Consider the following 57,830-nt stretch of genomic DNA (forward strand, 5'->3'; position numbering starts at 1 on the left):
CACGCAATTGGGATCGATGACATCCATGAACCAAGTCAGCGAGCCTGACCACCCAATCCTGTTAGTCGCCCCTTACAAGCATAGTCGCCTTTGATGGCAAGCATGGGTTACTGAAGACCTATTCCACCCCGGATCTTCACGGGTCTGGTGAATGGCATCATGCCCATTACAAGTAGGTCAGTGCCCCCTTTGCCCGTGACACGGCACTCAAATGCTCTAGGCATTGTCAAAATTAACAAGACACTATAACAGTACGAAGTTCATGAAATGTTTAATGGTTATTTACAGAAAACGACCTGTAACAATGATTTACAAAGGTATGAAATATTTACAGTGTTCAGTCCAGTGACATCACGCTTGAGTGAGGTTGTGTTGTATGTTGTATATACAGCAGCAGTTAGGAATGAAGGATAACATGTTTTTAATTTTTTCTTCACAAATTCATGAAAATAAAACAGCACATGTCCAAATAATGGTTTTTGAAATAATCTGTTAACATCTAGCAAATCCTACTTGCTGTCTGAAAAGCAGACTCAGTCAATCATTCTTGATACAGATGAGAGTGAGTGAACTGGCTTAACACAACCACTAGATCCTGGCATATTTAAGGGACACAACCCATGCACCCACAAGCAGAGATGAAATATTTTGTAGCTGTTATTATTATTGGTAGGATTTGAATAGCACTTTCATTGAAGAGTGATTATGGTTTTACGCCGCTTTTAGCAATATTCCAGCAATATCACGGCGGAGGACACCAGAAATGGGCTTCACACATTGTACCCATGTCGGGAGTCGAACCCAGGTCTTCGGCGTGACAAGCGAACGCTTTAACCACTAGGCTACCCGACCGCCCCCTTTCATTGAAGACATTTGTCTGTCTGAATTCAGTGTTGTAATTGAGACATGTGCTATTATACAAGCCTTTGAAAGGCATGCATTGTTTCAGTCACTCACATAAGAAGCACCACTGCAGGAATATCACCGAGGTTGGTCTCATGCCATTCTAGCAGCCCATAAGCTTTAGGTTGGAGAAATGCCTGAAGGGATGCAGGTCTTGGATGTTGACCATATTGGTGAAACCCACGGTCACAGGTATGGTGCTGACATACCTACAAACTTAATCAAGGCAAACCTTGTATTGGAACTGAGATTGTTTCTGGCACACCTAATGTGAAACATGAGCGGTGCTGACATACCTACAAACTTAATCATGGCGAACCTCGGATTGGAACTGAGAATGTTTCTGGCACACCTAATGTGAAACATGAGCGCGGGTATGGTGCTGACGAACCTAAAACCGAAGCAAGCCAAATCTGGGATTCAAACTGAGATCCTTTCTGGCACATCTAAGGGCCATAACTCTGCACAGACTGCCTTTGCAGGCGTATGGTGGCAAAGACACACATGTAGACTGTACAAATGGTCCCTCACGTTTTAAACATGTCATGAAAATCAGGAGAGGGTAGGCTCTCAGTATGAACTTGTACCCTCGAATACTTATGGTTGGTTTGGAGCGATGACTTGAGGTTCACTGAAGGCACATTGTTGATGTTCAGTCTCCTACAGCCTGTGCTGCAATGACTAAAGAGGCTGAATGAAGTGGGACACTTGTTCTCAATATTTCCTGAACAGCCTCTTTCATAAAGTTGCAACTGACTTTATATCAAGGCGTTCACCAATGGCATCAACCGATTCAAATGCAGGTTCAAACCCAGGACTCAAGTTTCAAAGGCAATACTCTACCTACTGGGCCACCCAAAAGATAAAGACACTTAAACCATGCCTATAACCTCGTTCAATGTGTGTGTTCGGGCATGTCAGAAATGCCTAAGAGGGTCTTGGTGCTTGTTGTTAACTACAGGGTGGTTCCAGGTACCGTTGAGGGGAATCGTGGTGCCCATTGTTGAGCCTGTGTTTCTGGGTACGTGATGTTGTCATCGCTGTCACAGAGACCCTAGTGTCCAAACTTAAGGAGGAATCCTGGTCCCTGTGCTGAGGCCCCCTTGACTGGGTTGGCCATGTGGAAGCCGAGGGATTCGTCATCATCACCCTGAAACAATCAATACAGATTACTGAGTGAGTGAATGTGCTGGTTATATCACGGCGTGTTATTTTAATGTGGGAGAAAGTGTTGAGTAATATGTCTCCATCTTCCTGATTCAAGGGAATTAACTGACCATAAAAGTCCAGTTTCCACCCTTGCGGAACTAGGCCAAAGTTTCTGGGATCAATTGTAGGGCTATTACAAGTTATATCCCTTCTATATCCCTCCTATTGCCCAATCCGATTTTGCCTCTCACATCACTTGCATTTGTTTTAATCAAAATGGCGGCGCCCGGTCAGGACGATCTGATCCATAATAAAAATCTATATTTTGATAAATCAGGTCTTAGTTTGCGAAGTGCATCAAATCACGAGATCACCTTGATTAAAAACATGAAAAGATTTGGAAAATGTCTGGCGGTACACATGCTGTGCAAATCCTGCAATCGATTGAAATCTGAACGCTAGTTTACAACCCGGATGTCGATTTCGTCATACGATTTTGATAAACCCGTTAGTCCAGCCAAAATGTAACTCCATTATTCCAGCCTTGTTCGGCAAGGCGGAAATTGGACATTTACAGTCAATTCACTGCCTTGTCTCTGGCAGATGTATGTCTCAGATGTCTACCAATGTGCGACAACCGACGTACGAGTATGGTGCTGAGAAACCACGATAGATCTACATTATTACCTCGATCAGTGTGTGCTTTTTTTTCATTCTCCCAGCTCCTGGGGAGTACACAACTCAAGCTCTAGAAAGCTAACAGTCTCATATTCAGTTCATCCTTCTGGGTACCCATTCACTGCTGGGTGAACAGAGGCCTGGTGAGGTGAGGTGAAATTGGGTTTTAACATCGCGTCCAAGATTATTGCACTTATATAGCGACGTGCATGCACGTGTGTGTGTGTGTGTGTGTGTGTGTGGCTGCTGGTACTAGTCCGGACTGATACACAGTATACTGACTCCGAGCCGACCAGTCCTTGTTTTATAGCCCCTTAATGCCGAGTGCCAGACAGGGTAACAACAAGTACCATCTTTTAACGTCTTTTGGTATGATGCGGTCGGGGATCGAATCCCGGACCTTCCGCTCTCCAGGCGGACGCTCTACCACTAGACCACGGAGGCGGTCAGAGGCCTAAGGAGACACCACATGTGCCACAGTGTAGGGCCCTAGAATCTCTCGGGTGTCAGGCTGCCGAACACGGTCACCCATCCAACTACTAACCACGACCAACATTTCCTAGACTTTGCCTGAGTTCTGACCTTTGTGCTTCATATTTGCCACCACACGAGTGATACGCAACTTTTCTAACCCTTACACCACAGGGTCCTCGCTCTTGTCAACTCTAAGGACAAACTTATATTTTTTACATTTGGATACTTATTCTGCATTACTACCCTTATGCTTTTATTGCTGTTTTTTGACTAGAGTGAGTGGGTGAGTGAGTGAGTATGGTTTTACGCCGCTTTAAGCAACATTTCAGCAATATCACGGTTGGGGACACCAGAAATGGGCTTCACACATTGTACCCATTTCGGCAATCGAACCCCGGTCTCACGGCGTGACGAGCGAACGCTTTAACCACTAGGCTACCCGACCGCCCCTTTTTCGACTAGAAAGATGGAGCAGTTGTGTGGCAAAAGCCCTCCCACCCCTACCACATGACCGTCACGTGTAATCACACCACTGCTTGTACGAACAGCTGAAAGTTCGTGGGGAGGTAGCAAAGCGATGGGCAGGCACTTTAACCGTAGTAATGCAGGATAAGTATCCAAATGTGAAAAATATTAAGATTTTGATTGGAACAACTTCTGCAGCCTGGACCTCACACAGCTCGCCTTTCTAGTAAAAAAACAGCAGTAAAAGCATTCAGGTAGTAATGTTTTTTTTGGTTTTGGTTTGTTGTTTAATGCCGCACTCAGCAATATTCCAGCTATATGACGGCGGTCTGTAAATAATCGAGTCTGGACCAGACAATCCAGTGATTAATATCATGAGCATCGATCCACGCAATTGGGATACGATGACATGCATCAACCAAGTCAGCAAGCCTGACCACCCGATCCCGTTAGTCGCCTTTTACGACAAGCATAGTCACCTTTTACGGCAAGCATGGGTTGCTGAAGACCTATTCTACCCCGGAATCTTCACGGGTCTTAGGTTATAATGCAGGATAAGTAAACAGTATGAGAAACTGCTGTTGTCACACGAGGGACCTGCTCCTGACTCCTGACAAATGGGCCGTGAGTGGACCTACCAGCAGCTTGGAGTACGCCTTGCCTCCTGACGGGGGTTTGGGGGAGCTCTGGTGTTTGCGAGGCTGCTCGCTCTTGGCTGGCCAGGTGGGGAACATGGAGGGATCAACTGGCTGCGGAGACTCCTTGAAGTAGTCATGTGACAGTGCCTCCTCCGACGTGATGCGCTTTGTCGGGTTGTACGTAAGGAATCTGTCGAGAAGGTACGAAATACAGGCATTTCCTCGGATATAGGGAACCAATTGAAATGTTATACTATTATTGTGACTAACTAGTTGACAATCCAGCAAGCAGTACGAGAAAGACATTTCATCATTTTGGCATTATTATTCCGCAGAAGAAGCCGATGGCAGAATAATATCAATACAGTGTGTGTAGTAGACATTACAAAACTCACCGGTGGTGGACAAATTCCGACAGAACCCAGTCCTGTTTCCCCGGGCTGCTAACAAGGGAATGCAGCCAAGTGAGTGAGTGAGTATGGTTTTACGCCGCTTTTAGCAATATTCCAGCAATATCACGGCGGGGGACACCAGAAATGGGCTTCACACATTGTACCCATGTCGGGAATCGAACCCGGGTCTTCGGCATGACGAGCGAACGCTTTAACCACTAGGCTACCTGACCGCCCCTAATGCAGCCAAGTGCCACTACTCACCTGTTCATGAGGTCGAAGCCCACGTCGGTGAAGTAGGAGCCGAATCTGTTGCGGAGGGTGTTGTAGGGGTAGTCGGTGAAGGTGCACTTCTTCATCCCTGGCAACTCCTCCACTCCTGGCCAGATCTTTTTGTTGGGAGTTCCCAGGTCCTGCAACACACACAACTTACAGCTCTGGCTTCGTCTTTTGGTTTGTTTGTTTGTTTGTTTGTTTGTTTGTTTGTTTGTTGGATGGTTGACGTAGCACTCATCAATATTCCAGCTATATGATGGCTGTCCGTAAATAATCGAGTCTGAACCAGACAATCCAGGGATTGACATCATGAGTATTGATCTATGCACTTGGAATACAATGACATGCATCAACCAAGTCGGCAAGAATGATCACCCATTCCGTTTGTCACCTCTAAAAGCTGGATATTGCCGAGTGCCGCGTTAAACAACAAACAAATAAACAAACAGAAGTGAAAAAATTGCAAAAGACTTTTTCTTTCTTGTTAATTGTTCATCACAAATACAAAGCCAAAATGATGCAAACAGCTGATATGTTAGTACAAAATATGTTTTGTATTGTCATGTATTGCGATACAGGTCTGTATGTATTGTGTATTGAATCGAAGGTGATGTATCGTGGTTCTTCAGAGTTTCGCCCTTATTGAATACAAGAAGTCACAACGCTGTCACCACAAGATCCCATGAAGCGTTCTCATGACAACCATACCTTGAATATCCTGTTGAGTTGATCAATCTCAGACTTGCCGGGCCACAGTGCTTTCATTGTGAGGAACTCGGCAAATATACACCCCACCGACCACATGTCTATAGCACAGGTGTATAACTGAAATAGAGCATACCTCACTGAATATATAGTCCATAACTGTCCATGCTTGAATAAACACATACAGAATTGAACAAACAAATGTTTATGCTATTAAAAGAATGATTAAAAATACGAAAGCAACTTCAAATTTGGAGAATTTCTTGAAAGAACTTCCCTTCTTACATCCATACAATTCAGAGTGAATTTACATTGCAAGATTTGTTGTGAAGAAAACTGACTTCAAATATACAACTGAATTTTTGGATAGAGATAATCAGATATGACAGATCTATTCAAATAAACACATAACATATTATGAGAATCGGTTTTGTTTATCATCGAAAGCTAAAAATATCCCCATCGAAAGTGAAGTAGGATATTTCAAATTTTATTCCTAAATCAAAATTTGTGAAAAACATAAAAAATGAGCGAGAAGAAAGAACTGATGAGCAAACAAATAAATAACCTTTGTTCCCAGGAGAAGTTCAGGAGCTCTGTACCACAGCGTGACGACAATAGGTGTGTACTGCTTCAACGGGGACCCGTACTCTCGCGCCAGACCGAAGTCTCCGACCTTCAAGATGCCCTTGTGACTGAGGAGGAGGTTGGAGGTCTTCAGGTCACGATGGAGGATCCAGTTGTCATGGAGATGGGCCACTGCCCGAAGTAGTTGCTGCATCAGTGTCTTCACTTCCCCTGGAAACCATCCTCAGAGTTAGTGAGGTTTTACGATGCTTCTAGCAGTATTCAGTCCACTTTACGGCCGGGGGACCCGTGAATCGGCGTTACATTTTTTTATTTTCACTATACATTCATGGTGATTTCTTGTGTTAGATTTTACAGTAGGGATAAGATAATGTTTAGTCAAGAGTAGGTGGTGAGGTGAAATGGTGGTTTAACGTCCCGTTGAAGATTATTGCACTTATATAGCGACGTGGATGCAAGTGTGTGTGTGGCTGCTTGTACTAGTCCGGACCGATGCGAATTTATAGTGCTAGCCCACTGAGATACCATTCCGCAGTTTAACATGAATACCCCACTCAGACACAGTATACTGACTCCGAGCCAACCAGTACTTGTTTTAACCCCTTAATGCCGAGCGGCAGACAGGGTAACAACAAGTACCATCTTTTAACGTCTTTTGGTTGGACGTGGCCAGGGATCGAACCCCGGACCTTCCGCTGACCAGGCGAACTCTCTACCACTAGACCTTGGAGGCAGTCGTCAAGAGTAGGACTGTTCTGTATCATGCTGTATTACTGGCATACATGTACACTTCAATACATTTTTCGAACAATACGTATTGCAATATTTTTTCTGTGTTCTGGTATACATGGTCAGAGCTCCAGAAAAGCTTTTGGTGTTGTGGGTATTTTACCCATGCATTTTAAAATCACTGCGTATCAGTAATTCTATCTGGGTATTCAAATTTCTGTTACCCACTAGTTTTTACACATGTGGGTATTTAAGTTAAATATTTAAAAACACTATTCATCTAGTCCCTGCAAACTGGTGTTGTGTGGGTTCGAGAGCTTTATAGGACTCAAAAATACCACGATACTTCCACAAGTGTGATGGCAAATGATCATGATGTAACTGTCATCGTGGAGTTTGGCACGGACGATGGAATGCCCGTTTATAATTTCAAAATAAGTTGCTGATTTGCCAATCGAATATGCAGGGTTACTTCACAATATTTTGAATATACGCACAAGTTTTATTTTTGTAGCGTATCTGTAATGTTCGTTGCGTATTTGATACGCTTGGATATTATTTTACTGCGTATTTCTGCATTTCTGATGCGTTTTTTACGCAGATACGCAGCTTATCTGGATCTCTGCATGGTACATTGGGTAAAAATATATGTAATAAGTTCCGTTATTATTTGTATTGTTCAAACTAAAATAGACACGGACATTAATTCACAAATGAATCTGCCATTTTAAACTGAATGACAAAACGACAGAAACCATTGAAACGAGAACAACATTTTTCACTCTCCCCTGTATCCATGACAACTGACCATGCTGCCTCTGACATTGTAATTTTCATTTACTTTAATATGTAGAAAATAGGATCTGCATGTACAATCAGTGTCAGCAGAGACCATATAATAGAGGGACGGCCCTCTAGCCTATGCGCGAAACCATCAGTGCTACGGCTTGTACTGCGCAGCCTGTCCGGAAGCGAGCAGAAACGCGTTCACTGCAGTCATCGTTGTTGCCTTTTTTTCCCATGCAAAAGATATATTTCACAATACATAATTACACTCATATATTTCTTAACATTGTTAACATTACAACTGAGATTTGTTGGTGCCCTAAAGCATGTCGTTGTCACTGTATTTGATGACTGTGATCACGCTTTGTCTTTGTCCGAGAGAACAAAATGGCGCACATGTAAAATCGGCAAAAGTGCAGATTTGGATTTTCAATAACGGCCTCTAATTCGCAATGAAAGTCCTTGGTTACCTAGGTGTATAAAAAGGAGATATGTTAAAAATTGGCTTAGTGCCATTAACAAATTTAGGGCGGATCCGAAATTTCAGATTTTGACTCCAGAAATGGGACTAAATCTGAATTTTCCCGAAATAATTACACCACAACTCTTAATTTTCGCATGCTTTCAGACGAATGTGTTCCTATTATCGGTCCTGAATTTAATAGTTTTACATTCATCACGATTTCCCCTATGGCTTGGTACCAACGTTATTTAGGTACGATCGGTAGTTTTTTTGGTATGATTTTTGGCGCAAGGCCATATTTTACGTCACATATTTTAAGTTAAATTACCATATAGCAGACGACATAACATGCATTTTGTCTGTGATTATCATCCGCATATATCCTGTGAAACATTCTACAAAGTGACTTATATTGTATGATATTAGAATTGTTTTTGTAAAACGCGTATTTTTTTTACCATTGCTTTCGCCATTTCTTCGTAAGTTTAACTTTGTTTCAGTTAGGCCTAATCACATATCGCGCATATACTACATACTACAATACTACATATTTGTTATCTTCTGTAGGTTTTGTCTGTATAAATCATGACTACATTTTATCGATTATTGTTTTTATGCCGTGTAAATATTGATTATAAGCAAAATTATATTGGCCTAAACCCAATCATAATAATGTAAATATGATGAAGGTACTACTTACTTTGTGTATTTACACAACAATGAAAACATCATACAAAAATAAAAATCCGTTACATGAAATATTTGTATAATAAAATTATCATTTGCTTTGTAAATGCCAAGAAAGAAGAAGGATTATATCGGCACTCGTCGGGAGAGAAGTTCCAGACAACAAGGTCGAAGGTGTCATTCAGTAAAATATATAGATGGTCTATTGTCCTTTTCTGTGAAAAATACATTTACATATGTCAGAGTTTGTGATGTTTTGTTTTGTTTTAATAGTAATACATGTGTAGTTGCATGCTTTGTTCCAGGTTAGAGTTTAAAGTTTGTTTATCATTGATCAGATATAGAAAACTATGATGAAAGAATTTTGAAAACAACAAACGTTACTACAGTTTACGATATACTAGTACATATCTGGTACCATGCTCGTTGAAGCTATATTGTTATACCTGAAATACCTAATTATTTGTATGCTGAAATATCAATCTAATCGGGTAATATCGGAATATTTGGAATTTAACAGTAGCCTCCCTTTGAAAAAAAACTTACCTCGCTCCAGCAAACCCCATTATCACTGCTAGCCCCAAACTAGCATTAACCAATAACTTTTGATTCTTTCGAAGCCCATTGTCGGACACATCGAAAACTCATTTAACAACGCTCGTAGTTTAATGTGTATTTCTAATTCATTGGAACTATTAGCATTATAAAATAGTAGCGAATTTACATGAAATAAAAACATTAATATGGCGTCATTTTTTTTCTGGCTAATAGTAAAGCATTTACACCAGTCGGTGATCATGCATTTTTGCAAGTAAATCTAGTCTGGACTTATTATAAGATATGAAGTTAATATGGAGATATATTTTGTGAACATCGGGAATATGGTGATATGTTACAAGTGTCTTCCCTGCTTCTGGATGAGTTTTATTTACACTTCCTGAGTTCCTGTGCAGTTTACCGGATCGTAGTTTTCTGTGGCGTTCGTAGTAGATTTGGTATATTTGTTTATTTATAATAGTTAACAATTGCAGCATAAAAATTAGATATTTTAACTGATTTTTAAAACAAATAGAATACGTTATAAAATACTTTTGATATCGGAACGGCTTTTTCTTCATACGCCCTCGAAAACTTACGCTTGTGGACAGACGTCATATTTTCATTTCCTATCTTTTTCTTTGAGTGAATCTTTTTGGGAGGTATTTACCAACGGCTTGGTAGCGGTAACATCACTGTCATTCTATTTAGACCAAGAGTCATCCGAAACCAACCCCTGGTCGAAGAGAGGGAATTCTTCAAGTGGCATATCTAGGTCCAAGACGAAATCGTCCAAGTGAATGAAGTCGTCCATGGCTGTGGCGAATGTAAATTGAAATAAAGAAGACACGGAAGACACACATGTTCAGCAAATAATTTGCAGCCAACTGACATGTGCTTATGAGAGATATCATTAAAAAAATCTTTGTAATCCGCTAAGAGACGTCCTTTTATTGGATTGTCGCTGGTCGTAGTCGGAGAAATCGCGGATAAGGGAATTCACTCTTACCCCGGATATTATATAATATTGTTTACGTGGTTACCAGAATGGTCAGTCGTGAATGTCTGCGCATCTATTGCGCATCTGCAGCGGTACAGAGAGGTTAACAGCAGGGTGTCGGGGTGTATCAGTTACATGCCAGACCGTAGCGCTGATGGTTTATGATAAACTGTTGGGGAGGGCCGTCCCTCTATTATATGGTCTCTGGTGTCAGTCAATGTTCTTGTTAGGCAGACAAGGGAGATAACCCTGTATGTACTCACCAACAAGGAATGGTTGTTTCATGGTCTCCATCAGACTTTTGAGGTCGTGTTCGACGTAGTCCATCACAATGTAGATCTTGTCCATGTTGCTACCGACAACAATTTCCTGGCAACAAAAACATAGAAACTGTCAAGAAAAGGCCTACCCTGACCTAATTAATCCACTACCCTAACCTAAAACCCTCCTAACCTGGCAAAAACTGACCCATCCCGACCTACCCTGTAACACCCTGGAGCTAACCGGGACCACAATGACACCCTGGCAGACCATTTAACACCCTGGACCACAATGACACCCTGGACCTACCCGATAACACCCTGGACCTACCCAATAACACCCTGGACCACAATGACACCCTGGACCTACCCGATAACACCCTGGACCTACCCAATAATACCCAGCATCACAATGACACCCCGGACCTACTCAATAATACCCTTGATCTACCCAATAACACCCTGGACCACAATGACACCCTGGACCTACCTGATAATACCCTAGCCCTACCCAATAACACCCTGGACCTACTCAATAATACCCTAGCCCTACCCAATAACACCCTGGACCACAATGACACCCTAGACCTACCCAATAACACCCTGGACCTACTCAATAATACCCTAGCCCTACCCAATAACACCCTGGACCTACTCAATAATACCCTAGCCCTACCCAATAACACCCTGGACCTACTCAATAACACCCTGGACCACAATGACACCCTAGCCCTACCCAATAACACCCTGGACCACAATGACACCCTAGACCTACCCAATAATACCCTGGACCTACTCAATAATACCCTAGCCTTACCCAATAACACCCTGGACCACAATGACACCCTAGACCTACCTAATATCACCCTGGACCACAATAGTGAGTGAGTGTGTACGGTCTTACGCCGCTTTTAGCAATATTCCAGCAATATCACGGCGGGGGACACCAGAAATGGGCTTCACACATTGTACCCATGTCGGGAATTGAACCTGGGTCTTCGGCGTGACGAGCGAAGGCTTTAACCACTAGGCTACCCGACCGCCCCTGGACCACAATAACACCCTGGACCTACCCAATATCACCCTGGACCACAATGACACCCTAGACCTACCCAATAACACCCTGGACCACAGTGAGACCCTAGACCTACTCAATAATACCCTGGACCACAATGACACCCTGGAGCTACCCAATAACACCCTGGACCACAATGACACCCTAGACCTACCCAACACACCCTGGACCACAATAACACCCTGGACCTACTCAATAACACCTTGGACCTATCAGACAACACCCTGGACCACAATGACACCCTAGACCTACCCAATATCACCCTGGACCACAATAACACCCTGGACCTACTCAATAACACCTTGGACCTATCAGACAACACCCTGGACCACAATGACACCCTAGACCTACCCAATAACACCCTGGACCACAATAACACCCTGGACCTACTCAATAACACCTTGGACCTATCAGACAACACCCTGGACCACAATGACACCCTAGACCTACCCAATAATACCCTGGATCTACCCAATAACACCCTGGACCACAATGACACCCCGGACCTACCCAATATCACCCTGGACCACAATAACACCCTGGACCTACTCAATAACACCTTGGACCTATCAGACAACACCCTGGACCACAGTGAGACCCTAGACCTACTCAATAACACCCTGGACCACAATGACACCCTGGACCTACTCAATAATACCCTGGACCTGGCCAATAACACCACAGACCTACTCAATAACACCTTGGACCACAATAACACCCTGGACCTACTCAATAACACCTTGGACCTATCAGACAACACCCTGGACCACAATGACACCCTAGACCTACCCAATAACACCCGGGACCACAATGACACCCTAGACCTACCCAATAACACCCTGGACCTACTCCATAACACCCTAGACCTGTCCAATAACACCCTGGACCACAATAACACCCTGGACCTATTCAATAACACCCTGGACCTATTCAATAACACCCTGGACCTATTTAATAACACCTTGGACCACAATAACACCCTGGACTTACTCCATAACACCTTCGACCACAATAACACCCTAGACCTGTCCAATAACACCCTGGACCACAATGACACCCTGGACCTACTCAGTAATACCCTGGACCTGGCCAATAACACAACGGACCTATCAGACAACACCGTGGACCTACCCTGACTGTGACAATGTTGTAGTGTTGAGCCTTCAGCAGTGTGTTGATCTCCCTGAGGGATGTGATGGGGAAGCCCTCTTTCTCCTTCTCCATCTTCAGTCGCTTCAGAGCCACGATCTCGTTCGTCTTCTTGTCCTTGGCGCGGTACACCACGCCGTACGTTCCCTCCTCGATCCTGTTCAGGCAGCTGAACTCCTCCACACTGCGACAGCCCTGAAACACCACAGTCACGTCAATATTCCACCTATATGCGGCGGTCTGTAAATAATCAAGTCTGGACCAGAAAATCCAGTGATTGACATCAATCTATGCAATTGGTTGGTTGGTTGGTTGGTTTGTTGTTTAACACCGCACTCAGCAATATTCCAGCTATATGACAGCGGTCTGTAAATAATCGAGTCTGGACCAGACAATCCATTGATTAATATCATGAGCATCGATCCATGCAATTGGGATAGATGACATGCATCAACCAAGTCAGCATCTCTGCAATTGGGATACGATGATATGCATCATCTGCGAGCCTGACCATGTGATCCCGTAAGTAGCCTCTTACGACAAGCATAGTCGTCTTTTACAGCATGGGTTGCTGAAGACCTGTTCTACCCCGGATCTTCATGGGTCAGTGTGGAGGGAGTAAGTATGGTTTTATGCTGCTTCTAGCAAGATCACAGTGGGGGACACCAGAAATATGCTTCACACAGCATTGCAAAAATACTTTGACAAACCATAGTTTCAATTCAAACCCCTTAACACCCTGGACCTACCCAATAAGACCCTGGACCTACCCAATTATAACACCCTGGACCTACCCAATAACACCCTGGACCTACCCAATAACAGAAATAGGCTTCACACAGCATTGCAAAAATACTTTGACAAACCTTAGTTTCAATTCAAACTTACACATCTTGGCAACTTTGTACATTTTTAAAAATTCTAGCAACCTTATTTCAGTCCTTTCATGGCATCAGCTTTATACAGTCAAGTCCTGTTAATCCAACATCGATGGTTGCATATGATTATGTCTGATTAACGAGTATGACGGATAAACGAAATGGTAGTATCAACTTTCGTGATCGAAAATCGGACAACTACACCATACATAACGATTCAAACACGTAATAAAAATTTTTAAGATAAATATTCATATTGTTATGTTACATTGTTGGCGGAATATGTTTTCTAATCATGCAACCTCTAAAGTTTAACACAAAACAACTGTTACGGACTGTATGACTGATTCAAAATACTTTAAAAAGCATAGTCTGGAATGGAAGTCACAACTTTGAAACTGGTACCACAAAGCTTAAGAAAGCTGCTTTCTAAGTGGCTAACGTTGATGTCCTGTTAGTCATTTCATTGGTAGGTCATAGTTCGAGAAAGGGTGTTCTGACGTGACCTGTAATGGAATGTCCTTGCCGATAGCGAGAACTTGTATCTGATTTTAATGAGATTGAGGTAATCTCAGCATGTGATTAATCCTGTTTTCTTTATTCAAATTCATTGTTTATTGTTAAGCAAGTTTATGTCTGCATCCGTTGTGATATTCAGCTACCAGCTGACTCGTCTCGCATCAAAACACGGGCTGTGTACTCGCGGACAGATGACCACAGAATACGCTGACCACTGTGTCAGATTAACGAGACTGATTAATGAGTGTTTTTTGTAATTCGTTGCAAATTAGGTGTGTCGGAATCTGAGTGCAAGAGTGGGTCTAAACAGCACTGATTTAATCAGCTCCAATTTTTAGTGTCGGATAAAGCCGATTGTCGGATTAACGAGACTTGACTCTATGGGATGTCTAAAGTGATGCAAGTTGACCATCATCGAAGAGTTTTATGACCTTGAGTGAGTGAGTGAGTAAGTTATTCTAATACTGCTTTGAACACTGTTTCAGTAACATCACTGTGTGTCAGTTTGAAGGAGGTAGATCCGAAGTGACGCAGGTCTTAGTGAAACCCACGATTCACGGGTACGGTGCTGACAAACCTAGAAACATCATCATAACAAATCTGGATTTCAAACCCAATCATACGTTTCTGTCAAAACAAAGGAAGGCAAGAAAAACGCGGTTCCTTTAAAGAATGGGCCACCTGTGCTGCCATGAAACCAGTGATGCCTAAAATCTGGCGAAAATATATAGTCAGGATCAGGGATCTGGAAACTGACTTGTCTGGTTGGGATAGACTAACATCTAGTCTCTGAAATGAACATATCGTACAGAAAAAAACAGTTGTTCAGTTGTCTTAATAAAAATATAATTGAAAGGGAGCCCAGTGACGCTCTTCATTTTCAGATTGCAGTAATCTAGACTAGACTAACATCTAGTCTCTGAAATGAACATATCGTACATAAAAAAAACAGTTGTTCAGTTATCTTAATAAAAATATAATAAAAAGGAGGACTCTCTTAATTTTCAGATACTGCAGTGATCTAGACTTGCCAAACATTATAGACTTGCATGGGCTGTATTTGATATATATTTGTATCAGGGTCTGTAAGACTATAGTTGGGACTGCAAAACGTTCAATTTGAAAAAGTGCAAAGCTGACATTTTAAACTTTGCCAACTGGAATTTTGTTAGAAAGTACTTGCCTGACAACAACCTGAGAGGGGGATATCATAACAAAGGTTATAGAAAAAAGAGAGCCAGCCAGACTGACATGTGTTTCTGTTGTGGATTAGTGCATACACATCTTGCAGGGGAGTCCCAGCGCTATCAGTCATTGCACGAAACTGCATCGTTCAAGGAATTCAGGTGAGAACAAACTTAAATTGGTCAATAAAAATGTGAAATGTGAGATAAAATCAATAGACATGATGATTTTCCATATAAATTGTATTTGTTGCACTGCTAGGCATTTTCATATGCCGAAAACAAAGGCCAAAACGGTAATAACGTGTAGACACGTTTCTAACAATCTACTGGTGATCCAGTTAAAAAACATACAATAATAGAACTTCAAAGAATTTTGATACTACTATTGGAAGAATTGTATCAGAGTAATATATATTCCACTATAGTGTTATTCTAGTTGCAGTATTATTTAAAATAATAATAACCATTAGAGTAGCACTTTGGAACAGGTGATTGCTATTGCCAATTTTTTTTATCAATTTGATCTGACACTTCCCAATGACTTGTGAGAGAGAAACATGAGAGAGAAACAGAGAATGAGAAGTTCAAAGCAGCCAGTACCTGCAATGCAGGGAAGTAGGGAGGGAGTTTAATCTCTAGTTCCAACGGCGATGGCGGTGGGGAGTCTGCGATGTAGCCCACGTCGTTATTGGAGTTGAGCATATCAACGCTCTCCGTCTCACTCTCATTCTCTGACTGGTCATCAAACTTGGAGCGTACTTTCTCTGAAAAATCAATTCAGGAAAATTCATTTAGTTACCAAGACATTTTAACTGCTACTTACTTCTACTTAGATTGCGAGGAACAAAAAATAATGGCTGCCTTCTGATATTGAGATTTGAACAAAGTTGGTTTATGTGATGTCAGATGACATCGACATTGCAACGTAGATGTCTAATGTTGACAACTGTACCGTGGTGGCCGTTGCTGGCGACGCCCTCGCTGACCTTGCTGCTGGAGGTGCTGCTACTGTTGTCACTCTCTGAAACAGACAGATTGTATACAGACACATTGTATACAGACACATTGTATACGGACACATTGTATACAGACACATTGTATACAGGCACATTGTATACAGACACCTTGTTTACGGACACATTGTATACAGACACATTGTATACAGACACATTGTATACAGACACATTGTATACGGACACATTGTATACAGACACATTGTATACAGGCACATTGTATACGGACACATTGTATACAGACACATTGTATACGGACACATTGTATACAGACACATTGTATTCAGGCACATTGTATACAGATTGTATACAGACACATTGTATACGGACACATTGTATACAGACACATTGTATACAGACACATTGTATACGGACACATTGTTTACGGACATATTGTATACGGACACATTGTATACGGACACATTGTATATGGACACATTGGGTACGGACACATTGTATACAGACACATTGTATATGGACACATTGTATACAGACACATTGTATACAGACACATTGTATACAGACAAATTGTATACGGACACATTGTATACAGACACATTGTATATGGACACATTGTATACGGACACATTGAATACGGACACATTGTATACGAACAGATTGTATACAGACAGATTGTATACAGGCACATTGTATACAGACACATTGTATACAGACAGATTGTATACAGACACATTGTATATGGACACATTGTATACAGACACATTGTATACAGACACATTGTATACAGATTGTATACGGACACATTGTATATGGACACATTGTATACAGACATTGTATACAGACAGTGAGTGAGTGAGTGAGTGAGTATGGTTTTAGGCCGCTTTTAGCAATATTCCAGCAACATCACGGCGGGGGACACATTGTATACAGACACATTGTAAACAGGGACATATTATACAGACACTTTGTATACACAGACATTGTTTCAGAATAACATACTCAGATGCCCAAATACATTTTATCAAATACATAAGAATAACAAACTGAAATCTTTGGACAGAAAGGGGTACATCATTTTGCAAGCCATAAGTGTTTCTTTTCAGTTATACAGGGGCTACACCCTTACCGAAAGTGTCTGATCGAATTTCACCATATCAATGTCTCGCCACGTCTGTTTGCTCACCTGTCTCCTGTGATTCTACCGACTCGGCATATTCCTCCTCCGAGTGATCTACTTCCTTTTCTTCCTCCTCCTCTTCCTCCACCTCCTCTTCTTCTTCCTCCTCCTCCTCTTCCTCCTCGTCAGTCATGTATTCCTCGTGAGCCTCGATGTGAACCTCTCTGTGATCCTCTTCCTCATCTTCTTCCTCTGGGGTGTGGGGACCCACCATTCGACCTGCAGGGCAAACAGACACATAACAGCCAGGGCTCGACATGGGAATCCCCCAAACAATGCACAACACTAGTGTAACCAACATCCTAATACACCTCACCTCTGCCATGCATTCAATACGGCCACCAGAGCAGAACTTCACCAAAATGGTTGAAGCTTGTTATTCATGAGTGAGTGAGTGAGAATGGTTTTATGCCGCTTTTAGCAATATTTTGGCAATATCACAGCAGGGTACACCAGAAATTGGCTTCACACACCCATGTAAATGAACCCAGGTCTTCAGGGTGACGAGCGAACGCTTAAATCACTAGGCTACCCCAACGTCCTATTCATGAGTGAGCGAGCAAGCAAGCGATGATGTCATAGTTTGTGTGGCAAGCCATTGCTGCTTACTATGTTAAGGTATCGTATAAAGACTATGGAAATGAAAATATTCATTAATTTAAACACACAGCACCCACCTCGGTGGTCACCCTCTTTCCGGTGGGATCTTCCCTTGATTTCTACCTCCCGCTGATGCCGCCGATCTCGACTGCGACTACGGACACGCTCACCATCTGTGCGGACAACCTTTTGCCTCTTTACGTGATCTGGGGAGAAACAATCCGTCAATCTAACCCTCGTATTATCAGCTATCAGTATGTTCAGAAAGGAAACGTTTCATGTCAAAGTCAGCAATAGTCTAGCTACATCTCAGTGGCTTGTAACTGATAGAAGTCGAGACTCGATAAAATAGTTGTTCACAGAATAAGACCAGTCCCTGTCATCGGAATATGACAGACTTTTCCCACATCACCCAATTCCCACTTGAGCGAATGTTGTTTAATGCCACAGCAAAAAATATTCCAGGTACACTACTCAAAATAAGGTTAGGGACCACTCGATTCTTTCATATGACTCTAGTCAATCCGCCATGCCATGACCATAGTAATATGAAAGAATCTTGCTTTTTGTAGTACATCACAACTGGCTGTAAACATTCAAGTCTGGACCACACAACCAGATCCGGAGTAGAATAGGCCTTCAGCAACCCATGCTTGCTGTAAAAGGCGACTATGCTTGTCGTAAGAGGCGACTAACGGGATCGGGTGGTCAGGCTCGCTGACTTGATGATGCACTTCATCGTATCCCAACTGCGTGGATCGATGCTCATGATGTCAATCATGGATTGTCTGGTCCAATCACCTCACTCAGCAATATTCCAACTATATGAGGACGGTCTGTAAATAATTGAGTCTGGACCAGGCAATTGATGTTGTTAACAATATGCTACATCATTGGGGTACAATACCATGCAATCAGCTACGTCACCGAGTCTGACCACCTAAACCATTTGGTTGCCTCTTACAACCAGCATAGGCTACTGAGGACCAATTTTAACCTGGAATACCCATGGGGTAGAATCCCCTCAACATGCTTAAGCCCATCTTCCTGAGGCAAGGGAGTTATCTGACTTTAAAAGTCCAGTTTCCACCCTTGCCGAACTAGGCTGGAATTACTGGGCTCTCGTATCATTTGCGTTTGCTTCACACAAAATGGTGGCGCCCAGTCAGGACGATCTGATCGATAATCAAGATCTATATTGTGATAAAATGGGTCTTAAATCGCAAAATGCATCAAATCGCGTGAGCTCCTTGATTAAAAACATGAAAGGATTTGGAAAATATCTGCTGACAACAAATTGGCGATGCACGTTTCGCAAATCCTGCATGACAGTTTACGAACCAGATTTTGATTTCGGTGTGCGATTTTGACTGGACTATGCATAGACTTGTTAGACCAGACAAAACTTAACTCCATAATACCAGCCTAGTTCGGCAAGGGTGGAAACTTGACTTTTATAGTCAGTTCACTCCTTTGCCTCGGGGAGATGGCTTAAGCCAGGGATGTGAATGCTAGTATTGAACATGTCAAATTATTTCGGTCATCTTGGCTTACAGAAATGACGTCAATTGCATTCTTATACCCGTAGTCATGGTAACATATTATTCTTACTCTCTGATCGTGCTTGCTGGGCTTGACGTCTCTCTTCCTCCTTCCTGCGAGCTCTCTCCCTCTCTTCTCGGATTCTTCTCGCTCTCTGCTTCTCTCGCTCAAGCTGTTCAAGTCTCTCTCTGTAAAGGAAGGAATCATCACTTTACAGTGACAGGGTCAGTCAGTCAGTTGGGTTAACGTCACTTTGAACAGGAGTTCAGTTATATCATAGTGTTTCAGTTTGATGTGGGAGGAAAGCCCAAAGTGTTGCATTTCTTGGAATGAGTGAGTTCGAGTTTAACGCCACTTTTAACAGTATTCCCGTCATATCACGGTTTGTAGGCTTAATGTGGGTTAAATGCCCAAAGTGATGCAGGTCTCAGACATTTTTCCACTTTGGTGAAACCCACGATCACAGGTATGGTGCAGACAAACCTAGAAACATAATCACATCAAACCAGCATTCGAACCAACAATCATTGGTTTCTGGCATGCTCAAGAGACTCACAAGGAAGAATTAAGAAGTTAACCGCAATTTGTCACCCCAGAAAAGAATTCTAGTGATATCTAAATATTTCTTACATTTTTATACTTATTCTGCATTACTCCTTAATGCATTTACTGCTGTTTTTGACAGAAAGAAGAAACTGTGTGAGGTCCAGCTGAAAAAGAAGGTGTTCCAATTAGTTGTGTGGGTAATCCCATCACACAGCACCAGTGGAAGTGATGACATCACGCAACTTCACATTACTGCTTGATCGTAACATCTGAAGAAATTGTGGGAAGGCAGCTCTGCCACAGGTGGGTAGGCCACTTTAGACATAGTAATGCAGGATAAGTATACAAATGTAAAACATATTTAGATTTTACTACATTTTTTAACTTATCCTGCATTATACCTGAATGAGATGGTACAGGGGTCGGCATACCATAAGATGATATTCTCAGAAGACCCTTGTCAAAAAGTCCCAGGCGACTAATCCAGCCAGAGGAAATACAAGAGTGTGAGGAATGTAGGAAGTCAAGGTGAAAGAACAGTAGTAGAAAACAGCGGATGCTGGAGTCTAAAACTGACTTACCGAGCCAATGCTTGCAGCATTTAAGCCTTCTTATCTGGGATGCAAGCACCAGAGGGTTTGAAATGTCATTTGGGTTTGGTGACCTGCTGGGCAACGACCAGAAAACCAAAACTGTGGACGCCCTTGACATATTCCAAGGCCAAGTCCCTCGGGTAGTGGCTGCCAAAGACTGTGCTGGATCTACAAAAGCATCCTTTCATGAGCGATCTGATGGAGCAGTTGTTGTGGAGAGCCATGGTGGAGGTTTGTTGGCCCTTGGAGGATCTAGGCCAGCGTCCTCAAAAGCCTGAAGGATGATCGTGCATAGCCACAAAGATATTGTGTTACGGCTAACTCTAGTCTGGGAGGTCATGAAAACAGGGATAAATAGTCGTCTCCTTCATCCACGTTGAGGTGAGGTGAGGTGAGAGGGGTTCAACGTCGTGTCCAAGATTATTGCACTTACATAGCGACATGCATGCACGTGTATGTGTGTGTGTGTGGCTGCTTGTACTAGTCTGGACTGATGCCGATTTATAGTGCTAGCTCACAGAGATACCATTCCGCAGTTTAACATGAACACCCCACTCAGACACAGTATACTGACTCCGAGCCGACCAGTCCTTGTTTTAGCACCTTAATCCCGAGCGCCAGACAGGGTAACAACAAGCAACATCTTTTAACGTCTTTTGGTATGACGCGGTTGGGGATCGAAACCCCGGACCTTCCGCTCTCCCCGGGCGGACGCTCTACCATTAGACCACGGAGACGGTCCATCCACGTTGAGCCTCAGACCGTCGGATGAAACCCCCTAAGTGCCTGAATCGGGCACAAGTGGAGTTCCTCCTCATCACGAGATTGGTTGGATGGTGAAGGACCTGTCAGGCTATCCTAGGAGTTGATTCTTGGCTATGAAGTCCAAGCACAGCTACCTGCGCCCTGCGCTAAAACGGGATACAGGTGATGTCGAGTGCGTTCAACTCACTTACCCACGCAGCAGTCCAGGGACAAGAGGAACGCTTTCTTCTTGGCAAGGTTAAAAAAGGAGGCTGAGTGGTTAGACTCAAATGGAGCAATCTGAGAACCATGTTCAGATCCCAGGCAGGAAGTCTGAACTTGGCCTTCGGATCCTCTAGTCTGAAGGAGCGCAGCAATGTTTGGAATTCCGGGATCTTTATCATGTTGCGATCTTCTGGAACAGCAAATACCGAGTTGAGGGCCACCACGTTGTCAGTCATGGTGCTGTCCTCTGGGTGTTGTTTGCTGGGCCAAAACAGAAGGAATTCTGTCAAGATTTAGGGAGACGCAGAAGTAGGATCCTGGTGCTTCTCATTACAAAAGGTCTCATAGTATCGCCACTTGTAGTTGTAGAGTCACCGGGTAGAAGGTCTGTGCGTCATGGCTATGGCTATGGCATTGCCTGCTCTAGTCGACTAGCCTTGGCGCCTAAGGCCCTTTGAAGATGTACCAGGCATGCCTGGAGATGGGTGTGGTAACCTGCTGTGTGGATGTATCAGAAGGTTTGATCACCCTGGTAGTTCAAGTGGATCCTATGTGGCCAGGAGCCCGTTCCACAAAGCGATCGTAGCACTAAGATGATCGTAACTCCCATACTTTAAAATAGAATTACGACTGTCGTAGTGCTATGATCACTTTGTGGAAAGGGGGCCAGGTCTTTGAGATCCACGAACCAGCCCCTCGCCAGCCACCAAGGCGTGATCAAAATCAGAGCGAGGCTCTGGGTTGCTCTGATCTTCTGACGGACCTTGGATAGATGCTGGGGGTGGGAGATTCCAGTCGTTGAAAGTCCAGGGCTTCAGTGCTTCCTGCTGAGGTCACCATCCTGGTACTTGTCCCAGCAAGATTGATAGATGTCTTGTCGTCTTCCCCTACCCTTTCTTTGCAACAAACAGACGGGGTGACCTGGGCGAGGTCTTTGAGAGAGAGAGGCCTGTTGTGGATGATAGTTTCCAGCCTTGGAGGACTTGTGGGATGTGTGCCGAGACACATGGTCTAAAGCGTTGAGGGCGTAGCTAGAAACATGGAAGTGAGTCTCAGATACCTCTCCACTGAAAAGCAAAGATACTAAACTCAAAGTGATCTCAGCCAGGGCAACCTTGAGATGATTACACACGTGATCTATCTGATGCTGCTGGTAGACCATAACTGTCTCTCAGACAATCCACCCGATTAGGATTAGCGTCCGTCAGGTCCTGATCAAAGGTGCGAGATGAAGACGCTAGAGCAGATAAAGGATGAAGAGATCGCCGAATCTCCGTCTTTATAAAAAGCCAACAGCCTGTCTGGGACTCGATGGTTGTAGGCTTGGAGGAGCCAGTCATGTGATGGAGATCCTGATCAACATACGCCACCTCAAATGTGTGGTTGGGGAAATCATTGTTCAGGAAGTCCTGGTCCAATGCCGTGACCATGTCCGGCAGAATGGAGGTAGGCAGCCGAGCTATCAGCCATCCTGTCCGGCACCTGGCTGATGCTCAGATGGGTGTCCTTCTCCAGCGAGAAACCCTCATAGTTAGGCACACAGGAGCCCTCTGATGAGTAATAGTTGTACCAATGGCTCCTGGACCTTGATGACTGGAAGCTTCGTCTAGATTCTGGAGATGCCGACCAGTGAAACAACGCAACGTGAAACAACGAGGTAGAGATGCTTCCAGTGGGATGCAAGCACCAGAGGGTTTGAAATGTCATTTGGGTTTGGTGAACTGCTGGGCACCGCATCCTGGAGCCATAGGCACAGGAGACATTGGCAGAGGCGCCAGCAGGATTGATGAACCATAGACTGCTTAAAAGTTTGCATCCAAGCCGGGTCCAAGTAGGGCGCCATTAGAGGTGGAGGCGGAGCCTGCTGAAACAGCATCTGCGCTGATGGGAAGCCAGGTTGTATACCAAACCCTGGAGGAATTTGGGGGAAATCGATGGTGCCTGTGTGGTCATCAGCGCCTGACTAGTCATCGGCGTCAGAGGAGGTAAAAATCACTTTAATTACCAAACAGTGAGTGAGTGAGTTTGGCTTATCGCAGCTTTTAACAGTATTCCAGTTATATCACGGCATGTCAGCTGATGTGGGAGGAAAGCCCGAAGTGATGCAGGTCTCAGACGTTTACCACTTCAGTGAAACCCACGGGCACGGGTATGGTGCTGACAAACCTAGAAACATAATCGGGGCGAACCTGGATTCGAACCACAATCATAGGTTTCTGGCGTGCCCAAGGGACGCAACTCTGCACAACGAATCGTGCGACAATTACCAAACAGGAAGCATTAGGTAAGACAACATAAAAGAGTACAAAAATAACATTCAGGCAGATTACAACCCAGAAACACGGTGGTTAAAGGAAAAAAATATGCAGTATAGAAGTAAAAGATCACATAACAGAATTCAAAGCAACAATAAAGAATAAGGTACGTAAGACACATGTACGTGACAACAGGGTAAATTAAAAATGGCCAATTGGAACAACACAGCACATGACTTTTACAGTCACTTGGAGCCAACTTCACGCACAATATCTTAATGCGACGGAACAAATGTATGGCAAGATGTGAAGACACAAACCACAAGGATGATATATATTGCAAATGAACGCTGAATACGGAACAAGCAAAAGGATCCCAGTAGACTTGCTGGAGCTTAATCATGAAGGACTTGTCTGTCAGTAATGTGAGGTGCCGTCACGTCATCACTTCCGTGGTCAGGTGGGTGCTGTGTGATGGGATTAGCCGCACAACTAGTTGGAACAACTTCTTTTTTAGCTACACCCCACACAGCTTCATCTTTCTGTCAAAAAACAGCAGTAGATGCATTAAGGAGTAATGCAGGAAAAGTTAAAGAAATTCTGGATGACCAAAACATCTTTTATCCTACCTATCTCAACTTTTGTTGAATGTCTGATACACTTTGTTTTATATCACATACAGTGAGTGAGTGAGTGAGTGAGTGAGTGAGTGAGTGAGTGAGTGAGTGAGTGAGTAAGTATGGTTTTACTCCACCTTTAGCAACATTCGTGCAACATCACGGCGGGGGACACCAGAAATGGGCTTCACACATTGTATCCATGTCTGGAATCGTACCCGGGTCTTCGGCGTGACGAGCGAACGCTTTAACCACTAGGCTACCCGACTGCCCCAACATACAGTAATACAGAAAAGAAGATCATTTACCTTTCGTCTTGGGATTCCTGTCTCTTTCTCATTTCACGAGCCTCGCGTGATTCCAATTTCATTCGCCTTTCCTTTTCCTTTTCTTTTCTTTCTCTCTCAGCCTCTCTTGCTTTTTGTCTTTCCCGCTCAAGTTCTCGTTCCCGCTGCCACTCCCTGTCCATCTCTCGCACCTGCATCTCCTTCTGTTCCCGGTGTTCCCGTCGGTCCCGCATCTGAACCACTCGGTGACGTTCTGGTTCTTGCCGTCCTGAGTGACCCCCTGACAACAAACATGTGTGAATTTCATGAATGTATAAACACCTTCATATACTTACAGTAGATTTCATGAATGTATAAACACCTTCATATACTTACAGTAGATTTCATGAATGTATAAACACCTTCATATACTTACAGTAGATTTCATGAATGTATAAACACCTTCATATACTTACAGTAAATTTCATGAATGTATAAACAACTTCATATATATTCTGGAAGGTAATTTAAGGTACTGACGTTTACCACAATATCTGAAAAGCTATTGGACCTACTCCAGTCAAAGTTGGTATGAGATTATTAAACAGTCATACATAATTGGATATTACATTTAAAGACAATCGGTGCATGAATAAAAAATCTGTCTATTTAGCTATCACTATATTTCATTAACAACCAGACCTGTTTGTCACGGGTGGAACGAGCATTCATTGAAACAGCCATCTGCATAATGCTACCCCTGCGTCACAGGGCCATATGACACAGTTGAACCAATCAACTCCACTCGAAAGGGTGCACGGGAATCACGCACGCACGAATACAGTGTTAGCATGGTTAGCGTTGGGCGTCTCGACGTGCGTGATTCCCGAGCACCCTTTTGAGTTGACGAAATTACCTTCCGGACTATACTTACAGTAGATTTCATGACTTTACGTAACATGATATCACCACCCAACCATTTCCAAACCAATCGAGAAAAGTCCAACAAGGGAGATAACTCTGTTATTTGCAGGGCTGCACGGCTAAGCACTCACTCTCTCTGTCTCTGTATTCTCGCTCCCGGTCCCGTCTGTCCCTCTCTCGTCGCCTCTCCTCCTTGTGTTTGTGTTTGCGCGACTTCTCCTTGCGTCCTGCGTGGGTTTGAGGAGGTTTAATGTCCAGTCCATCCCCATCTTCTCCCCCACTCCTGTAACCATGGCAACAAGAGATCACATTAATACATCCACTACAGCATATCTTATGTCAAATCCATCTGTAGCAGAGCAACAGATAAGCAGCTTATTTGACCCCCAAAATATTCAAAACCCAATTACTTTCAATTAACTTACATATAGAAACGCAAAATGAAAAACTCAAACATATAAAAACAGCACGCTTAAATACCCAGTGAAGTTTTTTCAGCATGCGTACAAAGTAGCTAATTTCCTAAACACAATTACGAGCTAATTTACTCTCGATTCAAGCCTATATATGTTTAACAGTTATCATGGTTATTTATCATCCAAAACTGGTTCCCACAGGAGATATCGCTTGGATGAGATCAAGCGATATCTACACTGTAGATATCGCTGCAATGAAATTACATCACAATGCTTTGCAGACCATTGTGACATCACTGGTTACCATGACGTCACAATCAAATGACATCACTAATGGCTCTGCTACTGAAGCTGTTTGCAGTACTTTTTACACTGAAGACACTGCTAATTACTGTCTACAAATTGAAAAAGTTGAAAGAATGATGTTGGATGATAAATAAAATCTCACCCTCGTGTCTTTTGATATCAAATATATCAACACTCGTTGATAAAAGTGGCAAAAATCCTCGGCAAGCCTCGGATTTTTCCACTTTTATCAACTCGTGTTGATATATTTGATATCAAAAGACACTCGGGTGAGATTCTCTATATATACATCTAAAACATTATTTTAATTTTCAAAATCTTAAAATGTTCACTAATTTTGGGAAAAACACAAAAGAGTGATGAACAGACGAGTGAAAAAATATTGGTTACCCAATGGAAAATGTAATAACCCAAATAAGATAGTGAGTGAGTGAGTGAGTTTGGTTTTACGCCGCTTTTAGCAATATCCCAGCAATATCACGGCGGGGGACACCAGAAATGGGCTTCACACACTGTACCCAAGTCGGAATTTGAACCCGGGCCTTTGGCGTGACGAGCGAACGCTTTAACCACTAGGCTACCCGACCGCCCCCAATTAAGATAGAAACCCTTGAGTAAAAATTCAATTGCTCCAAAAGGATATCTGGAGCTATGCAGTAGTCATGGTAGTATAGCACTACAGTGTCTCATTAACAAAACCAATACTGTTTCTTTCCCTATTAGAGAGTGAGTGAGTTGGGTTTAACGCCGCTTTTAATATTGTTCCAGTTATATCACGGCGTGTCAGCTTCATGTGGGAGGAAAGCCCGAAGTGATGCAGGTCTCAGGTGCTTACCACTTCGGTGAAACCAACGAGCACGGGTATGGTGCTGAAAAACCTAGAAACATAATTGGGACGAACCAGGATTCGAACCCACAATCATAGGTTTCCTGCGTGCCTAAGGGACGCAACTCTGCACAGGAATTTGTGACACCTTAGTCGACTGGGCCACCCGTGTATCATGGTACACCACATCAAATAGTAAGAAATTATGAAATCACTGAAATACAGCTCTCAAACCTCTCTCTTCATGCACTTATCAATTGTTATCTCAAAAATTGGACTAAAGAAACCCACAAGAACAAAACAGTTTTAAATGAAGGGATGGTCACTTAATGCAACAGTTGGTCGGCGCGTCCTCAGCTACGACGTCCTTGTGTTCTGCCATGCTTACAGATGGCGCTATGCTATGGGAGGTAACTCTATTCCATTTTGTATTCGTTCATGTTCTATTTATAGCATATCGCGATCTCACAAAGTGACAATTCAAGTATCATGTGTACCTAAGTATCGATGATATCATAGGTATCGCTGAATCGTTACAGCCCTAGTAAACAAGATTTGAAATGTGGAGCATCTGAATACCTGTCCTTGTCTGAGAAGTCCTGATCCTCTGGGTCATCAATAACAATAGCCTCCTGGGACTGCGGAGACAGAGACAGCTGACGTTCATTGTCCGAGGCCCGGTGGTGATCTGGACTTGGTTCGAGCTCACCTTGCTCATACGAGCTGTCTGCGTCATCGGACATCTGTCAACACAATATGGGTGTCTCAGTACTCCTGTAGTATGACACTTTGGCCACCAGTCTGAAGCCACAAAACTATCTAGAGTTAGGCCCCCCCAAAATATGTTTCCTGACCAGCCCTAATCTGATCAGAGTGCCCATCACCACAATTACAGAACATTGCCTTTGAAGAATGGGTCACCTGTGCCCCAGTGAACACAAAAGATGAAAGGACTATGTATGCCATAAGAGGCGACTATGCTTGCCGTAAGTGGAGATTATGCTTGTCGTAAGAGGCGACTATGCTTGTTGTAAGAGATGACTATGTATGCCTTAAGCAGTTAAGAGGCAATTGTGCTTGTCGTAAGAGGCAACTAACGGGATCGGGTGGTCAGGCTCGCTGACTTGGTTGATGCATGTCATCATATCCAATTTACGTAGATCGATGCTCATGATGTTAATCACTGGATTGTCTGGTCCAAACTTGATTATTTACAGACAGCTGTCATATAGCTTGAATATTGCTGAGTGCGGCGTTAAATGACAAACAAACAAACAAACTTGTCTTCAGACCCCATCACAGCTCCCTCCTGAGGGCTGGCCACACTATCATGACTATGTTGACGATAACCACAGATTGGTGAATAATCATGACAATATGTCAACCACAGCAAAACACCCCAAACTATCATCATGATAATGTATTATTTGTACTATCTGTGCAACATCATGAGAATTATTGTATACTGGAGCATATTGATGAGGGCTGTTTCCAGTGAAATAAAGAAAACCAAGCAGTGCTGATCACTTGGTAAATGAGCACTACTCACTGCTTATTATTTGGGACAGCAACTGTGGTACCATGGCAAAGTGTTGGCTAATTAGATTAACTTGTTAACAAGCTGACAACGTGAGTTTGATCCTCGCTGTGGCGCTAATTGAAATCTGAACGAGTGTGACCGGTAAAGTGCACAACTCCCACGTTCTGTTTCCCACGATATCATGTACATAGCAGTAATGAACTTTCATCCATGTAAACATGGTAAAACAAATGTAAACTGTTAGACACAACATTCTTCAATCATGTCAATTTTAAACAATATAAACCCAAATTATTCATTTTGACAATACAACAAGGAGCACAGATGCACACACGAAACAATATGCAGTCCATCTTCCTTTTTTAATCCTTTTCGTCGTATTTGTTTTTTTTCAATAACCACTCTAACATGTTTTGATTCATCAGTTGCTGATCATCAGGTCCTGATCATTAGGCACTACCGTGTTCTGCCATGCAGCATCTATCATCCTGCGTTCTATCTTTGAAAAAAAGCGTAATAAATCATTAACTGACAACTTACCTTCTTTCCTGTGTATGTTTTGAGTAAACTGCCTTTATAGAGAGTCAGATATTTCTCACTAAGAGATACACATTCGAAAACGTTTTTGTTTTCGGCGTGAACCGGAACCGGAAATGTTGGGTAAGGGACATAACCCTTGAAAGCTTATACATATTTGAAACATTCGTATAATCCCAATAGTGACCAACACATTTAGTTTCGCGCTTAGTTTCTGCAGAGACCATATAATAGATTATCTATTATATGGTCTCTGGTTTCTGCAGCTGGCAATTTGTAATGCGAGTTTCTACTTTGGCAGAACAAAAACCTTTGGATGAATGAAGTTAATACTTATATGTCACTGAACGTTTTAGGGTCTTCCGCGCATCCCCCATTCCGAATACTATCTAATTTTCCACTTCGAGTCCCATTTGCTCATCCCTAATTGCCGAATACTAATCACAAAAGCACATGTCACAATTCACTCTACAAAGACGGAATGAAACCGAGAGAATACCTCCCTAGGTCATAAAAGGGTGAGATTTGAAGTTAAATTACTGAACAAATATCGAAAAGATAAAATATATAAAGGAAATATTTATGTGTAAACCATCATGTATTTTAAAAAAAAGTTGTGCCTGCGTACCAAATACGACATTAGAGAAAATGTGTGGATTGATGCTCATGATGTCAATCACTGATTTACAGACCGCCATCATATAGCTGGAATATTGCTGAGTGCGGCGTTAAACAACAAACAACAAACATGCAAACAAACAAACGAAATCAGTGTGAGTCCCCCGTACCATACTGCAAACTCCCGAACACCCTCTAAATAGATTCGGGGCGGTCGGGTAGCCTAGTGGTTAAAGCGTTCGCTCGTCACGCCGAAGACCCGGGTTCGATTCCCGACATGAGTACAATGTTTTCTGGTGTCCCCCGCCGTGATGTTGCTGGAATATTGCTAAAAGCGGCGTAAAACCATACTCACTCACTCACTCACTCTATATAGATTCCAGATTCCCGCACACCATAGCCTCGTTCCACAAAGCGATCTAACGCTACGACTGTCGTAAGTCTATGTTAAGGTATGGGAGTTACGATCACCTAAGGTGATGTTAGAGCTATATGGGGGTGATTGCGACGTAAGATGTTTTCTTTCTGGCGTTTTTTCAATGGCAATGAGGAGTTTATTTGATGAGAGCTTAAGAAGATTAGACCCCTGATATATACTGGCTAAATAAATCCGTAAATATTTTTTAAAGATATTTGAAAGCATGGCATTTCCTTTAATCTCTAAAAATACGCCTTTCGTCTCGAAGATATCCTCACCAAAACAAGTCGACAAGAAACTGGTGGAATACAGGACACCGTACGTAACGCCCTTTTCCACTGGCATGCTTAGTCTGGGTTAGTCTCTAAAAATATATAATATTTATAGAAACAATTAACTCCATATAAATTGAAAAGGAGCCCGGTGAGATGGGAGATTCAGAACGTGAACATGTGGAAAATCTAGACTTGCTTCATATAGGGCTTTTGCATCACAGAAAGTGAGTGAGTGAGTTGGGTTTAACGCCGCTTTTAACATTATTTCAGTTATATCACGGCGTGTCAGCTTAATTTGGGAGGAAAGCCCGAAGTGATGCAGGTCTAAGACTATTATCACTTCGGTGAAACCAACGAGCACGGGTATGGTGCTGACAAACCTAGAAACATAATTGGGGCGAACCGGGATTCGAACCCACAGTCATAGGTTTCTGGCGTGCCCAAGGGACGCAACTCTGCACAGCGAATCGCGGCGCTTTAAACGACTGGACCACCCGTGCCCCCTACCATCACAGAAAGGGATGGGCGGAAGGAAAAATAATATGGTTCAGGGACTGTGAGACAGACTAGCCGTTTAGCACCTTGGACATGTTGGCAATACTTCACGGGTTTGTACACGCTACGTATCTCCGTCACTCAGAACGCAGTGTCAACAAAGCCACGTAGTGATGCTGTCGGACATTCGTTCTGCGGCACAGTGCTGAGAACGAACAGATCTGCAGGTACAGCAGCCTGTCTCACTGAAGCTATCGGGGGCACGGGTGGCCCAGCTGTCCAAGCCACCACAGTTCGCTGTACAGAGTTGCGTCCCTTGGGTACCCCAGGAACCTATGATAGTGGGTTCGAGTCCCGGCTCGCCCCGATAATTTTTTTATGTTTCTGGTGACCCCCGCCTTTATATTCCTGGAATATTGCTAAAAGCAGCGCTAAAACCAAAACTCACTCACTCACACAAGCCACACCACAGGGAAGGCGATGTTCTAAAGGTCTTCTCCGGAGTGGGTTGCTGAAGACCAATTCCAACCCGGATGTTCACTCTAAGCAGGCAGAGTGAGTGAGTGAGTGAGTATGATTTTATGCCGCTTTCACCAATATTCCAGCAATATCACGGCGGGGGACACCAGAAATGGGCTTCACACATCGAACCCATGTCGGAAATCGAACCGGGTCTTCGGCGTGACGAGCGAAAGCTTTATCCACTTGGCTACCCCCACCACCCTTCAAGCAGGGAGATAATTTATCACATAAAAAACAATCTGATGATAAACGGGGAACGGACGAGTGGATACGGTAACCATAGGTACCGAGTAACGGTTATGATATGTAGGGATCGTATGTGCTTACATCCCCCGGGTCAACACGCCATTTTCAAATTTTGCAAAATCGGGGACAAGGGGAAGATAACTCGGGACGGATAATAAGTATAAAATGGCTTATTTGTTTGCTTGCATAGTGAGGACGGCTTCCTTAATTACCCACGCATGATCGTATACCATTTATGGTGTCCAGGATCCGCTGGTCGTGGGTTCGAATCCCACATTGGCCCGGAATGTTTTCACCAAAGCAGTACTATTAACGACATGAATCACTTAATTAGACTTTCCGACCTCATTAAACGAATTTTAAGTGAAAATAAATAAATATGCCAGCAATTGCTTGAAAAAAATTATTATTCAACAGAGTGTTCAAAAATGCAATTGTCTGCCACAATAAAATAAAATTTTGCAAGATTTAAAAATATATATACATATTTAGGCTCAACTTTTTAATTAAAAAGATAGATCTGGTTTTGTAACTGTAGCTGACCACTCCACTTCCCGAGTATCAAATGGTCAGTCCCTGGTTGAGCGAATTCTGTATTAATCTTGTCGCAGTTTTTTACGACCGTTAGCTTAGGTAACGGTCATAATGACAGAATGAACTCTGCCCTGAGAACATAAGGATTGTTTTGTCTTGATAAATTGGCACTGACGCCACTGTATGACAAAGAGTACACACACTCACAGTGGTCATGGCGAGCACGTGCCAGCTGCAACGTGGCTGTCACTTTCAACCACAGTCACTAGGTCAACAGAGGTCACTTTTTATGCCTACTTATGTAACCATAGCAAACAAACAAGAATTTGGAAAATAACATTTTCACATTTGCCAAATGTTGAACATTTGGGATCAGACAGAGAAAGAGGGAGCGCGAACCAAACTGTGAGTTCATTAAACTGGGAAAGACGTCATACCATTTGATACTTATTTACTGAATGTCGTATTTTTTTAATGACCCCTGGGCTGGACTGACGTTGACAAAGAATATATGTGCACGATGTTGTCCCACAAATCTGAGTTTGTGTTTGTTCATCTCATGTCTCGTCGTTGTTTTTTGTCCAGTTTTCCAAGAGTTGCCCAGAAACAGACAAGACAAGAGTGTTAAAAACGGTGCATATATCCCTTATGGCCTTGTATGTTTTAAGATGAGTATAAACAAGCTTGATAACATTGACATGTTGCTATTAGCAGTTGCAATAAAGTGTGCACGAGAGTTGTAAACACGGGGACTGTGTGTCATGAAGCCTTTAAAGGAGCATGATCGCCTCAAAACTGGGCGTGATTTATACATTTCGATGGAGGTGGTATGGATCACCAGTGCCCCATCTTGTAACATTAGTTGCCCATCTTGTAACACTAGTTGTCCATCTTGTAACACTAGTTGTCCATCTTGTAACATCAGGTGTCCATCTTGTAACATCAGTTGTCCATCTTGTAGCATTAGTGGTGCATCTTGTAACACTAGTTGTTCATCTTGTAAAACTAGTTGTCCATCTTGTAACACTAGTTGTCCATCTTGTAACACTAGTTGTCCATCTTGTAACACTAGTTGTCTACTTGTAACACTAGTTGTCCATCTTGTAACACTAGTTGTCCATCTTGTAACACTTGTGGTCCATCTTGTAGCATTAGTTGTCCATTAGTTGGGAGGTCCCCATGTACTGCTGACAGTCCCCTGTACTTGAAAATAGATAGACCCTGTGTTCACACCTTGTGTCTCCGTGTACTGCTGAGAGTCCCCTGTACTTGAAAATAGATAGACCCTGTGTTCACACCTTGTGTCCCCATGTACTGCTGAGAGTCCCCTGTACTTGAAAATAGATAGACCCTGTGTTCACACCTTGTGTCTCCGTGTACTGCTGAGAGTCCCCTGTACTTGAAAATAGATAGACCCTATATTCACACCTTGTGTCCCCTTGTACTGCTGACAGTCCCCTGTACTTGAAAATAGATAGACCCTATGTTCACACCTTGTGTCCCCTTGTACTGCTGAGAGTCCCCTGTACTTGAAAATAGATAGACCCTATGTTCACACCTTGTGTCCCCATGTACTGCTGAGAGTCCCCTGTACTTGAAAATAGATAGACCCTGTGTTCACACCTTGTGTCCCATGTACTGCTGAGAGTCCCCTGTACTTGAAAATAGACAGACCCTATGTTCACACCTTGTGTCCCATGTACTACTGAGAGTCCCCTGTACTTGAAAATAGATAGACCCTGTGTTCACACCTTGTGTCCCCATGTACTGCTGAGAGTCCCCTGTACTTGAAAATAGATAGACCCTATGTTCACACCTTGTGTCCCATGTACTACTGAGAGTCCCCTGTACTTGAAAATAGATAGACCCTGTGTTCACACCTTGTGTCCCCATGTACTGCTGAGAGTCCCCTGTACTTGAAAATAGATAGACCCTATGTTCACACCTTGTGTCCCATGTACTACTGAGAGTCCCCTGTACTTGAAAATAGATAGACCCTGTGTTCACACCTTGTGTCTCCGTGTACTGCTGAGAGTCCCCTGTACTTGAAAATAGATAGACCCTATGTTCACACCTTGTGTCCCATGTACTGCTGAGAGTCCCCTGTACTTGAAAATAGATAGACCCTATATTCGGCCGCGGAGAGTAGGTGGATGGGTTGCCGTGTTCGGCAGCTTGGCTCCTGAGAGTTTCAAGGGAATCGGTCCTGCCTCACATTGAAGTCACATGTAGAACATGTTGTGTCTCCTTAGGTGACTTTGTTCGAATTGTGTCCCTGTTCACGTAGCAGTGAATGGGTTGTTAACCTTCTAGGACAGGCAGTTTGGGTTGTATACTCCCCAGGGAGCTGAGAATGATAGAATGATTGTTGAGTACACACTGATCCACTGAGCGGGGTAATATATGTCAAAGCGCTTAGAACATGCTTATGCATTGAGAGCAGGGCCATATGAATGGACTATGGATGATGATAATGATGATGACGACGATGATGATGATGTACACGTTAAAATAAAATATGCATCAATGAGGGTTTGGGTGATCCTGGCACAGTCAGGCTGGTTAGGCTCATCATCAGCCCAGGGCCCTTGCCCCCTCTACATGCAGCCCAGACAGCGAATGGGACTTCTCCCAGGAAGCGCTGCTTTTTCGGAGAATGTGAAGACTGTCAGACGGGCTGTATTCCTGGTAGCAAACCTCGGTACTCTCCCGATGTCAGTCAACAGATTGGGAGGTACCAAACCTAAGGCACAGAGAACAATGGGGAGTCGGACAACTTTGTACTTGGGATGCAAGCGTGACATTTCGAAATGTCTGCATACTTGCCATGTTTTTCCTGAATCTTGTCAATCACATTAGTGTCAAAAGGAACAGAAAATTCAATAATATAAATTATTATTATTATTTACAGATTAAAATAAAAATTGCAGCAAAGAGGGTTTGGGTGATCCTGGCACAGTCAGGCTGGTTAGGCTCATCATCAGCTCGGGGCCCTTGCCCCCTCTACACGCAGCCCAGGAAGTGCTACCTAGTCAACCCCACCCAGAACGTTTCGGAGAATGTGAAGTCTCCCCAACACTGCAGCCTTCTACATTACCCAGATTGTCAGAAGGGCTGTATTCCCGGTAGCAAACCCGGGTACTCTCCTAATGTCTGTCAACAGATTGGGAGGTACCAAACCCAAGGCAACGAGAACAATGGGGAGTCGGACAACTTGGAGTCGAGGTCCGCATATTTGCCATGTTTTTCCTCAATCTTGTCAATCACACTAGTGTCGAAGGGGACAGAAAATTCAATGATATAAATGATTTGATTGGATTTATCAAAAAGGATGAGATCAGGTTTGTTGGCTTGGATATGTCTGAGGCTTCATACGGGCCTATTCCAAAGAATTTTGTATTTATCATTTTCCATGACGCCCTCTACTATTCCCATGGGTGGACCTCTGTGTCAATACCACAAGCATGGCGAAGACGGTAATAAAATGATCGAGCTACACCTTCATGTCGTTTAAGATACTGTGTTTGTGCCAAAGCTGGGCATCCACTGACAATGTGTTGGACAGTCTCATTAAATTATAACCTACATTTCATGTTCACATTTTGATGCAAAATCACACATTGACGGTTTCGAGTTGGAAGTGATTGGTCCTGAACAGCAAACAGAAAGCCTTCTTTTTCACTTTTCAGGCCAGACAACTTCATCCAAGCAAAGGACTCTGCAGGATTGCTGATCTTCTCAACACACTGCATATAAACTCGATGCAGCGGTCGTTCAGATAGCCTCTCCTCTCTGGGCCGACTTAATATGGCACTTCGCTTGGTTGACACTCATTTCTGTACCGTCCAGCAGTACAGAACCATCAACAAATTCAACACCGACATTGACATTATGTCGAAAAAAAGGCACACAGGTAAATGCCTGCCAAAGTCTGTCGGTGTTAACTCAATATTCAGAGGGAATCGAGCCGAGATTTAAATCATGTGCGCGATGATTTAGCAAGAATCAAACAGAGCTCTAAAATGGGCCATGGGTGAACATCTACGACCACCAACCCACTTCTTGGCCTTGGCACGACCTGGTCCTGTTTAATCTAGGTTATTTAAATGACAGAATCTGTCATCCCGCTGAAGCCCTGTCGGTTCTCAGCACACAAGATGCCTGAGCGCAATGCGCGATCCTGGCTAGCCTGGTATGATGGTCAAGTGAGGGGTAGGTGGAGGCGATGGGGGTTGTTGGGATGTTAAATAAATTGTGTAACTCGACTAGAAGTTGGATTATACAGTAAACTACGGTTATAACGAACTCAAAGGGACTACTAATTTTAGTTCGTTATAACCGTAGTTCGTTATAAGCATATATACAGCATAACTACAGCAAATAGTCGGGACCAAAAAGTAAGTTCGTTATATCCGTCAGTTCGTTATAAGCGTGTTCGTTATAACCGTAGTTTACTGTACAAGTAACTGGTCCTGATCACTAGATACATACCGATACAGAAAAGCACTGTGGTACAACTCGGCATCCTGAACATCACATATTTTTCATTTCGCGTCGATAGTTGATAAAACTATTTGGAAGTGTGTATGATGATCATTGTTAACTGTTGCTGGTTTAACTTTTCATCGATATATCGCCTCGGGCCCAACGATAGTCTGTACTGTGTGTTCAAACAAGTAATTGGGCGGTTTTAGGTTCAGTTTTTCGGGTCTGCTGCTGTTGGAACTGGGGGTTCAAGCAAAGGCGTCTGACGAGCGTTGGCAGTTAGCTCACCAGACTCATGGCGCATATACAATTTCAGTCGCCGGAGCTTGCCGCGACATACCTGCTCTGCTAGGTATGCATACATTGGCATGGTTTTGTCCCAATGTTGCTTCAGTCATTTGCCATTTATACGTGGTATGTCTGGCCATCCTGTTGCTTTCGCACACTTAAGTAGTGTGGACTTGAGTTGGTACGTCCAGGATATTCTTGGATGGGTTCTGTGCCCCCCCCCCCCCCCTCCCCCTGGGGCAAGTAACATCACCACTTTGGTTGGTTTGTATACCGGAGGGAGGCTGACTGGGCTGCGGAGTTGAACAATGTTTTTTCTTGGCGTTCTGTAACCCAGTAGTTGACCAGCTTCGGGGGGTTAGCCCTAACAGGGTGATGTACGTTTAGTTCAGGGGAATACATCCTCCCTATCTAGGCCCACCACGGGGAAGCGTACATCATCAGGCCCTTATTATTAAGTTCAGTCGTTAAACTCCTATGTCAGACATCTAACGCGTAGCGGATTCTTACAAAAGTTTGCACATCGGTTTTTCGATTCATACCTCAAAGGATCGGAAAAAAATCAATCCCAATAAATAAATTCTACAACAAAAACATGTGTTATCTACAATAGTTTAACCAAACAGTTGTACATATCAAATCTACTAACGGGATCGGGTGGTCAGGCTCGTTGACTTGGTTGATGCATGTCATCGTATCCCAATTGCGTAAATCGATGCTCATGATGTCAATCACTGGATTGTCTCGTCCAGACTCGATTATTTACTGACTACCGTCATATAGCTGGAATATTGCCGAACGCGGCGTTAAACAACAAACACATAAAACGACTGGAAGTGATCCTAGGTCCGACACACCACATCTCCCAGAGGCAAGGGAGTTAACTGACTGTAAATATCCAGTTTCTACGTTGAAACTGGAATTTACTCAGGTAACTCCCTTGCCTCGGGAAGATGGGCAAACCAGTGGTTGATAGCATGAGCAACGAGCCATGCCATCACACATTGTAACCACTCGATATGTGATCATAATGTGCATAGTTATAACGCGCCAAACCCACACCATAACGCATGCTCAAAGTGCTACATTAATACGCCGGTCAGTGGATTAGTGTACACTCGATTTTCATTCTCAGCTCCCTGGGGAGGATACAACCCAAGCTGCGTCATCTCATCCTACCGGGTACCCGTTCACTGTAGGATGAAGAGAGGCACATCGATCAGAGCCAGTTGCCTAGGGAGACACCATATGCGTTACATGTGCTTCAGTATAGGACAGGGTCGAAGCCCTAGAAACTTACCGGAGTCAAGCTGCCGAACGCAGTCAGCTATCCAAATACGCTCCGCGACCAATTTGATTTGATTTCGGCATTAAGTATGGAGTTCTGAGTACGTTTTCTGGTCCGGAATCCCAAAGGGCAAATCGTCACAACAAAATATAATTATTTTGTTAGAATTCCTTTTGCAGCCCTCAATCAATAGGAAACATCTACTTTTAATCAATCTTCATTCGTTTCTGTGTACGTGTATTTCAAAGGGTGTGTTAATTTTGGAACCTGCGCGCATGCGCACTTAGCTCCACATGCTTGTATGTCATGGAAACAAGGAAAGGTTGCGTCGAAGGGGAGGAGGGGGAATTGGAGGGGGGGATTAAATTGGAGGGAAGGTATTATCGCCTCGACTTGTTATTGATCTGGACAGAGAGCAGCATGCAGTGTTGACAGAAATCCATTTTGCCAAATGTTATTATAGGTCTCCAATGAGTGTGACCTCTCCAGCTTCACGTGCAATATAAATGGCATATGACAGTCGCAGACAGGTTACATGAAGGATCTCTAAATCTAACCGTTAGCCTTTTGTGCTAATCCGACTGTCTTGAAGGGGCTGCATGAAGCTTATAGAGGTCATCCTCACTGGGCTGCTGCTGCCAATACGGCTAGCATATTAACACACGTATAAAACTAGACTCTGACTAGACGAACTCTGTTGATAGGCGAATCATTTTCACATTATCCGTTTATGATTAGATGTTTGTTTATATGATGACGAATATATTTACTGTGTTGGGGAATTAAAGGAAGCCATCGACTGACACACAAAGGCTGGAAGATTTAAAGTAACACGTGGACTAAAACGTCATATAATTCCCTTTCTGTACACGGCATCAGTTTGTTGTTTAAGACCGTACTAAGCAGTATTCCAACTATTTGACGGCGGTCTGTAAATAACCGAGTCAGGACTAGAAAATCCGGTGATTGATAATGAGCATCGATCTAGGCAGTTGGGATACGATGACTTGCTGAGACTATTTCCATTCGAGCTTTGTAGGTAGTGTCATGTGTGGAATTGAAGCATTGTCTTTGTGGATTCATTTGCTGCTGGACTGATACGAACCGTCAAATGTGTTATTGTAGACTTGGGCAGTGGGTACCCAAGCGTTGGCTCGTCAAGCCGAAGACCCGGGTTCGATTCCCCACGTTGGTACACCTTGTAAAGTCCATATCTGTTTCTGTCACTATTTTGTGCTTGAACAACTGATTGGCCCGAGCTTAGTTCCGCTTTAATGTTTACTAACTGTTTTTTTTAACCTCACAGCAAAGTAAAGTGTTCACAGAGAGAGAGAGAGAGAGAGAGAGAGAGAGAGAGAGAGAGAGAGAGAGAGAGAGAGAGAGAGGGGGGGGGGGGGGAGGGAAGTTGTTGTTAGATATATTTCAATTACCTGATTGCAGTCAAAAAAGCCAATGAGATTACAACTGTAATTATTATTGTATTAAACTTATCTGCGGGAGCGATGGAACACTTTAAATATCCTTGTGGGGAATCGAACCCTGGTCTTCGACTCTTTAACCCAACCGCTCCTAATCAAGGTGATGTTTTCTTCTTTTAAACAAGTCAGCATATCATTGTTCTTTTAGGGAAATGTTTACACTAATACACCATCTGTTTTCTATCGTATGTTACTAATTTCAGTTTGTTTTCTTATCCTTGGTTGTGCATCCACCAGAGACGTTTAACCGAGACGTTTTCACAAGCCCCCTATCGGCGATGAAGATAGCTACGCAGCCAGGAGGCAGACATGCTGGGGAGCAACAAGGGTGTAGGTAGAGGAATTAAAATGCAAACAAACAAGTTACAGTTGGTTATTTTCTTAAACATTTATCCTCGTGTCATAGAAGTTCGATCACTTATGAAAAGTCGTTGAATATTCATAGAAATATTCATATCACCTCATCTTCAAACGGTTTACCTCTGCACTTGTTTATTTATGTCAACATTTCCGAAATCCAGCTATTTCCACTGAAACTGACACTCGCGGCATGGCCACCATCTTACTGTCAAGAGATTTGACCCAGAAAGCCACGTCACACAAGGTCGATCATTTGATTGGCTGGCTTGTCGCGTAACAGGGACGACAGGTATGGACGATCTCTTGTGACAAAATCCCAGTTTAAGCTGTCCACAGTAGTTTTGTGATATTTTGGTCCATAAAACGTTCATTTTATGTTTTAATATTTAAAAAACCCGATGAAAACTCACAAAATGTATTCAGAAGTATGATGCAGGGAGTTACAGTGGCAGCAAAACTCAGAATGTCGGCGCCCACGAACTGGCGTCCAGTGCTGGCATGTTGGGTGGGTGCATTGTGCCCAGGTTTTACTTATCAATGAGACTCTAGCTCGAGCCTCATCAGGTGTAAATTGGCTACATTTGCAGCGGAGTTCGACATCACTTGTCCCATCACTATCTTACGAATCCAAACTGTCGTCGACCCGTGAAGATTCCGGGGTAGAATAGGTCTTCAGCAACCCATGCTTGCCGCAAAAGGTGACTCTGCTTAGCGTAAAAGGCGACTAACGGGATCGGGTGGTCAGGCTCGCTGACTTGGTTGATGCATGTTATCGATCCACGCAATTGGCAATCTGGTCCAGACTCGATTACTTACTGACCGCCGTCATATAGCTGGAATATTGCTGAGTGCGGCGTTAAACAACAAACAAACAAACAAACAAACAAACTGCCGTCCTGAGGCGTGTGGTCCGTTAAGTTCCACAAGTACTTGCATTCTTTGCAATGGCCGTAGTATTTTCCGAAGATTAACATGGTTTAGGTGTTTGCTTTCTTTCTTGGGGTGGCGACTTCACAGTCTGGAGGGAAATAAGTTTATTCAGAATGACGTTTTCGGTGATAGCCTTGCCCCCGACAACAGAGCTCAGAACGTTCCTCTTTTAGTAGCCACAGCTTTCTTAAAATGCACAGCCGTCTTGTCTTTAATGATACCTTCTACATCATTGCCCTCAGTAGGTGAAGTGGCATCCTTGTCTCCAACTGGCACACTTGAATCAATAACACCAGTATCAGGATGCAGCAAACGTTCAGTCGACTTAAAAACTGCTGATGGCGCAAGGTTGATATCGGCGATGGTAGACTTGTCAAATGGGTAGACTTCACAGGTAGTGGTAGCTTTCCTAATTGCCATCCCATCCAAAACACCATTTTATGCCTTGTCTAGGGCTGCAGACAAATACTGCCATTATTGGCGTCTTCTGGTTGGTTCACCATTGGTCAAAACCCGTAAACATGAAGTTGTATCTTTCATATCATCAAAACTCCAGACAGAGGTTCTCAAAAAGCATAAAGTTTTCTCTAGGAAATGACCCTTACTTGTCTCCAGAGTTTTAAATTTTGACGAGGACATCACGTATCTGGTCATGTGACATTTACACCCGGAAGGTAAACAAGCAGACGATAGGTGTCGTCGACTTACAACTTGTGAATTTATTATCATTGACATTTTATTTCAGCTGATAAGTTACAATAGTGATTTAGGGTTAAAACGTTGTTGTTTGCTGAATATGAGCTATAACGTACGTTTGGTAACTTGATACCAAGCATTTTCGGGTCCGAGCGAACGAAAACGGTGTTGCCAGAAGATCAAAGCTACAGGTACCGTAATTTCTCGTTACATATCGCGAGAATTATCATTCAATATGGCCGTCGAACTTGTGTGACTTGACGATATAACGCTTATCACAGACCAAACACAAGCAGGATCGCACAGAACACCTAAAAGTAGAATGTATATCTAAACCAGAGATGTAAAACATATATTCCTACCACGTTCTGGACAGTTTGGGTTGTTTGTTTATTTATTTATTTGTTTTTTGTGTAACGCCGCACTCAGCCATATTCCAGCTATATGAAGGCAGTCTGTAAACAATCGAATCTGGACCAGACAATCCACTGACATCATGAGCATCGATTTACGCAATTGGGATACGATCACATGCATCAACCAAGTCAGCGAGTCTGACAACCCGATCCCGTTAGTCGCCTCTTACGACAAGCATAGTCGCCTTTTAGAGCAAGGATGGGTTGCTGTAGACCTATTCTACCCCGGATCTTCACAGGGATAAGTTGCAGCAGGATCAAGAGGGGTACATGGGGTTTCATGCGTCCCCAGGGGGTATCTTACCACGAGCCGGAGGCTTTTAACGAGGGACACATATAACTACATGTATCCCTACTAATTCTCCTACAACTGCTCTATCTTACCGAAATGTTTAATCTGCCATTGTAAAGGAATTAAATCAAATTTAAAATTGATTAAAAAAAACAGCTTTTCGATTGAGCTGAGGTTAACTTGTACTATCACGTGACTTTCATTCCCTCAGAATAAGCGTGAGGCCTTTTGCTTCGAAGCGGGGTATAATGGATGTATTCTCCCGTATGGCACGCCGTTTTCACATTTATTACGGAATTACTGATATCATCAATTGTTTTAAAGATATCGATATTCTATTTAAATATATCAATCATGTTTGTAAGATATCAAAAATAATTAAAGATATCTTGGATTTATTTCTGATATCCAAAATACAAATACTGATACCTTAAAATGTTACTGTGATATCAATAACATATTTGGTGATATCCCTAAATGTATTTGAGATATCATTAAACACTAACCATACTACTGTACATTATCATTCAAGATATCTTGAAATAAGTTATACATATCCGCAAATGCATTACAGATATCATCAATTCGTTTTAAATATCTTTACTTCAATTAGAGATATCTTTAATTCAATTCAAGATATAACTAATTCTGACCGTTATTGATATCAAAAAGCAAATTAAAAGTGCGGGAAATAATTTACAGATACCTTAAAATACATCCGGTGTGGCTACATATCCAAAATTCTTCTGGTTCCAAAATGGTCGCAAAATGCCCAACTTGTGCATCAACTATTCTCAACAGCACGCCAAGCAATTCGCGGAAGAGTTAAAGGGACTGACTATGACACCAGTGATCAATTTGAAAACGTAGTGAGAAGACATTTTCCGCCATGGTTAGAAACATAACCCACAGTACTTAACAGACAGAAGTATTTGCAAATATCCATAATTAATTATTGATATTTGCGAGATATCAGGAATTGAATTACTGATATCATTACAAAACATGACTTTTGATATCTTTAAATCATATTTTGATATCATTAATCGAATTTAAGATATCAGCAATTCTTTTCAAGATATCAGTAATAGGCTTCACAATATCCTTAATTCGTTTCCTGATATCTTAAATTTTATTACAGATACAGTTATCTGTATTTAAGATAACTTTAATTCCATTCAAGATATCTTAAATTCAATTCACGATATCTTCAATTCAATTCAAAACATCTTTAAAACAATTGAAGATATCAGTAATCCCGTAATAAATGTGAAAACGACTTGCCATACTCCCGCTCAGAAATCCACGTGAAGTATTTCTTCTTCGTGCCGGGGTATAAGGATCACGAGGAGTACATGGTGTTAAAACCAAACGAGAGACGCATAAAACCCTATGTACCCCGAGTGAATCTGCTACAACGAATTTAGCTCACCGAAATGTTTTATATTACATTGTAAAAGAATTCAAACACATTCAACATAGATAGAAAACAGCTGTTCGATTGAGCTGAGGTTAGCTTGCGCTTTGTCACATGACTTCCATTGACTCGGGGGAAAAAGCGTACGTCTTTTTGCTTTGAAGCTGGGTATAAGAGATTTATTCTCAGAAATCCACGTGCAGCCTGACTTGCTCGTGGCGGGGTATGACGAGGTATGAGAGTATTATTCCCCCGCTGAGAAATGAAGTCCCCTCCAAGGCGGGATACACAGTATTTTATCAAGATAACGTGGACCAATCAGATCTCTTCATTCTAACATGCAGGAGGTATGATAATGTGTTTTATCATACCTCCATGTCAGAATGAAGAGATCAGATTGGTTCACGTGACCTTGATAAAGTACTTGATCATACCTCCATGTCAGAATGAAGAGATCAGATTGGTTCACGTGGCCTTGAGAAAGTACTTGATCATACCTCCATGTCAGAATGAAGAGATCAGATTGGTTCACGTGGCCTTGATAAAGTACTTGATCATACCTCCATGTCAGAATGAAGAGATCAGATTGGTTCACGTGGCCTTGAGAAAGTACTTGATCATACCTCCATGTCAGAATGAAGAGATCAGATTGGTTCACGTGGCCTTGATAAAGTACTTGATCATACCTCCATGTCAGAATGAAGAGATCAGATTGGTTCACGTGGCCTTGAGAAAGTACTTGATCATACCTCCATGTCAGAATGAAGAGATCAGATTGGTTCACGTGGCCTTGAGAAAGTACTTGATCATACCTCCATGTCAGAATGAAGAGATCAGATTGGTTCACGTGGCCTTGAGAAAGTACTTGATCATACCTCCATGTCAGAATGAAGAGATCAGATTGGTTCACGTGGCCTTGAGAAAGTACTTGATCATACCTCCATGTCAGAATGAAGAGATCAGATTGGTTCACGTGGCCTTGAGAAAGTACTTGATCATACCTCCATGTCAGAATGAAGAGATCAGATTGGTTCACGTGGCCTTGAGAAAGTACTTGATCATACCTCCATGTCAGAATGAAGAGATCAGATTGGTTCACGTGGCCTTGATAAAGTACTTGATCATACCTCCATGTCAGAATGAAGAGATCAGATTGGTTCACGTGGCCTTGAGAAAGTACTTGATCATACCTCCATGTCAGAATGAAGAGATCAGATTGGTTCACGTGGCCTTGAGAAAGTACTTGATCATACCTCCATGTCAGAATGAAGAGATCAGATTGGTTCACGTGGCCTTGAGAAAGTACTTGATCATACCTCCATGTCAGAATGAAGAGATCAGATTGGTTCACGTGGCCTTGATAAAGTACTTGATCATACCTCCATGTCAGAATGAAGAGATCAGATTGGTTCACGTGGCCTTGAGAAAGTACTTGATCATACCTCCATGTCAGAATGAAGAGATCAGATTGGTTCACGTGGCCTTGAGAAAGTACTTGATCATACCTCCATGTCAGAATGAAGAGATCAGATTGGTTCACGTGGCCTTGAGAAAGTACTTGATCATACCTCCATGTCAGAATGAAGAGATCAGATTGGTTCACGTGGCCTTGAGAAAGTACTTGATCATACCTCCATGTCAGAATGAAGAGATCAGATTGGTTCACGTGGCCTTGAGAAAGTACTTGATCATACCTCCATGTCAGAATGAAGAGATCAGATTGGTTCACGTGGCCTTGAGAAAGTACTTGATCATACCTCCATGTCAGAATGAAGAGATCAGATTGGTTCACGTGGCCTTGAGAAAGTACTTGATCATACCTCCATGTCAGAATGAAGAGATCAGATTGGTTCACGTGACCTTGATAAAGTACTTGATCATACCTCCATGTCAGAATGAAGAGATCAGATTGGTTCACGTGGCCTTGAGAAAGTACTTGATCATACCTCCATGTCAGAATGAAGAGATCAGATTGGTTCACGTGGCCTTGAGAAAGTACTTGATCATACCTCCATGTCAGAATGAAGAGATCAGATTGGTTCACGTGGCCTTGAGAAAGTACTTGATCATACCTCCATGTCAGAATGAAGAGATCAGATTGGTTCACGTGACCTTGATAAAGTACTTGATCATACCTCCATGTCAGAATGAAGAGATCAGATTGGTTCACGTGGCCTTGAGAAAGTACTTGATCATACCTCCATGTCAGAATGAAGAGATCAGATTGGTTCACGTGGCCTTGAGAAAGTACTTGATCATACCTCCATGTCAGAATGAAGAGATCAGATTGGTTCACGTGGCCTTGAGAAAGTACTTGATCATACCTCCATGTCAGAATGAAGAGATCAGATTGGTTCACGTGGCCTTGAGAAAGTACTTGATCATACCTCCATGTCAGAATGAAGAGATCAGATTGGTTCACGTGGCCTTGAGAAAGTACTTGATCATACCTCCATATCAGAATGAAGAGATCAGATTGGTTCACGTGGCCTTGAGAAAGTACTTGATCATACCTCCATGTCAGAATGAAGAGATCAGATTGGTTCACGTGGCCTTGAGAAAGTACTTGATCATACCTCCATGTCAGAATGAAGAGATCAGATTGGTTCACGTGGCCTTGAGAAAGTACTTGATCATACCTCCATGTCAGAATGAAGAGATCAGATTGGTTCACGTGGCCTTGAGAAAGTACTTGATCATACCTCCATGTCAGAATGAAGAGATCAGATTGGTTCACGTGGCCTTGAGAAAGTACTTGATCATACCTCCATGTCAGAATGAAGAGATCAGATTGGTTCACGTGGCCTTGAGAAAGTACTTGATCATACCTCCATGTCAGAATGAAGAGATCAGATTGGTTCACGTGACCTTGATAAAGTACTTGATCATACCTCCATGTCAGAATGAAGAGATCAGATTGGTTCACGTGGCCTTGAGAAAGTACTTGATCATACCTCCATGTCAGAATGAAGAGATCAGATTGGTTCACGTGGCCTTGATAAAGTACTTGATCATACCTCCATGTCAGAATGAAGAGATCAGATTGGTTCACGTGACCTTGATAAAGTACTTGATCATACCTCCATGTCAGAATGAAGAGATCAGATTGGTTCACGTGGCCTTGAGAAAGTACTTGATCATACCTCCATGTCAGAATGAAGAGATCAGATTGGTTCACGTGGCCTTGATAAAGTACTTGATCATACCTCCATGTCAGAATGAAGAGATCAGATTGGTTCACGTGGCCTTGATAAAGTACTTGATCATACCTCCATGTCAGAATGAAGAGATCAGATTGGTTCACGTGGCCTTGAGAAAGTACTTGATCATACCTCCATGTCAGAATGAAGAGATCAGATTGGTTCACGTGACCTTGAGAAAGTACTTGATCATACCTCCATGTCAGAATGAAGAGATCAGATTGGTTCACGTGGCCTTGAGAAAGTACTTGATCATACCTCCATGTCAGAATGAAGAGATCAGATTGGTTCACGTGGCCTTGAGAAAGTACTTGATCATACCTCCATGTCAGAATGAAGAGATCAGACTGGTTCACGTGGCCTTGAGAAAGTACTTGATCATACCTCCATGTCAGAATGAAGAGATCAGATTGGTTCACGTGGCCTTGAGAAAGTACTTGATCATACCTCCATGTCAGAATGAAGAGATCAGATTGGTTCACGTGGCCTTGAGAAAGTACTTGATCATACCTCCATGTCAGAATGAAGAGATCAGATTGGTTCACGTGGCCTTGAGAAAGTACTTGATCATACCTCCATGTCAGAATGAAGAGATCAGATTGGTTCACGTGGCCTTGAGAAAGTACTTGATCATACCTCCATGTCAGAATGAAGAGATCAGATTGGTTCACGTGGCCTTGAGAAAGTACTTGATCATACCTCCATGTCAGAATGAAGAGATCAGATTGGTTCACGTGGCCTTGATAAAGTACTTGATCATACCTCCATGTCAGAATGAAGAGATCAGATTGGTTCACGTGGCCTTGAGAAAGTACTTGATCATACCTCCATGTCAGAATGAAGAGATCAGATTGGTTCACGTGGCCTTGAGAAAGTACTTGATCATACCTCCATGTCAGAATGAAGAGATCAGATTGGTTCACGTGGCCTTGAGAAAGTACTTGATCATACCTCCATGTCAGAATGAAGAGATCAGATTGGTTCACGTGGCCTTGAGAAAGTACTTGATCATACCTCCATGTCAGAATGAAGAGATCAGATTGGTTCACGTGGCCTTGAGAAAGTACTTGATCATACCTCCATGTCAGAATGAAGAGATCAGATTGGTTCACGTGGCCTTGAGAAAGTACTTGATCATACCTCCATGTCAGAATGAAGAGATCAGATTGGTTCACGTGGCCTTGAGAAAGTACTTGATCATACCTCCATGTCAGAATGAAGAGATCAGATTGGTTCACGTGGCCTTGAGAAAGTACTTGATCATACCTCCATGTCAGAATGAAGAGATCAGATTGGTTCACGTGGCCTTGATAAAGTACTTGATCATACCTCCATGTCAGAATGAAGAGATCAGATTGGTTCACGTGGCCTTGAGAAAGTACTTGATCATACCTCCATGTCAGAATGAAGAGATCAGATTGGTTCACGTGGCCTTGAGAAAGTACTTGATCATACCTCCATGTCAGAATGAAGAGATCAGATTGGTTCACGTGGCCTTGAGAAAGTACTTGATCATACCTCCATGTCAGAATGAAGAGATCAGATTGGTTCACGTGGCCTTGAGAAAGTACTTGATCATACCTCCATGTCAGAATGAAGAGATCAGATTGGTTCACGTGGCCTTGAGAAAGTACTTGATCATACCTCCATGTCAGAATGAAGAGATCAGATTGGTTCACGTGGCCTTGAGAAAGTACTTGATCATACCTCCATGTCAGAATGAAGAGATCAGATTGGTTCACGTGGCCTTGAGAAAGTACTTGATCATACCTCCATGTCAGAATGAAGAGATCAGATTGGTTCACGTGGCCTTGAGAAAGTACTTGATCATACCTCCATGTCAGAATGAAGAGATCAGATTGGTTCACGTGGCCTTGAGAAAGTACTTGATCATACCTCCATGTCAGAATGAAGAGATCAGATTGGTTCACGTGGCCTTGAGAAAGTACTTGATCATACCTCCATGTCAGAATGAAGAGATCAGATTGGTTCACGTGGCCTTGAGAAAGTACTTGATCATACCTCCATGTCAGAATGAAGAGATCAGATTGGTTCACGTGGCCTTGAGAAAGTACTTGATCATACCTCCATGTCAGAATGAAGAGATCAGATTGGTTCACGTGACCTTGATAAAGTACTTGATCATACCTCCATGTCAGAATGAAGAGATCAGATTGGTTCACGTGGCCTTGAGAAAGTACTTGATCATACCTCCATGTCAGAATGAAGAGATCAGATTGGTTCACGTGGCCTTGAGAAAGTACTTGATTATACCTCCATGTCAGAATGAAGAGATCAGATTGGTTCACGTGGCCTTGAGAAAGTACTTGATCATACCTCCATGTCAGAATGAAGAGATCAGATTGGTTCACGTGACCTTGATAAAGTACTTGATCATACCTCCATGTCAGAATGAAGAGATCAGATTGGTTCACGTGGCCTTGAGAAAGTACTTGATCATACCTCCATGTCAGAATGAAGAGATCAGATTGGTTCACGTGGCCCCCCCCCCTCTGAGAAAGTACTTGATCATACCTCCATGTCAGAATGAAGAGATCAGATTGGTTCACGTGGCCTTGAGAAAGTACTTGATCATACCTCCATGTCAGAATGAAGAGATCAGATTGGTTCACGTGGCCTTGAGAAAGTACTTGATCATACCTCCATGTCAGAATGAAGAGATCAGATTGGTTCACGTGGCCTTGAGAAAGTACTTGATCATACCTCCATGTCAGAATGAAGAGATCAGATTGGTTCACGTGACCTTGATAAAGTACTTGATCATACCTCCATGTCAGAATGAAGAGATCAGATTGGTTCACGTGGCCTTGAGAAAGTACTTGATCATACCTCCATGTCAGAATGAAGAGATCAGATTGGTTCACGTGGCCTTGATAAAGTACTTGATCATACCTCCATGTCAGAATGAAGAGATCAGATTGGTTCACGTGGCCTTGATAAAGTACTTGATCATACCTCCATGTCAGAATGAAGAGATCAGATTGGTTCACGTGGCCTTGATAAAGTACTTGATCATACCTCCATGTCAGAATGAAGAGATCAGATTGGTTCACGTGGCCTTGAGAAAGTACTTGATCATACCTCCATGTCAGAATGAAGAGATCAGATTGGTTCACGTGGCCTTGAGAAAGTACTTGATCATACCTCCATGTCAGAATGAAGAGATCAGATTGGTTCACGTGGCCTTGAGAAAGTACTTGATCATACCTCCATGTCAGAATGAAGAGATCAGATTGGTTCACGTGGCCTTGATAAAGTACTTGATCATACCTCCATGTCAGAATGAAGAGATCAGATTGGTTCACGTGGCCTTGAGAAAGTACTTGATCATACCTCCATGTCAGAATGAAGAGATCAGATTGGTTCACGTGGCCTTGAGAAAGTACTTGATCATACCTCCATGTCAGAATGAAGAGATCAGATTGGTTCACGTGGCCTTGAGAAAGTACTTGATCATACCTCCATGTCAGAATGAAGAGATCAGATTGGTTCACGTGGCCTTGAGAAAGTACTTGATCATACCTCCATGTCAGAATGAAGAGATCAGATTGGTTCACGTGGCCTTGAGAAAGTACTTGATCATACCTCCATGTCAGAATGAAGAGATCAGATTGGTTCACGTGGCCTTGAGAAAGTACTTGATCATACCTCCATGTCAGAATGAAGAGATCAGATTGGTTCACGTGGCCTTGAGAAAGTACTTGATCATACCTCCATGTCAGAATGAAGAGATCAGATTGGTTCACGTGACCTTGATAAAGTACTTGATCATACCTCCATGTCAGAATGAAGAGATCAGATTGGTTCACGTGGCCTTGAGAAAGTACTTGATCATACCTCCATGTCAGAATGAAGAGATCAGATTGGTTCACGTGGCCTTGAGAAAGTACTTGATCATACCTCCATGTCAGAATGAAGAGATCAGATTGGTTCACGTGGCCTTGAGAAAGTACTTGATCATACCTCCATGTCAGAATGAAGAGATCAGATTGGTTCACGTGGCCTTGAGAAAGTACTTGATCATACCTCCATGTCAGAATGAAGAGATCAGATTGGTTCACGTGGCCTTGAGAAAGTACTTGATCATACCTCCATGTCAGAATGAAGAGATCAGATTGGTTCACGTGGCCTTGAGAAAGTACTTGATCATACCTCCATGTCAGAATGAAGAGATCAGATTGGTTCACGTGGCCTTGAGAAAGTACTTGATCATACCTCCATGTCAGAATGAAGAGATCAGATTGGTTCACGTGGCCTTGAGAAAGTACTTGATCATACCTCCATGTCAGAATGAAGAGATCAGATTGGTTCACGTGGCCTTGAGAAAGTACTTGATCATACCTCCATGTCAGAATGAAGAGATCAGATTGGTTCACGTGGCCTTGATAAAGTACTTGATCATACCTCCATGTCAGAATGAAGAGATCAGATTGGTTCACGTGGCCTTGAGAAAGTACTTGATCATACCTCCATGTCAGAATGAAGAGATCAGATTGGTTCACGTGGCCTTGATAAAGTACTTGATCATACCTCCATGTCAGAATGAAGAGATCAGATTGGTTCACGTGGCCTTGATAAAGTACTTGATCATACCTCCATGTCAGAATGAAGAGATCAGATTGGTTCACGTGGCCTTGATAAAGTACTTGATCATACCTCCATGTCAGAATGAAGAGATCAGATTGGTTCACGTGGCCTTGATAAAGTACTTGATCATACCTCCATGTCAGAATGAAGAGATCAGATTGGTTCACGTGGCCTTGATAAAGTACTTGATCATACCTCCATGTCAGAATGAAGAGATCAGATTGGTTCACGTGACCTTGATAAAGTACTTGATCATACCTCCATGTCAGAATGAAGAGATCAGATTGGTTCACGTGGCCTTGAGAAAGTACTTGATCATACCTCCATGTCAGAATGAAGAGATCAGATTGGTTCACGTGGCCTTGATAAAGTACTTGATCATACCTCCATGTCAGAATGAAGAGATCAGATTGGTTCACGTGGCCTTGATAAAGTACTTGATCATACCTCCATGTCAGAATGAAGAGATCAGATTGGTTCACGTGGCCTTGAGAAAGTACTTGATCATACCTCCATGTCAGAATGAAGAGATCAGATTGGTTCACGTGACCTTGAGAAAGTACTTGATCATACCTCCATGTCAGAATGAAGAGATCAGATTGGTTCACGTGGCCTTGAGAAAGTACTTGATCATACCTCCATGTCAGAATGAAGAGATCAGATTGGTTCACGTGGCCTTGAGAAAGTACTTGATCATACCTCCATGTCAGAATGAAGAGATCAGACTGGTTCACGTGGCCTTGAGAAAGTACTTGATCATACCTCCATGTCAGAATGAAGAGATCAGATTGGTTCACGTGGCCTTGAGAAAGTACTTGATCATACCTCCATGTCAGAATGAAGAGATCAGATTGGTTCACGTGGCCTTGAGAAAGTACTTGATCATACCTCCATGTCAGAATGAAGAGATCAGATTGGTTCACGTGGCCTTGAGAAAGTACTTGATCATACCTCCATGTCAGAATGAAGAGATCAGATTGGTTCACGTGGCCTTGAGAAAGTACTTGATCATACCTCCATGTCAGAATGAAGAGATCAGATTGGTTCACGTGGCCTTGAGAAAGTACTTGATCATACCTCCATGTCAGAATGAAGAGATCAGACTGGTTCACGTGGCCTTGAGAAAGTACTTGATCATACCTCCATGTCAGAATGAAGAGATCAGATTGGTTCACGTGGCCTTGAGAAAGTACTTGATCATACCTCCATGTCAGAATGAAGAGATCAGATTGGTTCACGTGGCCTTGAGAAAGTACTTGATCATACCTCCATGTCAGAATGAAGAGATCAGATTGGTTCACGTGGCCTTGAGAAAGTACTTGATCATACCTCCATGTCAGAATGAAGAGATCAGATTGGTTCACGTGGACCTTGAGAAAGTACTTGATCATACCTCCATGTCAGAATGAAGAGATCAGATTGGTTCACGTGGCCTTGAGAAAGTACTTGATCATACCTCCATGTCAGAATGAAGAGATCAGATTGGTTCACGTGGCCTTGAGAAAGTACTTGATCATACCTCCATGTCAGAATGAAGAGATCAGATTGGTTCACGTGGCCTTGAGAAAGTACTTGATCATACCTCCATGTCAGAATGAAGAGATCAGATTGGTTCACGTGGCCTTGAGAAAGTACTTGATCATACCTCCATGTCAGAATGAAGAGATCAGATTGGTTCACGTGGCCTTGAGAAAGTACTTGATCATACCTCCATGTCAGAATGAAGAGATCAGATTGGTTCACGTGGCCTTGAGAAAGTACTTGATCATACCTCCATGTCAGAATGAAGAGATCAGATTGGTTCACGTGGCCTTGAGAAAGTACTTGATCATACCTCCATGTCAGAATGAAGAGATCAGATTGGTTCACGTGGCCTTGAGAAAGTACTTGATCATACCTCCATGTCAGAATGAAGAGATCAGATTGGTTCACGTGGCCTTGAGAAAGTACTTGATCATACCTCCATGTCAGAATGAAGAGATCAGATTGGTTCACGTGGCCTTGAGAAAGTACTTGATCATACCTCCATGTCAGAATGAAGAGATCAGATTGGTTCACGTGGCTTGAGAAAGTACTTGATCATACCTCCATGTCAGAATGAAGAGATCAGATTGGTTCACGTGGCCTTGAGAAAGTACTTGATCATACCTCCATGTCAGAATGAAGAGATCAGATTGGTTCACGTGGCCTTGAGAAAGTACTTGATCATACCTCCATGTCAGAATGAAGAGATCAGATTGGTTCACGTGGCCTTGAGAAAGTACTTGATCATACCTCCATGTCAGAATGAAGAGATCAGATTGGTTCACGTGGCCTTGAGAAAGTACTTGATCATACCTCCATGTCAGAATGAAGAGATCAGATTGGTTCACGTGGCCTTGAGAAAGTACTTGATCATACCTCCATGTCAGAATGAAGAGATCAGATTGGTTCACGTGGACCTTGAGAAAGTACTTGATCATACCTCCATGTCAGAATGAAGAGATCAGATTGGTTCACGTGGCCTTGAGAAAGTACTTGATCATACCTCCATGTCAGAATGAAGAGATCAGATTGGTTCACGTGGCCTTGAGAAAGTACTTGATCATACCTCCATGTCAGAATGAAGAGATCAGATTGGTTCACGTGGCCTTGAGAAAGTACTTGATCATACCTCCATGTCAGAATGAAGAGATCAGATTGGTTCACGTGGCCTTGAGAAAGTACTTGATCATACCTCCATGTCAGAATGAAGAGATCAGATTGGTTCACGTGGCCTTGAGAAAGTACTTGATCATACCTCCATGTCAGAATGAAGAGATCAGATTGGTTCACGTGGCCTTGAGAAAGTACTTGATCATACCTCCATGTCAGAATGAAGAGATCAGATTGGTTCACGTGGCCTTGAGAAAGTACTTGATCATACCTCCATGTCAGAATGAAGAGATCAGATTGGTTCACGTGGCCTTGAGAAAGTACTTGATCATACCTCCATGTCAGAATGAAGAGATCAGATTGGTTCACGTGGCCTTGAGAAAGTACTTGATCATACCTCCATGTCAGAATGAAGAGATCAGATTGGTTCACGTGGCCTTGAGAAAGTACTTGATCATACCTCCATGTCAGAATGAAGAGATCAGATTGGTTCACGTGGCCTTGAGAAAGTACTTGATCATACCTCCATGTCAGAATGAAGAGATCAGATTGGTTCACGTGGCCTTGAGAAAGTACTTGATCATACCTCCATGTCAGAATGAAGAGATCAGATTGGTTCACGTGGCCTTGAGAAAGTACTTGATCATACCTCCATGTCAGAATGAAGAGATCAGATTGGTTCACGTGGCCTTGAGAAAGTACTTGATCATACCTCCATGTCAGAATGAAGAGATCAGATTGGTTCACGTGGCCTTGATAAAGTACTTGATCATACCTCCATGTCAGAATGAAGAGATCAGATTGGTTCACGTGGCCTTGAGAAAGTACTTGATCATACCTCCATGTCAGAATGAAGAGATCAGATTGGTTCACGTGGCCTTGAGAAAGTACTTGATCATACCTCCATGTCAGAATGAAGAGATCAGATTGGTTCACGTGGCCTTGAGAAAGTACTTGATCATACCTCCATGTCAGAATGAAGAGATCAGATTGGTTCACGTGGCCTTGAGAAAGTACTTGATCATACCTCCATGTCAGAATGAAGAGATCAGATTGGTTCACGTGGCCTTGAGAAAGTACTTGATCATACCTCCATGTCAGAATGAAGAGATCAGATTGGTTCACGTGGCCTTGAGAAAGTACTTGATCATACCTCCATGTCAGAATGAAGAGATCAGATTGGTTCACGTGGCCTTGAGAAAGTACTTGATCATACCTCCATGTCAGAATGAAGAGATCAGATTGGTTCACGTGGCCTTGAGAAAGTACTTGATCATACCTCCATGTCAGAATGAAGAGATCAGATTGGTTCACGTGGCCTTGAGAAAGTACTTGATCATACCTCCATGTCAGAATGAAGAGATCAGATTGGTTCACGTGGCCTTGAGAAAGTACTTGATCATACCTCCATGTCAGAATGAAGAGATCAGATTGGTTCACGTGGCCTTGAGAAAGTACTTGATCATACCTCCATGTCAGAATGAAGAGATCAGATTGGTTCACGTGGCCTTGAGAAAGTACTTGATCATACCTCCATGTCAGAATGAAGAGATCAGATTGGTTCACGTGGCCTTGAGAAAGTACTTGATCATACCTCCATGTCAGAATGAAGAGATCAGATTGGTTCACGTGGCCTTGAGAAAGTACTTGATCATACCTCCATGTCAGAATGAAGAGATCAGATTGGTTCACGTGGCCTTGAGAAAGTACTTGATCATACCTCCATGTCAGAATGAAGAGATCAGATTGGTTCACGTGGCCTTGAGAAAGTACTTGATCATACCTCCATGTCAGAATGAAGAGATCAGATTGGTTCACGTGGCCTTGAGAAAGTACTTGATCATACCTCCATGTCAGAATGAAGAGATCAGATTGGTTCACGTGGCCTTGAGAAAGTACTTGATCATACCTCCATGTCAGAATGAAGAGATCAGATTGGTTCACGTGGCCTTGAGAAAGTACTTGATCATACCTCCATGTCAGAATGAAGAGATCAGACTGGTTCACGTGGCCTTGAGAAAGTACTTGATCATACCTCCATGTCAGAATGAAGAGATCAGATTGGTTCACGTGGCCTTGAGAAAGTACTTGATCATACCTCCATGTCAGAATGAAGAGATCAGATTGGTTCACGTGGCCTTGAGAAAGTACTTGATCATACCTCCATGTCAGAATGAAGAGATCAGATTGGTTCACGTGGCCTTGAGAAAGTACTTGATCATACCTCCATGTCAGAATGAAGAGATCAGATTGGTTCACGTGGCCTTGAGAAAGTACTTGATCATACCTCCATGTCAGAATGAAGAGATCAGATTGGTTCACGTGGCCTTGAGAAAGTACTTGATCATACCTCCATGTCAGAATGAAGAGATCAGATTGGTTCACGTGGCCTTGAGAAAGTACTTGATCATACCTCCATGTCAGAATGAAGAGATCAGATTGGTTCACGTGGCCTTGAGAAAGTACTTGATCATACCTCCATGTCAGAATGAAGAGATCAGATTGGTTCACGTGGCCTTGAGAAAGTACTTGATCATACCTCCATGTCAGAATGAAGAGATCAGATTGGTTCACGTGGCCTTGAGAAAGTACTTGATCATACCTCCATGTCAGAATGAAGAGATCAGATTGGTTCACGTGACCTTGATAAAGTACTTGATCATACCTCCATGTCAGAATGAAGAGATCAGATTGGTTCACGTGGCCTTGATAAAGTACTTGATCATACCTCCATGTCAGAATGAAGAGATCAGATTGGTTCACGTGGCCTTGAGAAAGTACTTGATCATACCTCCATGTCAGAATGAAGAGATCAGATTGGTTCACGTGGCCTTGAGAAAGTACTTGATCATACCTCCATGTCAGAATGAAGAGATCAGATTGGTTCACGTGGCCTTGAGAAAGTACTTGATCATACCTCCATGTCAGAATGAAGAGATCAGATTGGTTCACGTGCCTTGAGAAGTACTTGATCATACCTCCATGTCAGAATGAAGAGATCAGA

The 57,830-nt window shown here is 42.8% G+C and overlaps 1 protein-coding gene across 2 annotated transcripts; it reads right to left on the reverse strand.

Moving 5' to 3' along the window:
* Positions 1–256: 256 nt before the first annotated feature.
* On the reverse strand, positions 257–29,743 carry LOC124149598 (cyclin-dependent kinase 11B-like). Of its 2 annotated transcripts, none has more exons than XM_046521285.2 (16): positions 29,630–29,743; positions 28,129–28,292; positions 26,133–26,284; positions 25,120–25,378; positions 19,901–20,019; positions 18,367–18,495; positions 17,696–17,908; positions 16,491–16,559; positions 16,139–16,302; positions 12,937–13,149; positions 10,734–10,839; positions 6,249–6,478; positions 5,684–5,800; positions 4,964–5,112; positions 4,308–4,497; positions 257–2,053 (listed from the first exon to the last, which is right to left on the reverse strand). In XM_046521285.2, exons 2-16 carry the CDS (start codon positions 28,290–28,292, stop codon positions 1,958–1,960), a joined length of 2,370 nt encoding a protein of 789 aa, XP_046377241.1. In that variant the 5' UTR covers positions 29,630–29,743; the 3' UTR covers positions 257–1,957. The 2 variants fall into 2 exon arrangements, with proteins under 2 accessions (XP_046377241.1, XP_046377240.1); XM_046521284.2 differs by having other exon boundaries at positions 19,901–20,040.
* Between the last annotated feature and the right edge of the window lie 28,087 nt (positions 29,744–57,830).

Source organism: Haliotis rufescens, unplaced genomic scaffold, assembly GCF_023055435.1.
Source record: "Haliotis rufescens isolate VD_foot unplaced genomic scaffold, xgHalRufe1.0.p SCAF_58, whole genome shotgun sequence".
In the NCBI taxonomy this organism is placed as follows: Eukaryota; Metazoa; Mollusca; class Gastropoda; order Lepetellida; family Haliotidae; genus Haliotis; species Haliotis rufescens.

Bases quoted from the DNA above. Each gene is read 5' to 3' on its own strand.
- LOC124149598 (XM_046521284.2), bottom strand. From the start codon at position 28,292: ATGTCCGATGACGCAGACAGCTCGTATGAGCAAGGTGAGCTCGAACCA. The intron at 16,303-16,490 runs GTACAGTTGTCA...TTGATTTTTCAG, and splicing joins CGCCAGCAACGGCCACCACG to AGAAAGTACGCTCCAAGTTT. The intron at 4,498-4,963 runs GTGAGTAGTGGC...CCTTCTCGACAG, and splicing joins GGCTTCGACCTCATGAACAG to ATTCCTTACGTACAACCCGA.